Source organism: Sciurus carolinensis, chromosome 2, assembly GCF_902686445.1.
Source record: "Sciurus carolinensis chromosome 2, mSciCar1.2, whole genome shotgun sequence".
Taxonomy (NCBI): domain Eukaryota; kingdom Metazoa; phylum Chordata; class Mammalia; order Rodentia; family Sciuridae; genus Sciurus; species Sciurus carolinensis.
This window is the reverse complement of record NC_062214.1, coordinates 77667571-77739659: the sequence shown is the minus strand read 5'-3', so window position 1 is coordinate 77739659 and position 72089 is coordinate 77667571. Positions and strand designations below refer to the sequence as shown.

Here is a 72089-nt window from a genome sequence, read left to right as displayed (position 1 = left end):
TACTGATCGCTCTTTGATTTTCATGAGATTCCTGCCACACCCCCTTTTTCCTCTCTGGCTTCCCCATATGAGAGAAAATATATGACTCTTGACCTTCTGTGTTTGACTTATTTGGCTTAACATATATTTTTTAAATGACTTAATTTCATTTTTCTTTATGACTGAGTAAAACTCCATTGTGTATATACACCATGTTTTCTTTATTCATTCATCTGCTGATGGACACCTCAGCTGGTTCCATAGTTTAGCTATTGTAAATTGTGCTGCTATAACCATGGGTATGCATGTATCATTACAATATGCTAACTTTGATTCTTCAGGATAAATACTGAGGAGTGATAGAGCTGGATGATATGGTGGTTCCATGCCTAGATTTTTGAGGAACTTCCATACTGATTTCCATGGTATTTGTACCAATTTACAGTCAGCTGGTGGTTTTCTTAAGGGCTGGCATCATTGCAAAGACTCAGCCTGCTGGTAACAGGACAGTTATTCAGTTGCCACAATGGTTAGATTGTGTGGTGAGAGGGAACCCATGCGTGGGGCTCATTTGTAGCATCCATCCCTCCTTCTGCAACTTCTCCATTCATAGGTTGCTGCCCTGAGTACTGGAATGGCTAAAGAGAAAAGATAAAATATGTGAGTTGAATGCCTCCTCAGCAGTGTGTACTCTCCAGTGGGTATTAATGTGAAGCACAAAGTTCTGCCCACTTTAGGGTTTGGATTTAGCATTGAGACTACCTCTGAATTTGCTTAGACTCAATTCTAAATATTCTATTTCCAATATAATTTAGTGAATCTAAAACATGCCAACTTATGACACTCAACTCCAATCTCAGTCACTTGCAATCCCTTGGTTAGGAACTCAGGCATGCCCAGACGCTTGCCAGAAGATGCTTTTCATATGGGATGTGGTTCCCTGCCTTCAGTGGTATAGACTTGATCCAGAACTCCAGAGGTCTGAGTTTCAGGGCTTGCCAGAAAATCCACAAAGCATCCTTTTTATTCCCCACAGATTCTTCTAGCCCTCTCAAATCTTTAAGTCACATAGCCTGAGTCGTTAGGATCTTGGTGTAAAAATGTTCAGACCTGCTAGAGGATCTTCTTTCACTCTTGCCCTGCTCAGAATTGGAAACCTTCCTGCACACCTCAAAATGGGTTAGAATAATATTCCTAAGGACTCACATGTTGCTTTCAAAATCTGAAAAGTCTACCAAACCTCTTTTTCAGTATTAGGAGGTGCAAGGTGCAGATATCTTCGTAAGCCTCAGGTCACTAAATGCCTGGAAACTTTGCCAATGTGGCCAGCCCCTGAATTTTCATGAATTTCAATTCCAATATTCTGGCAGCACGTGTCTGTCTTACTAGGGTGTCTGCAATCTTGCCACTTTCTGCTCAAGAGGTCCAGTTAGCATGATGTTATCCATGTGGTGGACTATCAGGATGCTTTATGACTCCCAAGACAAGAAAGATCCCTGGAGTCTGCTGAAGTAGAGAGCTAGAGAATTCACATAGCCCTAGAGCGAGGCAGTGAGTGTGTATTCCTGTCCTTCCAAGGAAAGGTGAGTTGCTTTTTATACTTCTTACTGATGGGGTTTGAAAAGAACTTATTTGCCAGATCAATAGCCACATTTATAGTGCCTGAGGGCTGTGTTTATTTCTTCCAGTAAAGATACCAAGTTCAGCACAGTAGCTGCAATCGGAGCTACTGTTCAGTTTAGTTTGTAGTGCTCCCTATCACCTACAACATCTGTCTAGCTTTTGCAGAAGTCACATGGATGAACTGAACAAGATGTCATGAAGATCACCACCTCTGCATTTTTTTTTTTTTTTTTTTTGTACTGGGGATTGAACCCAGGGGCGCTGAACCACTGAGCCACACCTCCAACCTTTTTTATATTTTATTTAGAGACAGGGTCTCCCTGAGTTGTTAAGTGCCTTGCTAATGTGCTAAGGCTGGCTTTGAACTCTCAATCCTTCTGCCTCAGTCTTCTGAGTTGCTGGAATTATAGGTGCCTGCCACCATTCCTGGCCACTCCTGCATTCTTTAAACCTTTGAGGACAGCACTGTTTGCCATTCCAGCCAGGAGTTGGTATGTACTTGATTTGCTATCTTGGTTGGTACAACAGTTCTTCCTCAACAAATCAGGGAATGAATGAGAGGTTCTGCCAACTGCTGAGAATAATCATATACTTGACAATCAGGAAAATAACTAGAAGGTAGGTTCGTGGGCACATTGGGCCCATGTGAGAGACTTGGGCCAGGGTTCCAACTGATCTTCTGTGTCCTCACTGTAATTGAGAAGGTGGGAACCTTGATGGCGTGTTGGGGTTTCTTAGCATCAGTGTTATTCTGGAAAATAGCTACAGATCCCTTTGGGGAAGGACTGGAAAAATACTGATTCTTTATGAGAAAGCAACAAGTTCTGGGTCTATGAAATGACTTTACTGAGGAAATTGGAGGAGGAACAGTAATTTTGTGTTGCAACAGGTGACATTAGCTATGCTCATCAAATCTCCATTTTTGTGGTTTGGAATTTAGTTAGCCATTCATCTCACCTCTTAGGAACACTGTATAGTCTAATGACCATCTCCACCAATCTCTAAAGCTACACTCATTGCCATGCTAGTTGCTGCCCAGTATGTTAACTGGACAGTCTTGCCTCTGACTGTGTGATCCTTGCTGTGTGAGAATCCTGTAACCACTATCAACTGCACTGCCTGGTTCTGTGGTGACTTTTCCTAGTGGGGTTCTAGACCAACAGAAGTCAGGAAGGACTGAGTGTCTCAGGGCTGATGCCTCAGTGGATTTCTATTAGTGTAGTCAAGGAGCACCTTCCATGCCTTTTCAGGGATGTTGTCACATGGTGAGCTCTCTGTTCTTATGCAATTAGTTCTTCCATCTCCCTTAACTGTTTCTCTATATGCAGCCAAAGCAGATCCAGTGTATCAGCTTCATTTATTGCAGGCTATTATTGGGTCAGAGCTTTGAGGAGCCATCTGATTTTAGCAAGATAGTAAATCCTGAGTCACAGGAGAGTGTCTGTCAGTAAGCCCCTGCCCCAATAAGGCCTTTCTTTCTCCTCATCACTTTTCCCTGCCTAAGACCCCAAACCCTCAAGATACTGAGTCAATTTCCCCCAGTTCCTATTAGCATATATTACCCAGTTCTTAAAATTATTTGAGTATGTGGATTGTTTCAGTGTAGAGATCCTACATCTCTGCTCTGACCAGGCTTTAGCCTGGTCCTGGTTATTGGTCTGAAGGCAATAAGGAAAGGTGGGACTGATCCTGGGGAGGACAAGAATCACCTTGCAAAGTTTTGTGCTGGTAGTTGACAAACAATAGTCCACGGGCCAAATTTGGCTCATTGGGTTTTGTAAATAAAGTTTTACTGGAACACATTTTTGTAAATAAAGTTTTATTGGAACATATCTGTGTCCATTTGGTTACGTATTGCCTACAGCTATTTTGACACTAAGTAAAACAGAATTGAGCAGTTGTGATACAGACTATATGGTCTACAAAGCCTAAAATATTTGTTACTGACTCTTAATAAAAAGTTGACTGGTCCCTGATTTGTACTGGAACTAAGGGGTAGTTCATGAAGGATTTATACTATCTAACAAAATTTAACAAAGAAGAAGTATTTAATTGACCAAGGAAGTGGGACATGTTCTGGGAGAGAGTTGAACTTGTTTTGTCCATACGTCTGGCACTGCCATTTACTAGCTAGAAGATCCTGAGCAAGTCACCCAGAGTACTAGTTTCTACCCTTCTGACTTTACAAAGTTTTCATAAAGATCAAGTAAAACAATGGATGTAAACTCACCTGGCAAATAACAAAGGACTATAAAAATGGAAGCTAGCATTATTTGTCTCTCAGTAGCATGTCCTTCCAACCCACAGTAGAATGTAAGAATGTTTATAGGGGAAGTCTCTTTTTGCCCACATCACCGTACAGAGACCTTCTTCCTGCAGGTTGCTCTTTAAGTCCCACTCAGAGGGTTGGACCCTCTGGTCTTCTGCTTCTGTTGGCCCCAGCTCCTCCCATTAGGAGCACGAGTCACTCAGGTGCTTTGTAAAGACCCACAGGATATCTGACCCAGAGGTGGAGGGGCAATTTTGAGCTTAAGGTACTGACTCCCAATGTGGTGGGAGGTGTGAGGCAGCTGCAAAGAGGGACTTGTATTGTAAATTGTAAGAGGGACTTGATGACATCATTTAAAGGACTGAACCAGGGAGCTGGAGATGGGTGGGAGAAGAGGTGGCAGAATCCTGGGTCTATTTCTGGGCCTGTTCATCTTTGCTACAGGCTTGGCATAAATCACTTGACCTCTCTTCACTTTGATTTTTTCTCACCTTAAAATTGAATTGGTGAAAATTCTGGTCTCTCAGCTTTGTTGGGAGGGAAAGGGTATAGGGAAGTCCCATAGAGGGGCATAGCCCCTTTCCTGGCAGAGAAAGAGGCTGCACAGCTTCTCTTTTTACATTTTCATCTTGCTGGTGATCTCCCTTTTGGTCTCTGTAATTACATTGTCCTAATACAATGTAAATTAGAAAGATAAGAAAAAAATTTGACTCAAAATAGATTTCCTTGTTAATTCAAGTGCATAGCTTCTCTCAAAAGCTTGAATCAGTGATTGTTTTTTTCTAAAGCTTATAACTTGCATAACCAAGAAGGCAGTAAGAAGCCCTAATGCCTAGCAACCCATTTCTAGCAGGCTGGGTCCTGTAAAAAGGACAGGGCAAAGGGTTACAGTTTGCAGGTGCAGAGGAAGTCCTTTCAGAGAAGCAAAGGCTCATTTGTTCCTGATCAGGAGGCACCATTTGGGAACATCCCTTCCTAGGTCAAGGTTTTCAGATATTCAATGCCAAGTCTTCCAGCCAAGGATGTCCTCACAAGTTGCTATAGATAAAACCATTATAGGAAATCGATGTGCTCCTGCATTTTCCATTATAACTCAGTCATAGTGCCCCAGATACAGCCAGGGGAACCATGAGCTAATGATTAGGGCTGGAGTGAGAAGAATCTAGACTGTGCTTTCAAAGTCAAAAACCTGCTCAGAGTTCATGCAAATGGGTCCACTTAACATTAATTTCCCAATCTAAATCTCAGTTTCTTCAAGTATAAACTGAGGTTGTTGGGGTAGGTTCTGAGATACCTCTTTGAAAGTTCATATTTTGTGCTCTTTGAGCATTCGGTCAAATAAAAGCACTTTGACTATTTCCTCAGTCTTTTGTTTTTATTTGAATGTTTTGGTTTGCGTTGTAAGAAAAGAATGTCTTTAGTTTGAGGGGATCTGCTCACAGTTACGTACCACGAGTGCAAACGTATTCTAGTGAAGAGGTCAAGGTTCTAGTTTGGCTATAACCAAGCTCCAGGTTCTAATCAGGGGGAAACAACTATGGATGAATGATTTTGCTGTTCTGAGTCCAACTTTCCTTGACTGTACAATAAACCACAACAGATATAAGAAATTGATGAACTTAGTTACCCCTAGAGAGGTAAATTAATTGCCTGGGACCATTTTTAGGCTATTTTGTGATGAATCTGGGTAAAAGCTATATTTAATTAGATTGGTACTTTCCCCATACCTTTTGTAGCTTTATACCCAGTAAATTTTTTACCAGACATATATACCACCTATTCATTAAGCAAATAAATGTTTAAAATAAAATAAGTCTATAGACCTGGAGAGGTTTATATATTTCCTCCCAGAAACAAAACATACTATTGTATTCTTAGTCCACAATTCTATATACTTGGAATGGTTTATGATCTTCCCTTCATTTATCACCCTCCCGGTTTAAGAAATTAGACTTTAAATAGTACATCTCCTCAACAAGTTTAAATAAATGACAAACAAAGCATTCCACTCTAATTCAGGTCATTTATAAGTGTGAGAAGACTCAATCCTGTCCATCAGAATGAATTGTCCATCACTATTGCTGACTGTGACCGGGGAGGTGGTGAAACTGTCATCTAAGTGCATCTTTTTAATTGGTAAGAGCACTTGTAGGGGCAACTGAGATGTGACCAGTCAAGGAGCGCCTTTGGAGCCAGGAAAACAGACAGGATTTTTATTGCAATCAAATGGAAACTGGTTTAGTTAATATAATAAATTACATCACTAACTTAATTTAACAGGAAATGCCTGTTACGTGGGTCCTATGAAATGTTGCTTGAAGGTTCCCACATGTTTAAATTTTGGATTGTGGAGGAAATATAAGATATATACATATCCATATATTATATACAGCTCACATGTCCTCAAAAATGTGTATATATGAACTACTGTATCCAGTAATACAGAAGAAATGAAATTATGAAAGTTGGCAGCAACGTCTCTGAAGCAATCATTTGCAAGAGATTCAATCTAAATTATAATTTCCCAAGTCTATCACAATAAATTTCCAGAAACATGTCTTGCTTTTTAAATGAGAACATATTGACAGCAACATCACACTTATACGACAGTGTTTTATGTGCCCTTTGACTCCTTACCTCAAAGTATCCTCTTTGTGCTTATCTCTTGGATTTGAAACCTGAGGACAAGAGTCATCTGAGATACTCACAATTAGCAATGGCTAAAGGATTTGCAGAATTACAGGACTAAAAACTTGGTTTAGTCATATAAAACATATGGAAAAGAAAACAGTCACAGAGAAGGTGGGTAACACACTCAGGGTCGCACAGTCAACTAGGAACAAAGCATAGAGTCTGTTCAGTACACTTTCTGGTTCCCAAGAGCTTCCCACTTACAGCAGGTGAATGACTAACCTTTCTGGCTAGGGGAGAATTCTTTAAGCAACCATTAAAGTAAATTCTTCCCCAAAGAGGCTGTGTGGCCAGTAGAAATAAAGTATGCAAATGGAAAGCTTTATCCTAGGCAGTTTGTGGTTCTAAATTTCTTCATTTAAATCCTTTTATCCCTTGGAACAATTATGAGATTCACAGGAGGGCTATAGCTGTGGACCCATGCTCCCCCCAAAGCACTTGGCAAGTCAGTCATTTTGCAACATTGGCAGCTGTCCTTGGAGCTCTGTGATTGACCCACTTGTTGACTCATCAAGGAGCGTAACATGTGCCAGATGCTCTGCAGAACCCAGCGGAGGGGTTGCTTTTCCATGGACACAATCAAGGAGCTTTGATCAAAAGTCTGTGTTGATTCTTTCAATGAACATCTTGATTGGAGTAATCACATTCTCAAAATAGAGAATGATCTGAAGAGGGGGAGTTGCCATAAGATAAGGAACCCCTACTTGGTTCCAATTCAGTTGTGCCAGTGTGTTCATGGACCATAGATTATGTGGTAGATACTAGGAGGATGTGGGAATGGACATGGTAACGGATTTCATGCAGCTCCTGTTCTAGCAGGAACTCTACAATGTGGGTGGAATAAAGAGATTTTTGTGAGTCTTGGTTGGTCTTAGTCAAACTATCCCAACATGATCCAGAGTAAGAAAGCCCTAAAATCAACTTGGTCATGACTTTAATAAGGGGCAGGCCCAATTCAATTACAGAACTGAACTCATTGGGCTGTTTTATCTCTGTGTTATTAATCTTTTGAGCCTATCATCGTGATAGACATTAATCATTGATAGCTATTCAGGCCCTATTCCACCTTATATTAAAAATAGCAGCCAGCATTTACCTCTGTTTCATTGGTATTGTCTGGGGGAATTATTTAAGTAGACCTTTCCCTACCCTAGTTGAAAGCACCCACAAAACCATTTGTACACTCTTTCCTGAATTGGAATTATCAGCAAAAGGACTGGAAAAATTGGGGTCCCTGCATCTGCTATTGCTATACATCTGTATGCTCCATGCTGGATTTACCTGCCTTCATTTCTCTCCTATAAGCACCCTCACAGTCATCCAATAAATTCTTCTTTCATTAAAGCTAGCCAGATCCAGATTCTGAGTCTACATACTATATATATATATATATATCCCTTTGAACCAAATCCATGCCTACCAAGCATCCGTCTACTTAAGTGCATGTCTTTGATTTTCTATTCTCATCAATTGGGCATATAATAAATGTTCAGCAATTTTTGAGAAACAAATGAGTAAACAGTACGGAAAAGTGATGTGTGCCAAGATATGTGATGTACTGAGGGTTAAAAGTATGAGAGTGGGGGAAGAGGACAGAAGAGTGTAGGTAAGAGGCAAACAGGAGATGCTAAAGAGAAGTGTAGTTTGAGCAGAGTTTTGGTGAATAGGTATATATGGTTCAGAGTAGGTTGGACAGTGAGGTTAGGATGTGAGAATCAGAATGCAGGTGGCACAACTGTAGAGGAGATCCTAGAATGGTTGGAGGTATAGTGTGGCCTCTCTGGACTGGTCATCTCAATTTCATAAATATTGGTTGAGGACCTCTTATGTGCTTGTGTGTGCCTATGGAGGCACTGTGAGTTCAGAAGTGCATAAGACACAGTAAAATTGGAATGGGATGAAGGAATTATCAAATGGTTGAATGCAGATCACTCTAAGTGCTCTGAGATGGGTATCAGTCAGTACACAGGGGTCCCACAGGGATTTGGAGTTCCAATACATCTAAGCATGATAAAATGTAGAGCTTTCCAGCAAGGTTACAAAAAAACAAGCCACAAGTTTCATCAACAGTCTTTGTTCAGAGAACATAGGCTGAATGTTAGAGGTTGCCTGTGTCAGGATGGGGAAACAACAGAGGTGCCATGTGGAATCCTCACATAGCATTGAGAAAGTTCATGAACTGTCAGAATGGGCTTCACAGTGGGGAAAACACAACAGGCCTCCAGTGGAAGGGACCATGATGGGGAAGAGCTAGGAAGGCTCAGGAGGCATGTGAAGGGCCAAGAGTTGTCTGGGATACAGACAAGCACACACAGAGGACATCAGGCACCTACTGGGAAAGTCATGACTTCAGGACTGAGGATCCTGCATTAACAAGGTAGGACGTGGGGAGCTGCAGGTCCGTGGTTTAGTCAGACTATATCACATTTTTAATAAAACAACAAATATAACTTCTTAATATTCTCTAAAGCTTGAAGGAGCCTGCAGATGGCCCAACTTAGATCTTTTTATTTAGTTATTAGCAATTTCCTGCTCACATTTGTTATTCTGATTTCAGGATGGATTTAATTACTTATTATCTTTTTACCAAGGGAGGTTGAATTCTTTTGAAGTGGTACAATCTTTACAGAGTGGACCTAGTTTTAGGAAATTGTAGAATGCATTTGGACAAGGGCTCCACTTGATTGGCACGTGATCAGAGGTAGCTCAATGCAGGTGCACTCAGACCAGATTCCATGGGGGCAGGCTGGATCTTTCCCTCTGCATTGTTTTGGGGGGCTTCTGTCTGAGTATGCCAAAGCTATAATAAAATCAGCACTCCAGAAAAGGCCAAGAAACATGACATACACATTTTAATTATAGACCTGTTTGCTGAGAACATAGCTGGAGACCTGGAGATAGCTCAGGGGACTTAACAAAGGGTGTGGCAGGAAAACAAATTCTCCTTCTCCTTCCCCTCTTTTTTTCTTCTTCTTCTTCCTTCTTTCCTCTCCTTCCTCTTCTTCTTCCTTGCCACCACCACCACCATATTCCTCCTCCTCCCCTCCTCCTCCTCCTTCTTTTTTTTTTCTTGTGACAAGGTAATAATTTTTTAAAAAAAAACTCATAGGAAAATCTAGCAATTATTATTTTCCCTTCTGCTCCAATTCTTGTCTGTATACATAAATATTTCTTTGTTGTATATACTTTCTTTTGTAAATTTTTTGTTTCTCTTTCAGATATAAATTTTCTTTTAGTAGCTGAAGAACACACCATCTGAGTAAATGTTCTCTGCTCTCAAAAATCCCTCCCCTAGCACTAGGAGCTTTTTTCTGTCAGCTGAAACTGCTCTACACATCATTGTGGACAGCTTTTGGGAAAATGCCTCTCTTGGCTTCCCCCTCTAACTTTTTATAAATCAGTCCTGAAATTCTCAGTTCACCCCAGAACTGGCAGCTGGTATTGAAATTTCAAGCACCTGGCAAGTTTCTTGTTTGAAACATCTGGAAAGGAGGGGCTGACTTGTGATGGAACAGATATCTTGGCCAAAAATGTAGACTGGCCAGGATCAGCTGCTTAATATGAGAACTTCCCAGTTCGCCAGCTTTATGATCTCTTTCCAGGGGTCATAAATCTCATCACACCAGGAGAGAATCACTTCATTAATGATGGCGATGGACTCTGACGGGACAAGTTCCTTCTTCTTCATGTTACCATAGAGATCTCCAAACATCTTGTGGAGTTTGGTCTTCAAGTCAAATACAGTTGTGAGGGGAAAACCCACTATGGAAATAACTTGAGAGGCTGAAAGAAGTTATAACAGAAATTGAGGAAAGTGAGAATAAATTTAATGATATACCCCCGACTACCACAAATTCACAACCGTCAGTGGAACAGGCTGGGAACATGGCAGCAGGCTGAGACCTTGAGGTTCTACCTTCTTAGCTCACAAGGATGCCTGGTCTCTAAGAACACCTACCCCAATCTTCAGTAAGAGGGGCCATTAATGGTCCAGTGTGACCCACTCTTCTCAGCATCCTCTTGGCCCATCTGGACACAGGAGTAAATTGTGACACCAATTGACAATGAGCCCCTCCCCCAGGGAATTTGGAAAACAGCCACCTCCCCGGGGAATTGTAAAGTTTTCCTTTAGGCAAACAGCTGCCAGGCATTATGTCTGCGGCACAGGTAGCTTTGAGTGAGCCAGCTGGGCCTGTCCACTGCAGAGCAAGCTGACACACTCCAAGGTGGCAGGCAGTCCCTCTGTCCAAGTTCACTTCTTGGTAGGGGTCTGCTCTTATCTTTCCCGCCCCCTCCAGAAACAAGGATCTGAGTTGCAAACATGGCTTAGTTCACATGGTTCAGGATGTCTCCTTAACAGTGTAGAGCACACAGTTTAGGAAACTGTTACCGTGAGCACCTATCTATTAAAATGCAGAGAGTTCCAGGCGTCACTGCAGGAGGAGTCTTATTAACCACAGTTAATAATCTTTCTAATCAGCACAATATTTCTCCACTAGGGGTGGGCTTAGAAATCATCTGTGGTACTTGTAAAATACATAAATCCTGAAGACAGGCTTCTCCTCCAAAGCTGCAAGGCTTCCTGCTGAAACGGCTTGTTAGTGTCTGGTTGGGATGGTAAATGCCACCTGGAAGGGCTTCTCCTTCATTAATTAGAGATTCCTCCTTGGCCGGTTTCCTGTGTCTTCCATCAGCTTCCTGTGTCTTTTCCATTAGGCTGCGGCACTTGTGGTCAGAGCATTCTATTTGCTGCTGCGGGACGGAAATTCCGTTTTACTGTTTCATTCCCCCTGCATTGTGGGTTCTTCACTCTTTTATATGGCACTGATTCTTTTTTTTCCTATCTCTGGAAGTGTGGAACAAGCTCGCAGCAGGGCCATAGGGCGAGAAGCCAGGCTAGCAGCAGACCAGAGTCCTGCCCATCAAGCTATTTGGTTTGATACTCTGGGTTAAAAGCTGGTCCCTGGTAGATACAAAGGCAGATGCTGAAAATGTTTGCAGAGGCTTGAAAAATAGCTGTTTCTGAAGGAGTCAGAACACTGGCTTGCCCATGCTGTCAACACAGTTTAACTGCACTTCCCATGAAGTCACGTTGTACTGAACAGAGATAAACTTTGGTCCAGTCACAGAATTGTCATACATTCTAAATGAATGTCATCCAAGTTAATGGGGTTTTACTGTAATGCCAAGTGCAAATGCAGGGACTGGGAAGGGGTAGAGTTAATCACATGATTCTCCATGGAGATAAGGGATGGAAAGGCTCAGAGATGTTTATGGGAATACAGGAATCAGAAACCTCAGTGTGTTGGTCACACACAGCTGCATTTAAAGGAGAAATGTAGCATTTCAGAGCAGATGAATCTTTTAATGATCATCTTATCCAGATCCTTTGTTTTGCAGGTGAAAACGCAGAATCGAAGAGGTGAGATGGTTGTCTAAAGTCACACAGCAGAGCCCAAGAAAGATGTTATTTAAATAAGATATTTAGTTTTAAACTGGTGTTAAAAACCCTGCCGGGGAGATTGTTTTAGTCGTTAACATGGCGCTGATGTTCCCTGTCTCCACCCTGCCCATTGACAAATTCCATAGAAACGATAGAAAATATTTGTTTTAAAAGTAAATTGTAAATCTCAGTGGGTACTTTCAATCTAGAATCTGTGAAGGGTCCCTGAAAGATGGCAGCAGTAGGGAGCTCCTGAGGAAAGCCTACAATAGCAGAGAGAGGGGACAGCTTGGGACATCATGGGTAAACGCTGGCACAGAGAGGTGGAGGCAGCACTGAAGTTACTCTTTGCTCTGAGATGGCAAAAGCTGGGGACAGGAGAGACCCTGAAGGTGACTGATAACCTGACTGGCCAGGTTACTACCGGCAGAGCAGCCAGGTAGGGTGACCCCATATAAACATTCTCTCTGCTCCCAGTTAGCAGGAATTGTAATTTTCTTCTCGTGGGAAAAATGAATGTAGGTGCTCAGACTGGAAAGGGCAGGGAGAGCCCCAGAGTGGCTGGCAGCCCCGCTTGGAGGACAGGGAACAGACGCTTCTGGAAGAATAGGTACAGGATCCACTCGAGCAGAAGGAAAGAAAATAATTCTAAGAAAAAAGAATTAAGCACAAACAGAGAATATATTGGTGCACTAGTTGTGCCAATAGAAATGATTTTTAAAAGTCATTATTAGGAGAGTTTTTATTAAACTAGAAATATCAAAAGGAAACAACCACAAATACAAGAGGAAACAACCACAAATTTGATGCTATTTTAAAGTCTAGACAACATACCTACCCCCTATAGTCATGCTGGAACATTTTTGAATACAAATTTGAAGCTGTCAGTTCACCATGAACTCATGCAAATAATGTTACAAGTAAATGGTTGAGTAAGTGGACAACTTAGGAGAATAGACAAATTACTTAAATACCATTTGGAAGAATCCAAAACAATTTATGTGGAACTTCCCCAACAAGGAGGAGGAACTTCCCTCTTCATCCTTTGGCATGATCTACAGACAGTGACTTCTTCCCAAAGAATACAGTGTAGGAAGTGGGAGGAAATGGAGAAACCTGACAAATGCTACCTCAGCCAGGTGACCAAGGTCAACATCCACAGTGATACCTCTGATCTGATGTGTTGAGAATGGCACTTTACTTCTGTGTCCTTCCTCCCCCCAACCTTCAACCCCAGTTGAATCATAAGGAAAACACCAGGTAAATCCCAACAGAAGGGAACTCTGTGAAACACCTGACCAGAGCTCAAAACCATCAAGGTCATCACAAAGAAGAAGTGTTGGAGAAACTGTCATAGCCAAGAGGAACCTAATATAATGATTAAATGTAACATGTTGTCATTATGCCATTATGGGATCCTAGAACAAATGAAGGACATCAAGTAAAAACTAAGGAAATCAGTGTATGAACTACTTTCCCTAATACTGGTGTATCAATATTAGTTCATTGCTCATAGCACATGGATCATATTGAAGTAAGATGCTAGTAATAGGGGAAATTGGGTGTGAGGTATATGTATGGGAACTCTATACTAAATTTTTCAGTGAATCTAAAATTATTCTTAAAATTTTGTGTAAAAATACAGAGCTCAAAGTTTGTTTTATTTGGGCATTTCATGAATCTTTATTTGTGCAGATAACAAAAACATAAGTGAACAAATGAATGAATAAATAAATAAATAAATATAAAAGAAAAAGACAAAAAGTCAGGCTTGAAGCTTCCTGTGGCAACTTCCTCTACTAACTTCATGAGTTTTTGGAGCCTGGGCTGGTAGAGAATACAAGGTTACAATTAACATTCTGTGGAACAGCTGCAGTACAGAGCCAGGAGGGAACCCTTTAGACATGGGCATTTGCTAAAGAGGGCCTGCGAATCCTATAACTGAAGCACTGAAGCACCTGAATATTTGGCAGAATCATTCACCACGCCTAATGAAATAGTGATGATGAGAGTCAGACTGAAATAATGCCCTACCTTTCTATTGTGCTATATGGTTTCCATGCTTAATTTCTTTCCCCTGATGCTCATAATGGCCCTCTGACACAGGTAGAGATTGGCTACTTCTGTATGAACCCCTTAATCCACCTCTTTAACCAACTATGGTTGCTACCCACAGACAGTCAAACAGGCAAAAGCCACCCTTGGACAATGTTGCTTATTCTAACTGACCCTGACCAGTTAACTGGCTGCTCTGGTCTCCCAGTTCCAAACCCTGACTTTAGGATCTGCTTTAGATCCCCTCAACTTGACAGACTAACTTCTCTCTTTGCCATATGGAACCAGTTTTACACTTGGCTCTGAGCTTTATTCACTTCCCAAATGTTAGAGGATCCCATTTCTTCCTCTGCTGGTACCACAGAACACCCCATAGCATGAATACCTACACCCTCAGTTAGTGTTGGGTATTTTATCCAGCAGTGGTTCTCAAACTGGTATGAAAGACTATTACGTTTTTTCAAATTTCAATTTTGTTCAAGTCAATACTTTTATATAGTAAAATAAAAATAGATACTAGAAAAGTAATTACAGTAATTATAAATTACTGTAAAAGTCATACAGTGAAGGGGGTAGTACTGAGAATCAAAATGGAGAAAACTGTTATATGCATTCATGAAAGTCAAAATGAACCCCATTATCAAGGATAACTATAATGCACTCAAAAATAAAAAAGTAATATAGTAAATATTACAGTAAAATTAAGGGATAGGAAAATATAAGCAAGAATTGTTTATTATTAAATCCAACAGACATGAAGTTACTCTGTCAAGGTGCTACAAAAGTTTCCAAATGCTAACTCCAATTCTTGACTTTCTCCTCTTGTAGGCAGGTGACAGTCTGAGGGGTCACAAGACCCCAAGGATCATATTTTGAGGGACAGTGTTACAGAGAATGCAGCCACAATCTCTAGCCACACAGGAAAGTGAGAAGCAAAGGAAGACCCAGAATGCCTGTCTCCCACATCCAGGTGGAGAAAAAATTTGCTCCCATTGTGAGTTAACCACTGTGTTGGCCTGAAACCTCTCTGTCCCTATTAGCCACAGCAGGAGGAAGTCCCTGAGGTGGGTGATGTCCTCTCCCCATAAAGCAGTCATGCTGCTGTGGAGCAGCACTTGGACAGGAAGTTCTAGGGTAGACTGAGGCACTCATGACCCCCTGATACTCTTATGGAAGCATTCCAAATGGACAAAAGTAATACAAATTCCATCTTTGATGAAACAAGGAGAAAGAGAAGGAGTGAGGGCTTCCAAATGTGGTGACAGACGTAGGAGGTATGTGAATCATCATATGTCCAAAATAATCTTTAAGAATCAGGCAGCCTACAAATACTGATAGAATGGCATTCAAAATATTTTGTTGACGGTTAAAAAAAATCAATGTGTAAGAAAATGTGTATAGGATATTACTGTTACATAAAAAAATAACAGTTTTGATCTTTTTTTTAATTCTCAGAATCTACTCTGAAGGGGAATATAAAATAATTGGCAAAGCAGTTGTCTCTGGACAGGTTGACTAGTTGGTATCTATTGAAAGTTGTATGATTTTATACCATTGTATGTATTATATTTTCAAAACAATAGACTATTATTTAACAATAAATAAAGTAAGGTGCCTATATGTCCCTGTGTGGTCCTCTCTCCTCAGTCCCCACACTATTCTGCACCCACTGATCACTCTGAGTTATTAAAAGGGAATTTCTTGGCTTCTGTCTTTGCCAGTGAAAAATGACAGCACCTGTCTTACAGAGATTTTATTTTATTATTTACTTCTTTTTTTTTTTTTTTTTTGTGGTACTGGTTGTTGAATCCAGGGGCACTCTACCACTGAGCATTTTTAAAAATTTTTGAAATAGGATCTTATTAAGTTGCCAGGCTGACCTCCACGTTACAGTCCTCCTGCCTCAGCATCCCAAGTTGTTGGGATTACAGGTGTTTGTCACTGTGCCCAGCCTTACAGGGTTTTTGTAAGGTTTAAATAAGTCTCAAGAGAGAGAGATGCCAGGCATGTAATATGTTCTAAATCGTTGTTAGCTTTTAGTGACATTTCTGCATCTAAGTGCAGCCAAGGGCCTAGTGCCTCATAGTGCTCAGGATGCTCATAAGTAGATGCCATCCCATGATCTAGTGCTAAGTCTTTCTTCTGCTTAGCTGGGAGATAGTTCTGGATGCTTCAGATTGTCCAGCAGCTGGACATCCCTAATATGATAAAGGAGATGGCTATTTTAGTAGAAACCTGGAGGCATGCCCATTTGTGCCAGCCCTAAAAATATTTTTGTTTATCTCAGGGATCCAGAGAACTCGGGGGAAATAATGGGAATCTCCAAATGAGGCTTAGTATCCAGCCTCTCTGACAGAGAGGCCAGGCTTTATCTGATCACAAAACAGCACCCGGCGCACCAGCAATCTGAGCACAGCATAAATGGATTTTTCTTAAGTACTCTTGAGTTTCCCTTCATTGAGCTTTCCTTTTCAGGCAATATTATTTTGGTATACTGAATTGAGATCCAATTTCCTTCTGAAGTTTAGTCTAGTGGAGAAAATGTCACATCAGCATTCGAGAATCCCCTCTCTCCAAACGACCTTGGTGAAGTCATTTCATTCACGGTGTGTGGCTTTGTTCTCCCATCTGTCAAGTCATGATAAGAAAACAAACAAATGAACCAACTCCCAATTCCATCGTGAGGATATCGTGAGGTGAATGTCAAACTTGGACTGGGAACTACCCAGATAAAATGCCATGGGAAAATGGATGAGTCTACGAACATGCTGAGCTCCCCTTATGTGTTGGGCCCTGTGCTTAGCTCTGGGAACCTCTGGTTGAGGTTCAAGTTAGGTCACTTTTACAAAGATATCTAAGTCATTTGGAAAATATTTACTGAGATCCTAGTATGTTTCAGGTAATGTTTTTCCACCTTGGGTGATATCAGTGATTAAAATTCATCAAAATTCATCATTTTGCTTTCCAAGTCATTTGGATATTCTCGGATGTTTGGATGCTATTGATAATAAATAGAAAGAAGGTCTAGATGCTCTCAGGAACTCAAGTTCCAACTTTCATCTTTCAACAAAGGCAATGGTGTCTATGATATAAGTATTATTACATAATTATAATCTCCAAAAGGATGAGCCATGGTTTTCCCTCAACAAAGTGTATGACTATTATCCCATTTGGACACTGCAAATAAAGTAATGAGAATGAACTGTGTCCCCCAAACCACAATGCCTGAAATTTACTGACTTCCCCACTCACCCTTGTATCAAGACAGCAAATCTCACTTCTCCCCCATTCCACATGATGAAATTACATAACTCAAGTCATGGACAAAACCCCTTTCCCTTCCCATTGTCTCTCTTCCTTATCTCTCCATTATGGCAGTTCATCCAAGAAGGCTCCTCATTTGGAGATAAAAACTGGTAGCCAGAATGTTTGGAGACTCTCTTCCATACATCCCAGAATTTTTGAACATCAGAGCCACAGACATCTCCAGGGAATATCTGGTGTAACCTTCTTGTGCAACAGGTGAGAAAATGATCCTAAAGAGTGTGACACCTTCCCAAGATGACAGAGCCAATGATGAAGGAGCTGGACTGGAAACCAAGCTTCCTGCCTCCTTCCTCTGCACCACACTGTGTTGTTCAACACAGCCCTCTTAACTACAGAGGAGAAGAAAGCAGCAGGAAGTCTTTGCAGCCCCAACATGGCTAGCAACTCTGGGCTCAATGTCAACTCAGTTTCCCTGTCTGGGATTTCCAGGGCATGATAATTTCCAAGAGTGGAAAGACAACCTCTCATGAACCAGTCAGGACTCTGGGTTGCCAACATCAGACACTGACTCTGGTCTGTTTGCCAGGAAAGGAATTTATTGGAAGAATATCAGGTGCTGACTGGATCAGTGGTAAGACTAAAGAATGAGGATTGGAAAATGCACAGGAAATTATTTGATGGAGAACACAGCTGGAATCACAGCCAAGGTCATACCACAGGAAGGGCCTATTTAAGCTCTGTTGCTCCCAATGCTGAACCAGAGCACCTTCGATGTCACTACCACTTGGAGTGGAACAATTTCTAAACTATCACTGGATTCACTTACATCATGACTGGCTTAGATTCATAGCCGCAGGCAAGAGACATTGGGCCACCTGCCCGTGCCTGTGCTGCCAAGGTTCAGAAGAGGAGACATCAAAATTTCAGAATGGCTGCTTCCTGCACAATAGGAAGAGAATTTGGAAACTGGGCAGCCCAAAATAATATTAGCAGTAGTAATAACTACAATGATGGTAATGATAACAACAAATATCTCTTGCATCTTCCAAACATACCACCACAGCAGCCTCTGCTTGGAAAAGTCATTTGCAAAGAAGAGTGGGACCCAGGGTACATAGATCAAGTTAGAGAATGTCCAGCATGGCTCCCTGGACTCAGTCTTGCAGAGGTGACCATGGGCACTGCTATAGTCTCCTTGGTTTGAAAAAGCCTCTAGTCCCTAGATGGATTTGATGCAGCTCCTGGACAGGATGAAAGTGCTCTGAGTTCCCACCCTGGCAGCATTCAGAAAAGGTGGGAAGAAGTCCATGGTGAGCACTGGTCTGGAATCAGAAGAAAGTTCTAGTCTCTGAGCATGGCTCAGAAGTTCACAGCTCCTTCTGAATCTCACTTTCATGTTTGACAATTTGCTAATACTTGTTCCTACCCACTTAACTTACAGCCAACGAGTTAGGATTGGGGAGCGCTCTGTTCTCTACCTCACCCCAAATTTATGTCTCATAAGCCTATTGCTGTACCAAAATTCCTGCCAGTGATGAAGGTATTATATCAAAAGTCTTTCCTTGGGAGGTAAAGGGTAGAAGCTACTCTTCTCTTACTGTTTGAAACCAATTTCTTAATCCCTGAGATTTATTTCTGCTTGATATATATCCTTTTAAGTCCTTAGATATGATACAGGACAAGTGAGGTTTAGCAGAAGGGGATCTAGAAAGCCCTGGGTTCAGGGTGAGGCTTAGTCAGTGCTGTACTAGTGAGTGACAACCCCAGAGTACATGGAGCAATGAGGATGGAAGATTCTTGGGCTGCTCAGAGAGAATCAGACTGAGCTGCTAAGTACTAACGATGCCAATGCCATGATTTTTTTCTTTTGAGTGTGCTACTTGACATTTTGTCAGCCAGCAAAGCAACATCTCTCAGGATTCAAAAGATTATTGTTCACCTTTCAGCCCAGAGGAGCAAACAATTTTCTTGTGCCTAATCCCTTGCTCACTGCTACGGTCAAGCTTAGATGCCCAAGACATAAGTACTTGCTTCCCCTTCCCTCCCTCTCTCCTTCCCACTTCCCTTTCCTTCCCTTTCTTCCTCCCTCCAACTCTTCCTTTCCTTTTTCTTTCCTCCCCTCCTTCTGCCAACTTAAGAACCATAAATATTTGGTGAGGGTCTATTATGAGGCTCATTCTTACATTTACTCAATCTTCCCAATAAAAGTATGAATACTCTTATTCTACTGCTACAGATGATGAAACTGAAGCCCAGGGAAGTTGAGGAAAGGCCTCAAGTCTGCCTCAATAGTCATCAGGTGAATAGAGGTAGCATCTTTGTCTAATGAGACAATATTCACTGTCCTTTTCTAATACTTCAATACACCTAAAATGTACCCAAAGAAGATCTAATTATGGCAGATCGGAAAGTATTAATGTATGAATGGTCACAACCTTCTCCTTATCCTCATCACTGAAGAGAATTCTGATTTTTTTTCAGGTTCTCTGTGGGTTCCCTCCCTTTCCATCCTCTAAAGAGAAAAAGAGGGGATGCATAGATCTACATAAAAAAGAAAAGTAGAGAGTGGCAGGAAATACCCAGAAAGATGTCCTTTTGTATTAAGAGAGAATTTGGAGGATATCAGTGAGAAAGAGGCTTTGAGAGAGCTGAGGTAGGATAGAACCAGAAAGAGAGGAGGATGTTAGTCTCAGAAAAATTCAAATTAGGAACTTGATTAATGATACGTGTCTTTTGGCTACTGATCTGTAGTTCATTGAATAGAACTAGAGCACATGGGCTCCAAGATTTATTAGGATTTCATACTCAACCTCAGATTCCATATGGTGGAAACCATCCATGTTTCTTAGTTCATGTGCTAAATTTAAGTACATTTCAAGTACTGGAAGACCCAAAACAGGTAGGTGAAGTCATATGTCCAAAATCACATAGATTATTTTTTCTTTTTTTTTCACAGCAGGAACTCGTTTATTGAGGAAATCACACAGCTTTTATGTAGGGTGGGGGCTAGGTGGGAACCAATCAGCTTAAAGGTCAGCAAGGCAGGGGGTTCACGCAGGCAAGAGTCCCATTGGACTATATGGCAAGCACGAGCTGATCATGTTCGCAGAACTGTTGTTAACCAATCCCTGATGGTGGTCCGATTCAACATCACCAACCCTTGAAATCACCTTTGAGGCCTTGATCTTGCTCACTCACCAGGGAGTAAGGAGTCAGCTTGAGTTAGTTAATGTGTCATTAGTCCCAACACATCCCCCTTTTGTGTTTTATATTAAGGGTGTGTCTGTCTTAGGTTGCCCCTGGAAGGGTCTTACCCATCATGGAACATCACCCTAGCAGTTTGGGGGTCCGCCTTACTCGAAAGTGTGCCTGTCTTAGGTTGTCCTCCTCTGAAGATCTTACTCGTCATTGACTACCATCTTAGCACTTCAGGTGGGCCCCTCAGGAGGAGCAGGCTTAAGGGAGAGACACTTAGACCCCAGTGTCTTGATACGAGTGATCCATGATCCTATAGGGCTCCCAATCATCATCATGAAGGGTGGTATAGTGCTGTCGGACCACCATGAGCTGCACAGACTTAGCCTGGCTTTTCAGTAAATGGATAAGCTTATTGATTATGCAAGACCCAAAGATGAACACAAGGATAATGGTGATTAGCAGTCCCCTAAGTGGATTATTTTTTATCATTAAATACACATCTAATGTTATTTCTTGGATGCCATGATGGGTTTTTGCACCTTCATTAATGATGTTATGGAGGGAAATGTAGGGGTTTGGGTGGGACACCACTAGAAATAGAGGGGAAAGCAGGGGCTAGATGGTTTCTGGATGCTGATTTCGTTTTTCATGGTCTAGTGCCCATCTCCCACCCCATTCTGTCTCCTTTTGTTCCTCAGACAAAAAAAAAAAAATCTTTAAAAAATCTTTACTCATCATGGGGTATAGTACCATGAATTTCCACTCCCCACCAAAGTTAATGTCCACAGAAAAATAGTTATGATTCTGGGGTAGTGAGTGGCACAGAGAAATGATTTTCACTCCTTTTCAGGTGGGTAAGATGGGGTGTGTATAACGATGTATGGGGAATCAAAATTCTAGCCTCTTCCCAAAGAGAGACACACAGGGGAGAACACCAGGCTGAAGTGTCACCATACCTGTATGTGTGAGTCAGCTTTCCATTGCTCTAAAGAATGCCTGAGGTAATGAATTTATAAGAGGAAAGATTATTTTGGTTCAGTTTTGTATGTTTCAGTCCAAGATTAGACAGACACATTGTTTTGGGCCTCTGGATGGCAATGGTGGGTTTGTGCATGGCAGAGCAAACTGCTTACCCCAAGGCCAGGAAGCAAAAACAGGAAAGGAGGGTTGGGGCTCAGTGGTAGAGCACTTGCCTAGCAAGTGTGAGGCACTGGGTTTGATTCTCAGCACTGCATATAAATAAATGAATAAAATAAAGGTCCATCAATATATATATATATATATATATATATATATATATATATATATATATTTGAATAATTTTTTAAAAATGGGAAAGGAGACAAGGGTTCCACAATCCCCTTGGAGGGTACCCCCAATCACCTAAGGACTTCTCACTAGGCCCCACCTCCTAAATGTTCCAATACTGCCTGATAACACCTACCTTGGGACCAAGACCTTGACACATGGACATATCAGGGACACTTATCCAAACTAAAGCTCTGTGTGTCTCTTGGGGAGGGGTGAGTTGCCAAACAGAAAGTGAGAGGGGTACTTCCCACAAGTCTTAAAAGGGAACTCTGGGGCAAATTAGGGAAATCAGTAGCCCGGAGGGAAAAGGGACAACCAGTTGAATCCTTTGTATATGTAAGCACCACCCAGCCAAATTCTGGCTGGAACTGAGTCATCCTAGCATCAGAAGGCTATACTCTGCATCTCCTTTTAGGCTATTTTAAATTTTAAAAGTTGTTTTCTAAAAGGGATTTTTTTTTCAGGGTTGGGGGGAAACCCTAGCAATATCAGTTGAACTTAGGGTGAAAAAGCAGATTTTTAACCCATTCCAGCTTTAGGAAACTGGCTTTTCCTTCTAAAACTTGGTTTCTTTCATGAAGAAATGGGAGAAAGGACAAAAAGGAATAAAACTCAAAGCAAGGGGAAAAGCAGGGGCTGCATAGTTTCCTGTCCTAATTGCTCTATGTGGATTCAACTAATCTCTTTTGGGGGGGTGGGTACCTATTTGCTTAGGTCTTAAAAAACTTGCCCTTCAAACTCCAAAGGTAATAAGGACCCTGCAGAATCTAAGATTGTTTAATTGCCACCGAACAGGCTTCTTACTCTGGGCATACTTTACTCCTTGAACTTACCCCTTCCTTTGTCAGAAACAACACTGGGACTAAAACACAGTATATTTACAAATTTAGAATATCTGGGCAAGGTACAGTGGATCAAACATACTTCACTTCTATTTTACCCTTTTAAATCCCTTGTGTCTAGCAAGGGCTTGAACTTCTCACAACAAGAAAATAAAGGCAAATAGATTTTAAAACTTAGAGAAGCTCTGGGAAAATCTGTTGTCAACACTTATCACTCAGATGAGGCATTATTTAAAGTGCCCATGTATTAGCCGGTTTAATTTCAGAGTGTGGTATCCACACATCCTGCGCACGCAGGGAGACTCAAATGGAAATCTGTCTTCCTCCCCCAGGTAGGCGCTCAGACCACAGGTAGCAAAAGCGGGGGACTGGCATTTTGGCTCAGTTCCTGGAAAAGCCACCTACCGCGGCCCAGTGAAAGGGCTCCTTTCCTGCGGAGGTATGGTTTTCCCGATCCTCAGCTATTCTGATCCGTGGCTCAGTAGGGTCTTTGCTTTCCTTTTGAAATGAGATTCCATGGGTCTGAAACTATGACTCCGGTTTTTGTGCTGTTCTTGTTATGGGACCCAAAGTGCTGTTAGGATGATCTTCCCCAACCGCAGGGACAGGATCTGTATAGATGGTGGCACAGGCAGCGGCTGCTTCTCAGTTCCACTGCAGCATACAGGGTGACTTGCGGAAGGCCTCTAGCTCTGATTGATGTATCCAATTGGACTTTTGGAAATCTATCCTAGTTTTGTTGGGTTCTGTGTGTGTGTGAGAGTGTGTGTGTGTGTGTGTGTGTGTGTGTGTGTGTGTGTTTGGGGAAGGTGTATCACGTGACCACCAGTCTCTCCAATCTGGGTACCAATTAAGCCGACACCGACCAAGAGGGAAAATCAATGAGCGAAGTGACCACTTTGCCCTGGCCTTCCAAAGCACTGCAGAGTCCGAGGCCCCGGAAGGGCGAAGCCGAGTGCACCCAGAGAAGAGGAGAGCCAGGACACCGTTTGCCCCTGCTCCGCCACTGGGGGCCGCAGTCACCTTCAGAGTAGGGAAGTGGGGAGAAAAGAACCCCGCGGGTGGCTCCGGGTTCCCTCCAGCGCACAGTCTCCGCTCGCTCTCATTCCCACCCCAAGCGCTGCAGCCTCTACCGGGGACTGAACGGACGCCGCCTTCCCGGGGCTCTGGCGACGTTCCTACCCCTTTCTCCTGGTGGTAGCCTCTGGCAGCGCACCCCTTGGCGCGTTCGCCGCGCCCCTTCCCGGGCCCGCCCACTTCGTTCCCCGGGGAGCGCGCAGTCGCTGCCGGGGCGCCCTGCCAGCCTGCGCGCCCCGGGCGGGCGGAGATGGAGAAGCCCAGCCCGGTTCTCCACTGCTGGGTTCCCGGCCCGAACCGCTCACAGCTTCCAAGCCCGTGACGTGGCGGCGCTGATCGAGACACAAAGGCCGAGTCCCGGGGCCGCTGTGAGCCCAATCGCCATGCGAGCCGGTGCTGGCTGCCCGCTGCCCCAGAGGAGCCGGAGCGCCCACTTCAGTCGCGGTGCGCCGGTCCTAGCCCAGACTGCAGGCTGGTGGGCGCCGCGCAGGTGAAGGCAGACCCCGGCTCGGGGCTGCAGAGACTAAAGCCACCCTAGCTCCGGTGTTGCCGCCCCAGGTGCGAAGCCGGGGGTGCCCAGGGGACCGGGACTGGTTGGCTCGGGAGCCTTCCGGAGGCGCGGCGTTGGAGGCCGTGCGGACCATCGCCGGAGAGCAGCGCGAGACCCGCGGGGCAGAGTGGGCCCGGCGCCGGGACCGCCTCGGAGGTAACTTCGGAAAGCCCGGGAATGGCGGGGCATGGGAGCGCACGTGTGCGTGTGTATGCGTGTGAGAGGTGTGTTCCCGGTGTGCCCACTGCTCCGTACTCATGCGCGCGCGATGTGAAGTCCAGAGCTACGGGCTCGCCTCCCTGACTCCGTTCGGCCGGCGGGGAAGCATTGCGGGCCGCGGGGGCGCGGGGACCCTTTCCTCTGCGCTCCGGGCTTCGGTGAAAAAGGTGTGTGTGGGGTGCTGGGCTTGATCATACCTGGTGGAGAGATGAGGGATTCGGGAAGAGAAACTACGACAAAAGACCATGCAGTTTGGGGCAAGTTTTCCTGCTCGAGAATTCGCCTCAGGAAACGGCCTTTTGAGGGTTAAACAGTCGAGCTGTCTGGGCAAAAAGCCTGACACACCAGAGGCGCGAAGTCAGATGGAAAGCTGGACAAGCCCCAGAAGGACCAACCGGTACCTCCGATTCTTAAATTAAGATTTCTAGTCACGTTGACGTGGAATGGAAAGCGCCGTTTTCCCGAGGAGATAAGGATATTCAACTTCACCTGCCAGAAAGCACGGAAGCCAGGCCTGGCCGGTGGGGCGTGTGCATTCATTCACATACTAACTCATGCCACTGCAGCCTTGCCTTCCCTCCCTGCTTTGCCGCCTTCCCTGCTAAAGCGAGTACTCCTCCGGGCTACTAAACCACCAAAGTAATAATTTGTCCCCTCTGCAGGGGGTGCAGGGAGCTTCCGGAGGCATTCGAGTAGCGCAGCTCTAATAGCACTTAATCTAGCGTTGTTTGGCTGGGAGATGGTGGTTGTACGCTGTGGGGAAGGAGGTTACATTCAGGTACTCTTTTCAATGGGAATTAAGGAATATTGGCAAAGACCTTACAGAAGGGGGAAATCCATGGTTTCTGCTATAAACAATATAGATTTAATCTTACAAACTTTACACCAATTTCTCTTGTGGATAGGACAATTATAATTGGAAAGTGCAAGTTGTCCTTGTGGCTGTGATTGGGGGCTTCATTGCTGCACTCTGCTGTGATGTTATGCATGACATGAAGAGTTTCCAGGAGGAGTTTGGTGGTAACAAAGGTGATCAGTTAAGCAACTCCCCCAATTCCAGCAAGTGAACTCCCACTACTACCTCTCGCTGATAAGCAGGGTTGGTTAATGGCCCATCCTTCGCATTTCTGTGACCACCAGCATCATTGGAGGTTTCCCTGCAGAGAGAAGCCAAACTCCTGCTGTGGCCACAAAATGCCTTTTGGAATGAGCTCTTGGTCAGGGGCTCATTGAGAGTCTGGAAGCAATATTTCAGCAATTCTTGGAACAAGAGGAATGGGTTAGAGAGAGTAGGGTACCTGGAGTTCTAACATCTCCTTTAGTATACTTTCTTATGTATTAGAGGAGGAGGGTAGAGCAGGAGAGAGTGGTGAATCTGTAGACAGCAAATTTAGATTTTAAGTTACTGGAGCCTAGAGGGAAAGCCTTACATGTCTGGTAAATAAAGTCTGATTTTTATTGCGTGCATCTGAGACATCTGTATAGGTCTGGGACTGTGTGAAAATAAATGTCAGTTGCCAGGGAAAAAATAGATCAAACAGTTTATTTGCATTTCTGATGAATTTAATGAGGAAGTGTTGTATAGCACTTAATACTTGGAAGAGAGACAAAGGTTTCTGTGTTGGTGTTATGTTCCTTGTGAATTTTAGCTCTAGAATGTCTTTTTTCCTGGCCAATCTTAGAGGCGAAATTGATGTGCCTTTCCAGCTTCTAAAAGCCTTTGTATTTACTAACTCTGATATTCCCTCTGAAGCATCCACACCCCTGAGAGGTTGTTTCTCCTGTCTTGTCCATAGCACACAGAATTGGGCTGGTTTTTTTTTTTTTTTTTTTTTTTTTTTTTCCTCACTCAGGATTCCCCAAATGAGCCCTTTCTCAAATCTTGACGAATGTGGAGCAGAAAGCAGCGTTGCAGCTATGGCTCTGTGCCTGCTGGGCAGGGATCTGGTGTCCAGGAGGAGGAAGGGGAAGGCCCTGCTTGCTGCTTTAGCCAAGTGGTAATGTATATTCTTAAACTGGCTGGGAAAAGGTTCCAGATTCCTCTGTGAATATGTTGCTAATGCCCACTGATTAGCTTTTCCCACTGACATTCAAATGTTTGTTTTAGGAGCTTACCCTGCAGACTCAGTGTAAATTAGAAAGAAAAGAGTGCCACTGAGTTGAAGGTAGGCAGAGGCAGCGGCTTCTAACTCACCACCTTGGTAAGCTACTTAACTTTTGTGCATGTTTATTTTCATATCAATGTAGTGAGAGAGCATCAGGCTAGATTATTGAATTCTCCCTTTCCCCTTCTCATTCTTTTAGGAAAGCAAAATCCTGTACCTTAAATCCTATTTAAAAGTTAAGCATATGAAGCCAATTAAAGAGCAAGGGAAGGACATAGCATTCTGTGTGCTCCCAGTGTGGTGGCTGAAGCATCCCATGGACCCCCTAAAGGGCTCCTCAGAAGAAAGTTTGAGAACCACTGGAAGGCACACTCTCCCTTTGAGTGTTTCAAATGAAATGTCATGGTCACCTGGTTCTATGTTATCCATGTGTAATGTGCCTCTCACCTGCATCAGGTCCTCCTTGATGGCTACCTGAACTACTAGGACTTGAACTCCAGGAGGATCATAGCTTTTTCAGCCCTGGATTCACTGGCACAGGCAGATTTGGGGCCATTATAAGAAAATCTTTAAAACAGTTAAAATTAATTCTGAGAATGGATGGCTCCAAGAGGGAGCAAGCAACATGCATGTGCTGGTTATTAGTTCTGCATAAAGATTTTGGCTGTCTCCCTTTTGGGCACATAGTGGGATTGCGTTTCCTGGCTCATTTGCCACTGGAATAGCATGGGGATTGTTTGTTGTTGTAGCATAACTTATCCTATCGTGACTGATGTAATATGTATATAATTTAGGCTAATGCTGGCTTTTGATCAGAACATACCAGGATAGCAGTGTTTCCTCAGGAAGGCCAGTGGTTGCTGAGACAGGACTTCATGGGAATCAGGACCAGGGTGTGAACACTACATTAAGACATATGCTTGTCATTTTGGCTGATTGGAGAGGTTAGCCTTTTAGAGGGGGGCACATGATAATCAAAAGACTGATGTATATGCTATGAAATGCTAGTTTAACAGTTGGTGGGAAGATGTGAATCTGATAAATGTGAAATATCCACTAAAAGCTAAATAAAAACAGAAACTCCTTTGTGAATTAAAACTAGGGGAGTTTATGGAGCTAGTTGAATAGACACTGTCATAAAGTCATGACTTGATGAAATCTATTTTATTCAAGTTAGAAAACTACCTTCTGAATGGACTGCATACATACCAGTCTCTTAATACCATCCTTTGAGCTTGATTTATTCAACCTGACTACAGTATGATTTTTCTAGTGCTCTGATCATTTTTCTATGCCCTCAGCCAATGAGAACTTCCATGACAGATTTTCCTACTAGCCTGGCCTACAAGGACACCATATTGCAAAGACTGTCAATAAATGAGCCCTCCACCACCCTCTGACTTCAGAGTCTTCCTCAATGTGTATTTCATCTGCTGTGCCCTTTCTTCCTGCCATTTACTTTGTGTTTGGGTGAGCAATTTTGACCTCCTGTGCTGATGTGGTCGGATGAACACATTGCAATCTCTGGGATAACACTGGGATTGTGAGAAAGAGAAGTTCTACGCAGGATGCTAAAATTTCAAGTTTTATGCTTATTTGAGGAGGTTTCAATTAAGTAGCTGAGAACACAAATAAATATAAAAGACCAACAGGCCAATAGGGATTGAAGGGCTTTAGCACACCATGCAACTTAAATGATAGACAAACCATGGTGAGAAGTCAACCTTGAGAAAGAAGGAACAAGGCCTGTCTGAGGATCTGCAGTTGAAGAAAATGGAGTATCTTTCTTCATTGTGGGTGTGGGATGTGGGTAGGTAGTGGGTGTGGTGTGAGTAGGTAGTAAGTAGGTATGTGGTGTGCACAGATGGCCATGGGCTCTTGTCTTGTCCCCATTAAGCTCAGAGCATTTCCTGCACTGGGTTATAACAGACTGTATGCTGGGCTGTCTCCCCCATTCAACTGTGAGCCCTTGGAGGAATGGGATGATGTCTCTTTGTTGTTTTGTCCTAGTGATGAGCAGCCTATCTGGCACAGGTTGGGCAGGGCTATGGTTTCACTTGGGTAGCCAAGTGAAATAGGAAATGAGCAATACATTAGCTGATTCAGAGGACTTTCTGCAGGAATGGGGGAGGCCTGTCCATGTAGCTGCTGCGTGAAGGAAAAATGTTAACCTCAGCTGAGTTAACAGTATGGTGTGGCCACCAAAAAAGATTCTTGGCTGAAAGATGATGTCAAGGCTGGGGAAGGGGACTCCTGTTCCTTTTGCACTTCAGTGCAAGGAGGTACACCCTGAGAAACTCTTGAGCAAATTGGAAATTATTTAAAGAAGCACTACAGCCCATCAGCTCTGAGGTGATGTAGTCCAGATTTCCCAAGAACTGTGGATGCATTGACCACACCGGAAATTCTGAGGATCTTTACAGATTTCATGGCCTTGCCTCAGATCAGCCAAGTCAAAAACTCTGGGGAAAAGGCCTGAGACCTGGTATATTCTCCACACTTTATAAGTACCCAAGAAAGGGAAAGATCTGGGTTGACCAGTGTTCTGAGACAAAGGCCACACCTCACGGACTCCTCTTCAGGCTGAAAGGGTGCAGGAGCTGCAGCCCTGTCCTGATAGGAGTGAGCAGAGGATCCAGAATGTAAGAGTCACCCTCCAATTTTGACTAACTGCCCTTTAAACAGGGGTGGACTTCTGCATGTCCCCAGTGGGGAGGAGTAGGATCAGTGTAGAGAGCAACTTCTAGGAGATGTGAACAGACCAGGTTGGGAAATTACAACTCTTCTTTGTCTGCCATTAAGCCCAGGCAGGCACAGGTCAAGCTGTCTGTGAGCCCCAGGAATGAAGAGAGAAGGACATGATAATGTGGCCTTCCATGTCATTCTCCTTCAAGGCACCAGGCCTGTAGGGATTATTTCAGGATCATAGTACATGAGCATCCTTACTAACATCACCAGCTGTCCTTATCCTCTGCTTCCGGGAATAGAGGGTTATGACTGATGAGGCTGGGTAAACCTGATTTGATATCTTCAATGAGGGCAAAGCATTTAGCCTTGAGGACTGCTGCCTTCCAGCTGTGTCCATCTCAAATATGAGGCAGTGGAGAGAATAAGCCTTCTTTCCTTTCCTGTAGCACAGTTGCCAGTGACCCAGGTCTCTGCTCATGGTCCCTCCACTAGGCAGAACAACTCCCCACAGAAGCCCACATCCTAATTCCCAGAACCTGTGACTATGTTACCTTACATAGGAAGTGAGATTTTGAAGATGTGATTTAGTTAGCATCTTGGAGATGGGAAGATGATGCTGGATTATCTGATTGGGCCCAATGTAATTGCAAGGGTTTATTCATGGGAGAGAGGAGAAAGAGAGTTAGAGAAAGATATGTGACCATCAGAGCAGAGGCCAGGATGGTGTATTATAGCTTTGAAGATGGAGGAAGGGGTCACAAGCCAAGGAATGCGGGGAAACCTCTGTGGGCTGGAAAGTGCAAAGAGAGATTCTCTCCTAGAAGCTCTGGGCAGGTCAAAGCCCTCTGCCACCTTGATTTTTGAAACTCATTTTGGATTTCTAACCTCTAGAACTATAAGATGGTACCTATCTTTTGTATGACATTCATGGTATTTTGTTACAGCAGCCATAGGAAACTAATACAGTGCAACCTCTGAGATGATTAGTCTTAACCCCTTAAGTTTGGGAAAGCAACAGAATTCTGCAGTCCCAGAGGCATAATTTTGTCTTCCTCTAGGGGCAGTGGATGTCTGGAGAATCTAGTGGAATCTTTGCTTTAGTCAGTGTTTTCTTGTGTCCTGAACTCGATTCTCTTCAAAATGAACTTTTGGAGCCTAAAGTTTCCATGGATCCATTTAGAAAATATCAATAAAAGTTCAACACCTTTCCCCAAAGCATATAGGCACTGAAACTACATAGCCATGACCATTGCTAAGGTAGGTATTTACAAGATCTGGAATATGCATTTAGATCCATCACATAAATAAAAACAAATGGCTAAAACATAAAAATGGCATATCACAAGATTATATATAAGGAAGAGTCAGGAAAACTTTGCAAAGTGAAAATGAACCAAGGGATTCTTTTGCTGTTAGGCAGCATTTTGACTTATCTGGACCAAGAATGTACTACTTTCTCTCTTTCTCCATTTCAAATTCCATCATCTGGTCCAAGGCCTCCCTTCTTTCTGGGAAGTCAGAGGTAGGAAGAAGTCTGACCTAAGAATGGTTTAGGTAAAAAGAGGGGAAGTTGAGGGAGCTCATAGCTCTCTTATCATTATCTCACTCCAAAATGGAAAATGAGCAGTGGCTGAACATTAAGAAGCTATTTTAGAGACATTTTGAGAAAGAAAATAATCATTTGAATCTATAATGTCATAATAATATACTGATAAATACTATTTCTTTTGCCCATCAGCTCTTAAAAAGTACTATAATGGTGTACTGGCCATGCCAGTGGTGCCTCTACCTCAGGGCTTTTGCCCTTGCTGTTGCCATTGCTGAAATGTTTGCCTTTCTTCGTACCACTCAGGTGGGCACATCAATCCTTTAATACGTTACTTCGTTGGAAACTTCACTCAAATGTGATCTTTCCCCTAAATCCTTCTTCAACCCTCCAATTTAGAATTGTAACTCCCTCCCCCTGTGATTTCTAACCTTTTCCTTTTTTTTTCCTATAGTACTTTCAGCCATTTAATAACCTATAATTGGATGTTTTAGTTTTGCTTACTACCTGTCTTCTCCACTAGAATATAAGCTTGTGAGAGTAAGGTTTTGCTTTATTGTTTGTATGACTTATATGCTGCTGCTGTATTTCCTCTAGCCCAAACAGTGTCTGACATGTTCCAGTTACAAAATAGATATTTTTTGAATGAATACACAGATGTCTTGCTTGACCTTGTTAGTAATCCCTGGAGGAGGAATTGAAATCTTCCTTCCATAGATAAGAAAACTAAATTTCAGAGATGATAATTGACTCCCCCAAGTTCCCAATGCCAGTATTTTCTGAAAATCTTTTGCTCTTCATTTTTTATCAGAAAATCACATATTTAGACCATTCAATTAATGCAGATCTGAAACAAAAGGAAGAAAAAAGTACCCAGAGACAATTATTATTAACATTTTACTTTATAGAGGATATAGATATGTGAAATTTTATACCATCTTACTTTATAACATTTAGTAGTGTATTTTCTCATTTAAGAATACAGCATTAAAATACTGGGGAATAATATTGGCCAAATTATATTGTTATTCTGTGTGCATAAATGAACATGTAACAATGAATCTCACCATTATGTGTAATTATAATGCACCAATAAAAACATTGGGAAAATATAAAAGGATAACAAAAAAAAAACTAAAAAAATGTGTCATTAAAAAGTAAACATGCCAATAAATATATTTTTGCAAAACAATTTGTTCATGACTGCATGGTATTCCACCATAGCAATGTAGTATAGTTTTATGTAGTCAATTGTTGCATAGAAAGGTTATGCTGATTTTTTTTCTTATATTAAGCAACAATGAAGAGAATGTATTTGTAGCATTTTTTGCACTTAGTTGATTATTTCCTTTAGGTAAATCCCTAGAAGTGTGATTTTTCCTTCATTTAAAGAATGTGCATATTTTCAAGTTTTATGGTTGATTATTTCCTGTAAAAGTTAAACACGTCTCCTTTTTCAATAATACATGGGAATGCCTACTTTCCCCATTTTCCCCAACAGTGGTATGAGCTTGTTTTTTATCTAATATCAACAGTGTTGGTTATAAATGCCATAATCAACATACTGTACATGAATTATAAATAATAGTTGGTGTATTAACTTTACACTACTGTATCAAAATACCTGATATATTCAGATTAATAAGAAGAAAGGTTTGTTTTGCTTATGGTTTCAGAGGAATCCGTCTGTAGTTGCTTGGCCCTGTGGTGGCACAGTAAGTCATGGCAGGAGTGCTTAGCCAGAGAGGCCTATTCACTTTACAGTGGTCTAGAAGCAAAAAGATGGAGGAAGGAGGATCCTGAGTCCCAATATCCCTGTCAGTGACATGTCCCAGTGATCTAACTTTCTCCCACTAGGCCCTGCTTCCTGAGGGTTCTACTACTCCTAAGAACATCACAGACTGGCCATCAATCCTTTAGTACATGGATCTTTGGGGGCACTTATCCAAACTAAGCATGAGGTGCGAACCTCACAGTGTTAGTGCTTTTCTACTTCAGGAAGAAAGTAATTTTGTTTTCTTTAGATTTACAAATAATAAAGTAATGAAACAAATTGCTGTTTTATTTTGCTTTCTTTATTATGATGCCGTACTTTGCTTTTCTTTGCATATTGGCCATTTTTCTTTTTAGTTGCTCCTTCTTTTTTATTCATTTTTAAGAGCTTTCAATTAGATGCAAGAAGTTTCTACTTTCTATCTTTTCCAAACTTTATGATGTTTATTGACCTGGTGAGTCATTTTCATTGATCCAAATGGATCAATCTTTTTCTTAACGATTTCAACTTTTGAGATCGTGTGGGAAAAACCTTTCAGAGCCTCAGATAATCTAAATCTCGACTCCAATCTTCTTTTGATTTCAGCTTTTGTATGTGGAAAGGAGTGAGGGCCAACTTGATTTTTTCTAACCAATTGATCAACTGATGATTCCATTAATATTCAACCAATAAATCAATCAAAACACATTTATGTTTATTGAAAAACAACATTATTCTTTCATTAACTTGCAGTTCTACCTTCCTTGTGTATTGAACCCTGATCCACATCTGCATCTGCTTCTTGTCCTTCAATCCCACTGATTTACTTGTCAAATTCTGATTATAGGAGCTTTGTAGTAAGTTTTAATTTTTGGTAGTTCATAAACATTGCTGTTTTGACCAGAGTTGTTAACTAATTAACTTAAACAATTGCTTAGCGTTTCCTCTAACATGCAGGGTCTCTCCCCATAGAAAGGCAGAAAAGAAAAAAACAGCAAAACATAAATGATAGCAAAGCACGGCATGGTCAATTTTCTTAGTGGTTACTGTCCTGTTAGAGCTCATTGATGAAAATTTTCTGATTCCACTTTTGACAGGACTCAGTGAAAGCAAATAAGTGGGAATTTGTTTTTCTAGTTTTTAAAATCCACTCTTTTTGATTAGTACATATTTCTAAAAATTCAGACAAGTACCAAAAAAAGAAAAAACAAAACAAAACAAAAACTAACAGACGTCCATGTAGGGCTGAGAATAAATAGGTGCAAACGTTTTGTCACTTTTGCTTCAGTGCTTGGTTTTGTTTCTTAGAGAAACACCATGTTTTAGTTTGCCTGCCACCTGGCACTTAGGGTTCACCACCTTGGTAAGGGAGGATTCCCTCCCTCTGGCTGCAGGGTTCCACCAGACGTCAAGGCGGCACATAACTGGGGGCCTTAATTTCAGGCCTTATACACATTTTCCTCCCCCTCCAGGAAACTGCTGTCTCAAAGCTGCTGCATTGCATCTCCATATGGTTTTTGATGTTTCATTTTATTTAATTAATTTAAAAAATTTGTTCTAATTAGTTGTACATGACAGTAGAATGCATTTATACATTTTGGTAGGTCATATATAAATGGAGCGTAATCTCATTTTCTGATCATACATATTGCAGGATCACATCGGTCATGCAGTCATACATGTATATGAGGTAATGATGTCTGTTTCACTCTACTATCATTCCTATCCCCCTCCCCCTTCCTTCCTCCTCCCCCTCCCTTCTCTCCCCTCTTTCTAATATAAAGTAACTCTGTTCTTCCCTATCCCCTCCCCCTTATTGTGAATTAGCTTCCACATATCAGAGAAAACATTTGGCCTTTGGTGTTTTGGGTTTGGCTTATTTCGCTTAGCATGACATTCTCTAGTTCCATCCACTTACCTGCAAATGCCATAATTTCATTCTTTAAGGCTGAGTAATATTCCATTGTGTGTATGTACCATATTTTCTTTATTCATTCATCTGTTGAAGGCCATCTAGGTTGGTTCAATATTTTAGCTATGGTGAATTGAACTGCTATAAACATTGATGTGGCTGCATCATTGTAGTATGTTGATTTTAAGTCCTTTGCGTATAACCCAAGGAGTGGGATAGCTGGGTCAAATGGTGGTTCCATTCCAAGTTTTCTGAGGAATCTCCATACTGCTTTCCATAATAGTTGCACCATTTTGCATTCTCACTAGCAATGTATGAGTGTACCTTTTCTCCCACATCCTTGCCAACATTTATTGTTGTTTGTATTTTTTAACTTTATTTTTTATTCATTTATTTATTTTTTATAGGGTGCTGAGGATCAAAATCAGTGTCTCATATATGCTAGGCAAGCACTCTACCACTGAGCCACAACCCCAGTCCCTGTTGTTTGTATTCTTCATAATTGCTATTCTGATTGGAGTGAAATGAAATCTTAAAATGTAGTTTTGATTTGCATTTCTCTCATTTCTAGAGAGGTTGAACATTATTTCTTATATTTGTTGATTAATTGTAAATCTTCTTCTGTGAAGTGTCTTTTCAGTTCCTTAACCCATTTATTGATTGGATTATTTGGTTTTTTTGGTGTGTGTGTGTGTGTGTGTGTGTGTGTGTGTGTTAAGTTTTTGAGTTCTTCATATAGCCTTGAGATTAATGCTTTATCTGAGGTGCATGTGGTATAGATTTTCTCCCAATCCGGAGGCTCACTCTTTACATTTTTTTTTCTTTTGCTGAAAAGAAGCTTTTTAGTTTGGAGCCATTCCATTTATTGATTCTTGATTTAACTTCTTGCACTTTAGGGTTCTTGCTAAGGAAGTCAGATCCTAGGCCAACATGGTGAAGATCTGGGCCAACATTTTCTTCTAGTAGTTGCAGGGTCTCTGTGCAAGTGCCTAAGTCTTTGATCCACTATGAGTTGAGTTGTGTGCAGGGTGAGAGATAAAGATTTCACTTCATTTTGTCACATTTGGTTTTCCATTTTTCCCAGCACTATTTGTTGAGAAAAGAGGATATCTTTTCTCCAGTAAACATTTTTGGCATTTTTGTCTAGTATGAGATACCTGTATTTATGTGGGTTTGTCTCTTTGTCTTCTATTCTGTACCATTGGTCTACGTGTCTGTTTTGGTGCCAATACCATGCTGTTTTTATTGCTATAGCTCTATAGTATAGTTTGAGATCTGGTATTGTGATGCCTCCTGCTTCACTTTTCTTGCTAAAAGGACTGCTTTGGCTATTCTGGGTCTCTTACTTTGCCAAATGAATTTCATGATTGCTTTTTCCATATGCTTTTAATATGCCTTTTTTGACATTTATACCCCTAAACAATCTATTTTTTTCAAATTATATAAATGATGTGGTAGATTCATTTGCAACTTTTCTTTTTCCATGCATTTTTATATTTGGGGATTTATCCTCAAATTTATTATACATAAATTCATTCAGATTAGTTGTTGTAAAATATTAATTGTATGAGTAAGCCCAAGTTTATCTATTCCTTCACTAGTTTATCTATTCCTCTACGGTACTCTTTTCCTATTAAAAAGAATTTAGTAACAGTTTTACCTCCTCATGAACCCATGTGAGTGTTTACTTGGGGAAAATACCTAGAAGTGGATTTGAGGGACAGTACAATTGGATTCACTTGAACTATTCATATTGCTGATTTGCTCTCTGAAGCGGTTCTTCCAAAGTCCTCTCCTGCCAGAAGCATATGAAAGAATTTGCTTGTAATACTCGGTGCCATCAAACTTTCAAAAATCTAGGTTTTGAATTTGTGGCTCCATCCCATTTCTCATTCTCAATTTTGCAAAGCACTGTGGACTCTGGACTTAGGCTGTGTAGTTTGGATCTAGTTTACCCATGTACTAGCCCTGTGACTCACCTGCTGAGTGAACCCAACCATAAATTAGGATCATATCAGTTCCTATTTTATAAGGATTAAATAAATTAATAAAGTACTTGGGACATAGTAAGCTATCCTTAAACGTTACCTGTTTCAATGTTGTTACTGTTTATTCCTCTGTCTGTTCTTTTTTTTCCCATCATTCTTTCCAGAGATTTTCTAATTTCCTTTGTCATTCCAAAGAAACTAGTTGTTTTTTTTTTTTTAAGGTTTAATGTTTCTTTGTTTCCTACTTCACTATTTTTTGTTATTATTTGTATCTTCTACTTCCCTTCATATTTACTATGCTGATTTTTTCCCCTTAATTCTAGCATGGCATGCTTGGCTCATTAATTTTCAAATTTTATTCTAGTATTTGTATTTATCACTATAAATCTTCCACTAAGGAGAGCTTTAACTATGCCTCACAAGTTTTGATACATAGTATCTTCATTGCATTTCATTATAATTTTATTCTAATTTCTACCTTGGTTTCTCTTTTGACCTATCTATATCATTTAGACCTATGTGCTTAGGAGATATTTTGAGGTATACATTTGTTAATTTCACTGCTTTGTTGTAAAAAATTCTCTACAGGATTTTAATTCATTGGTATCTTTTGAAACATTTTTGTGTCAAAATATGTGGCCGGCTGTTTACTTTAAAAGAAATAACTTTGGTTCTTTAGAACCTTCCTGTACAATAAGGCAATTTACTTTACATTTTTAGGAGTTTTCCATTTGAATTTTAATGAACTTCAGTTTTAAAAAGGGAAATTACTCAGGAAATTATTCCAGGAATGTATAAGTAGGAAATTGTAAATTCAGTAACTTGTTTGTATTTAATTTTTATCGGTGCATTGTAATTATACATAATAGTGGGATTCATTATGCTATATCTATACATGCACATACGTAATGTGATCCCTCTCTTTCTCTCAGGACCTTCCCTCTGCCCTCCACCACTCTGCTTCCTCCACTCTACCTGTGATCATTTAAAAGAAGAACTTTATTTTGGGGAGGGGATTCCGGAGTTCTCTATGTGCGATCATCAAATTCACATGTGGTGTTCTAATATTTTACCACAAGCCATATTTTCTCTTTGCTTGATCCTTCATTTTTTTTGAGAGAGATATGTTAAAATCTCTAAATATGATTACAAATTTGATATGTTTCCTATACATTTTGTCATTTTTTTGCTTCACATAGTTTAAGGCTATCTCATTGCTTGCCTGCAGGTACAGGATTGTATTATTTTCCTGATGAATTGTTCCTTTTATCATTTTTGTAATGATTCTTTGTATCCCTAATACTTTTTAACCTTTATCTTTAAAAATTTATGTTAATGTACAATAACTATATCTCACACTTAGTACTTACTATATACGAGGCACTGCACTGTTACATAAAATAAATAATTGAAATAGATACTGTTATCACCCCATTTTGAAGATAAGGAAACTGAAGTTCAGAGTGACTGATACCTTGCTTTAGTCATGTAGCTTAAGAATGGGAGAACTTGAATCCAAACTTGGGCATTTGACTTCAGAGTCTGTGATTTTTAACTGCTATGCCAATATACTAACTATATTCTTATTTATTTATTTACTTTCATACCAGGGATTGAACCCAGGGGTGCTTAATCACTGAGCCATTGCTGAGGCTGGCTTTGAACTCTCCATCCTCCTGCCTCAGCCTCCCAAGCTGCTGGGATTACAGGCAACGCCACTGTACCCGGCTACATCCCCAGCTCTTTAAAAAAATTTTTTTTGTTTAATTTTGAGACAGGGTCTCTCTAAGTTGTTTAGAGCCTCCCTAAGTTACTGAGGCTGGCTTTGAACTGGCAATCCTCCTGCCTCAGCCTCTTGAGTGGTCAGGATTACAGGTGTGTGCCACTCTGCCTGGCTCTTACTTGGTTTTGACTGATATATCTCATTTCATCTTTTTACTTTCACTGTTTATGTGATAGTGTTTTTAGGTACACCTCTTATAGGAGTATTTGGCTGTATTTGTTTTAATTTTTAAAATTCCAGTTTGGAAGTCATCGTTTTTAGCTGATGTTTATACAGTTTTCATCTATTATCATAAAATGTACTTGGAAACACTTGTGTCATCTTATTGATTTTTAGTAGTCCTACTTTGTCTTTGCTTTTATTTCTCTTCTTTCCTACTTTATTCTAGATGACTGAATTTTATTCATTCCCTTGTTTTATTTATGCTGGTTTAAAAGTCCATTATTGTTACAGTTTCTTCCTGTTCTTGAGGTTGCCCATATTTGTTTCCAACATACATTTTAATTGATGTATCAGCTTAATTTATTTAACATCTCTTTCCTTCTCCAGATAATACAGGCATTTCATAAAAACATTTAACTCTTATCACTACTCTCCCATTTTACCTACAAAATTAGTCATCAGTAGTTTTATACAGTTGATACATAGGAATTAACTATGTGCTTATCAGTTTCTTTTCTCTGGATTGACTTACCTTCTCTTTGAACAGGCCTATTTATAGTTTTTATGGTAAGAAATATGACAAATCACCCCTTTGTCTGAAAAAATTTTAACTTTTATTCTGAGTAATTTTATCTGGTAATAGAATTCTGGATTATCAGTTACTTTTCTTTAGTACTATAAAGATTTTTATCCCTATGTTTATTTTCATTCTTCAAAGAATACCTTTTCCAAATGCAAATTTTTAGGCAAAGTTTTCTTTTGGTTTCTGAATTCTTCAGTTTTAATATGATGTGTTTAGGTATCTAAGGGTGAATTCATTTTTATATGTCTTACTAATATTTATGTTATTCTTTGAAACTGAAGGTTCATTCTGGAACATTCTTAGACATTATCTCTCTCTCTCTCTCTCCCTCTCTCTTTTAGTTGTAGGTGGCTACCTTTGTTTTTGTTTTTTTTTTAATGTGATGCTGATGCTGAGCATCAAGCCCAGTGCCTCACACATGCTAGGCAAGCTCTCTACCATTGAGCCACAACCCCAGCCCTTTAGACATTATCTTTTTGATTATTATTTTTCTGTTATTCTCTTTTATCTTTCCTGGAATTCCTATCAGGCATTTGAGGAACTTCTTCTGTGCTTATGCCTCCTTACTCTGATTTCTTATCTGTTATCTTTGTATCTTTTTGTGCTGGATTCTGCTGAATTCCCTTATATCTATCTCTCAGTTCACTAATTTTCTCTTCACTTAAATCTAATATATTATTGAATCTGTGCATTCTGTTTTTTATTTTTATGATCATTTTATCTACAGGTAGTATTGAGTTCCTTTCCAAATCTATGGGTTTTTTTTTTTTTCAGAGTCTTATTTAGACTTGCTACTTATGTCTTTATTTACTTAAAATATATTCATACCATTTTTAGATTGTAGTTCACTTTTGTGAAAATCTTAAACTTCTATTACTGCTGGTTATTTTGTGTCTGCTGACTCTTACTTATGTGTTATTTCTCGAAAGATAACTCAGTTTTAGTGTGGGGCTTTTATTTTTTCTCTGTGGGGCTTTTGCACATGGATTGCCCAGAGCCCTGTAGCATGTTTGTGCTTGCACCCAGGGATATTATTAGCATGGAACCAGTTTTTATATTAATTTCTTGGCTCAAGGATTCTCTTACCCTGTGATCATGAAACTGTGAGCCCTGACATATTTAAGACATGGCCCTTGCTTTATATTTCTAAGGAGTAACTTTCTACTTTTCTGACTTTAGAACCCAGGCAGAGGTGTCTTTGTTTCTGGTGCTGATAAGCAGATTTTCTTCTATTTCATTCTTTCAATTAGAATTAGAGTAGTCCTTCAAGGGTCCCAACTTTATGCAGGATCTGTGTTTCCACCCTCCTTCTCATAGAGGGGGAACGCTCAACTTCTCCTTAGTAAGACCCTTCTTCTCCCTCCAAGGCAGCTCAATACCAGTTCTCCTGCCTATTTCTGTGATTTCCTGTCCCTTCTCTGTTTTTGACAACTGTACCTTTATTTTGCCCTCTTGCAAGCTTAGCTGTGCTCATTAAGGAAAAAAAAAAAAAAGGCACTTTATCCAGCGATTCTAGGTGTTTGTAATGGGAGGGGTCCCCCCCACACACATATTTTTTAAGCATACCTCCTTGTCAGATCTGGAAATTGCCTTGTAATTTCTTCATTTCTTAATAAAGGGCTTTTCCCTGGGCTTGAGCTCTGCAGGGATACCCTTGGCAAACAGGAAGGTAGCCCCCTCCCCAACTCCTTGATGTCCTCCTTAGTTTTTGTGGAGGAAAAGGCTGCCTCGGGGCAGAAAGAGCTCTCCCTTCAGTATGAGATTTTATTCGCGATGACATAAAGAAGTAGAAATTCTTGATCACAGATTCAGATTCCTAAATTGATATCATCCTTTTACAGTTTCACTGAATCTGTGGTTTCATCAAATCACAGTAACATCCCCCATCCTGGACAAAAAGACCACAAAATTCAGAACAATAAGCAGGTCAGCCACTCCAGGAATTATACAAATGCTACAGATAAATTCTCCCTCACTGTGCTAGCGTGAAGTGAGAACACTGTGGCCACATTACATCTCAGCACTTAATTTTGGTTTTTGAAAGCTCCATGTATCATGGCATATGGACAAGCTTTAATAAGAATACTTCATAACTGAGTTTTGCTAATCCAGTTCGAGGTTTATATCATTCATTCTCATCAGATTTCTGGATTGTTAGTGGCAGAAAGGAAGATTAAACCTTTAAAGGAGTTGGTAGAAATGAAATTCAGGGAGCTTATCTTTTGTCCAAAGATTCAAACAGCAATCCTATGAATTATATCCCTTGATCATCTCTTTCTTTCTTCTTCTCTAACATCAAATGTCAACAGTTTGAGCAGTTAAAAATGCACATGGTGGTGAAAGGGTGTACATTCATTTTAGCCTTGTAGACTGGACAGCTATACCATTTATCTTGGCGTGACTGTGGCATGAGAAATGAGCAAGGTGCCACAGGGTAATGGGCAAACATTCAACTCCCACCCTACCCAAAGCTATAACTGTTTGTTGGAAATATCCATGGCTCAGGAGTTAGAACAGTCTGGATTTCTCACCTTGGCTGTGCACGAGCAGAGCCTTTGAAAAGGGTAAGAGAATGTGGATCCCAGTCAGTTTGTCCTGTAGGCTGGGTTACTCGACTTCACTCCAAGCCTCTGCCCTGACTTTAGTTGCCTATAGAATTGAGTCCAAACTCTCACCCAGAATTCATTACTTTGTGCTGCTATAACAGAATACCTGAGACTGGATCATTTATAAAGAACAAAAGTTTATTTCTCACAGTTCTGGAAGTTAGAAGCCTACCATCAGCCCTGATCATAAAGATTGCTTTCATCTCTGAGATTGTGAGCTCCACGAAGGCAGCTCCCTTACCTTTTTTCAGCTGTGCCTACCACAGTGCCATACCCATACTGGGTGGGTGTGCAGAAAAGATTTTGTAGGGCTGAATGCCTGCCTAACCTTCAAGGAGACCTGAGGCAGGTGCACAGGGTGGGTGCCAAAAATTATGGGGGAGGCCAGGCTGGGTTTGGATCATGTGTAAAGTGGGTAATTTCAACCTCTGGCCATCTTCAGAACTTCCCCATGGAATTCATTCATGAATTTTCTACTTATTTAATAAAAAACTGGATAATGAGTCCCACAGCTAACTTGTTATTTTCCCTCTGAGGTGGTGAATAATCCAGACACAGGCAGTAACTCATGGGTCTAAGGATGGTCCCTGGAAGCATGTGATTAAAGACATTGAAAATGTAAAAGTGGAGAGGCCAAAACTGTGTTTTAGGCAAGTGTGTCTTGCTCTCTCTATAGATGGATTCATTTTCCAAAGCTGGTCTCACATAGTAGGTCAGTCCACAGGGACCTCCCCCATTTACTTCTGTCCCTTTGTGGTGGACACTTTTCCTCCTCCTGACATAAGGTTGAGCCTGGTACTCTTTTGAATAGTACCAGAAGGCCTCAGGTCTCTGATTCATTGTTGGGCCCTGGATCATCCAGTTCCTCAGTTTCCTCATCTGTAAACAGGGTGCTCTTCCTGCTTGCAGAGAGGTGTTTGTGTGATCAAAGGAGGTAGCTGCCCATGGCTGCATGCTGCAGGCTGGATCCATGACTCTGCTAGAAAGCCTGGAAGCTTATTTTTCAATGCATTCTTTCTTAGCTTCTATTCCTCCCTGTAGCACACCTGTGGGAGTTTCTCTAACGGCAGATCCATCATGTGCACCTGTACAGTACCTGTGTCCATGCACCTGTTTTCATCCCTCAATCCCTACCTTCACTTTTGACAAAAGTGACTTAGGCCTCACACAGTGTATTTCCATTATTCACTTTAGGAGACTCTGGGCGTTGGTTTTCCAAATAGTTTTTTTGATCTGGGATCAGTAATTCATTATAGACATGCAAAGCAGGAATGAAATTTGAGATGGCTCCCAAGGAAAGCAAAGTCATGAGCTTTCCTTGGAGGCGCACGGTGGGGCAGGGCATGGGGTTAGCTGGCAGACCTGGCTTTAGCTCTTGTTGCTTCCAGATGCTGCCAGACTCTTAAGTTCCCCAAGCCTGTCTCCTCATCTATCAAAGAGTAATAGCAAAAACAAAGAGGTCTCTGAAGGTGGTTACAGGGATTAAAGAAGAGGGTAGCTAGGAAAATGCTTTGGGTGACCAAAACCATAAAATATGATATGCATGTGTTGCCGTTGCTGTTCCCTAAATTGCAGTCATTTGTCCTGTGCTCTGATATCTAAATCTATTTATTTACTTAAAGCTCAAGCATGACAGGTTGTCCCCACCTTTAGCAAGCCAGAACAGCCTGACACAAAATGCTTTAATAAGATGCACTTGAAGGACCAGAGCAGGGGCACTGAGTGGGAGAAGTGGGTTTCCCAGGGACTTATTCTGGGCAGGAACAGAACTTGTCAGGTTTCATTTCCTTTTCTATACTGGAAAAGGAAAGCCACAGGTCTATGCATATCCTTCAACATTCGTGAGTGAGACCAAGTTATTGTTTATACAAGCCTGTTGAGAGGAACTGCCTTTGAGATGGAGAGAGAATTCTCAAGCTGCTAAAATTTAATCTAAAGAAAATGCACCGTTCCCCTAGAAAATAGACTGGACCCCACAGACTGAATCAGCTTTAAAATCAATAAGTCAATTATCAAAATACCTTTTCTAAGTAGCATGTGATCAGGGAAGTAAATGCATTATGTTTGTTGTGTCCTCAGGAATCTCAGAAACTGTGTCCATGTTTATGAATGAAGAGTTTCACCTTCTATGAAATTTTGTTAAGCATTTGTTTTGATGTTTTTAAATTTCTCATTCCACATCAGTTAGTGTGGCTTTTCCACTCCATGTCAAAGTAAGATTCATGATTGTTTGGTGATTGCTAAATAACATGTGTTTATTGTAAGAATTTTAGAAAAGATGGGAAATTATAAGGAGAAAATAGAATATCACCTATAAATAATGAAGAGTGACTGAACAGGAAAGGGCATGAGGGAACTTTTTTAGGGCAATAAGATCATTCTACATATTCTTTCTGGGGGTGTTGGTTAGTACACAGGCATATATATCTGTCAAAATTTCAACTGATGCACTTTTGATATTTGTGCTCTTCACTGTATGTAAATTTTATGTGCAAAGGAAAACTAAACGATTATTGAACTTGAGTTGATGTACATGACAAAGTATTTAGGGGGAAGTGTACAGATGTCTGCAATTTGCTTTGAAGTGCATCAAAAAAATAAGGTGGCTGGATGATGGATAGATGGGTAGATATGTGATCAAGAAAATATATTAAAATGTTAATGGTAGAATCCAGATGGTGGTTATATGATTGTTCACTCTAAAACTCTTTCAACTTTGCTGTATGTTTGAAAATTTGCATAATAAAATATTGGAGAATAGATATTACTAATTTTAGAAAAAAGTCCATATTTAAAATTCAAACAATGACTATTAACATTTAAATGCACTTTCATTGTCATTTTTAAGAACATATAACTTTATAGCATTAAGATCTTTCAACGTACATATTTATTTCTGCATTTTTTACTCAATATATACCTCAGTTTTCTTTTGTCACTATAAATTTTGTCATTTTTAAAATATGGTATCATTTGCATATAATAAGATGCACACTTTTCAGTGTATAGTTCCATGAGTTTTGACAAATGTGTACAGCCACATACCCACCACCACCAGCAAGATGTAGAACAGGCCCATCATTCTGGAAAACTTTTCCATGCATCTTCAAGGTCGACCCCTCCCCTCACATCCAGCCCCTGGCAACCACTGATCTATTTTCCAGAGTGTCATTAAAATGAAACCATATGGTATAATATAGTTTGTGGCCTTTTGACCCTGGCTTCTTTCACTCCATGAATCATCTGTGTCGTTGTGTGTACTAGTAGTGTGTTCTTTTCCTACTAATGAGTACTGTTCCATTGTAAGGGCATACAATGCTGTAATTTTAGTGTTAGTAAAATTTCATTGTGTATCATAACCTGTTGTGTTCATGTATTTCTATTATTTGCATATTAAGGATATTTTATTTTTTCACCATGTAAATACCATGGTAGTGAACATCTTTGTGCATACTTGCTGTCATGGATCCTTTCTTTAAGGTAGATTCCTGGGAAGGGAATTACTATGAATAATTTTAAAGCCCTTGATACATTGTTTAGTCATTAAAATGTTTTCCCTTGTATTTCTTTAAGTGGTTCATAACAAGCTGGACTTACAGCTCCACTGGTGGTTTTAACCCTCTTTCCCTCCCTCTCTTTTTCAATATTGTCCCTGTAGAACTGATCTGAAGCTTCCCTATCACCAGTGAGGTCTCAAAATTCTAAGTCATGGAGGCCAATCAGGAGACTTCCCTTTTCTTGGTGAAGATCTTAGAGGAACTGGACAGCAAGCAAAACACCGTTTCGTATCAGGATCTGTGCAAATCACTGTGTGCTCGGTTTGATCTGTCACAACTTGCCAAACTGAGAAGCGTCCTCTTCTACACTGCTTGCCTCGATCCCAATTTTCCAGCTACATTATTCAAAGATAAGATGAAATGCACTGTGAATAACCAGCAATCGAAGAAAATCATGGTGGCCGCAGACATTGTGACCATATTCAACCTGATCCAAATGAACGGAGGGGCTGCCAAGGAGAAGCTACCTACCGGCCGCCAGAAGGGGCGCAAGAAGGAGGCATCCTTTGATTCCTGCAGGTCGGACACAGAGATTTGCAATGCTGCCGAGTGTGAGCCCCTGAACTGTGAGCTGAGCGAGAGACCCTTCAGCCGGGGCTACCCCACCAGGCAGTCATCCAAGTGCCGGAAGATGGATTGCAAGGACTGCCCGCAGTTTGTCCCTGCCTCAGAGCCTAACTTCTTGTTGGGTGTCAGCAAAGAGGTGAAAAACCGGGCTGCTTCCCTGGACAGGCTGCAGGCTCTGGCCCCGTACTCTGTGGCCAGCCCTCAGCCCTGTGAGATGCAAAGGACCTACTTCCCCATGAACATCGAGAACGAGTCCATTTCAGACCAGGACTCCCTGCCCATCAGTCAGAGTATCAAGGAGACCTTCATCTCCAATGAGGAGCCTTTCGTGGTTCAGTCCTGTGTCCAGAAAAGAAACATCTTCAAAGAGGATTTTCACAATCTCATGACTGTGTCCCCCAGTTTGGTTGATCCTACCAACAAAGCAGAGGGTGAGCACGGGGAACCCCAGAGTCGAAAGGAGTCCCACAAGCCACCCTTCTTTAATCACAGCTTTGAGATGCCCTACCACAGCCAGTACCTGAATCCGGTGTATTCCCCCGTTCCTGACAAAAGGCGGGTAAAGCATGAAAGCCTAGATGACCTTCAAGCATCTACGTATTTTGGACCCACTCCTGTGATGGGAACCCAGGACACCAGGCGCTGTCCAGGGAGGCCCAGTAAGCAGACCCCATGGCCAGCCAAGAGCTGGAGCTTAAACACGGAGGAAGTCCCCGACTTTGAACGATCCTTTTTCAATAGAAATCCGTCTGAAGAGAAGCTACGATACCCAAATCCCGGCAGCCAGACCCCCAACTTTTCAGCCCCAGACAGGCGCCCCACTTACTTGGTACCGAAGGATCAACAGCCAATTCTCCCCATTGGCTATGCGGTGAAACAAAATGGGCTCAAATCTAAAGAGATCTCATCCCCTGTTGACCTGGAGAAGCACGAAGCCATCAAGAAGTTTAAAGACAAGAGTATTAGCTGCACCAGCGGACAGCTCAGCTCAGACACCAGTAGCGTGGGCACCCAGACCGAGCAGCACGTCCTAGAATCCAAGAAATGCAAAGACTTGTGTGCCTCCGGTCAGGGCAAGTACAGCGACAGGCACCTGAAGCACTCCGACGACGACTCTGAAATCGTCAGTGACGACATCAGCGACATTTTCCGGTTTCTTGACGACATGAGCATCAGTGGCTCCACAGGGGTGATACAGTCATCCTGCTACAACAGCACCGGGTCCTTGTCTCAGCTTCATAAGTCCGACTGTGACAGTTCCCCAGAGCACAACCTCACCAAAATTCCCAATGGGGTCCCCAACAGCAAGGGAGACAAGGGCAACCGGCCTGAAAACATCCACCACTCAGAAGAAGAGTTGAAGACCAGTGTGTGCAAACTGGTGCTCAGGATTGGTGAGATTGAACGGAAACTTGAATCGCTGTCAGGTGTCCGCGAGGAAATCTCCCAGGTCCTGGGCAAACTGAATAAACTGGATCAGAAAATGCAGCAGCCAGAGAAGGTGAATGTGCAGATCGATCTGAACTCCTTGACCAGCGAGGCTCCCTCGGATGACAGTGCCTCTCCCCGGGTGTTCCGCGCACACAATGGCTCCCATGGACCCAAGCTGGAGAGCAACCCGGACTGGTGCTGCTCTGACGCCAGCGGAAGCAACAGCGAAAGCCTGCGCATCAAGGCCTTAAAAAAAAGCCTCTTCACCAGGCCATCCTCCAGGTCCCTGACCGAGGAGAACAGTGCCACCGAGTCCAAAATAGCCAGCATCTCCAACTCGCCTAGAGACTGGCGTACCATCACCTACACTAACCGCATGGGCCTCAATGAGGAGGAGATTAAAGATGCAGGCCCGGGAGATAACAAGGAGTGGCATCGAAAATCTAAAGAGGTAACTGAAATCTAAGTTCCCATAACTGGCACCAGTTTTATCATAGCCCTGGTTGTATCTCAGAGCTTTGAGCACCCCATTAAGCAAGAAAAAGGCCTCACCTCTGTGCCCTAGTTACCCTTCCAGGTTTGGCAGGCTTTGCCCATTAGAACAGAGAGAACAAGTAGGCAGGCTGTTTGTTCTGCCCATTGTCAACCAGCGAAGTGGAGCTCACGCTGGGATGCTGCCTACAGCAGACAGAGTGGCTGGGATATTGGACAGGTGGTGTGAGAACAGATTTCACCGAACCTGGGTGTGTCAGGGCAGACAGGCATCACCCAGGATGTCTTTCTGTCCTTTCCGAAGCAGTAGGACCCATGCCAGGCAAGCTGGGGACTTGCAAGTTTGCTTGCCGATAGGTCCTTTTCATGGACTCTGTTGCATGTGTGAAGTTCCTTTTTGAAAGCATGAGTTCTTTCATTGTAAGATAGGTATTTTGTAAGAAGGTAAATAAGAAAATGACTCATTGTTCCCCACGCAAAAATAGCAACTCTTAATATGGTGTCTCCCTTTCCTTTTCAGTGTGTTTTTCCTGTGTGGTTGTGTGTTCTGTGCTTTCAATGTGAGCTTGAGTATTTTTGCACCCTTATCTGTCTTTACCCCATCGGCTCTGGAATCTGCACATGCATATACTCCAATGTTTTCTTTTTCCCATTCCCTGTGGTAAGGAGGATTTGTTTCAGTGGGACCTGTGGCTGCTCCTCTTCATTCTGAGTGGGTTCCAGAGAACCCTTTCTAGCCAAAATGATAGAGTTCCAGTTTGTTCTTGTCTCCATTCCCTTCCCTGCTTCTAAAGGTCAGCAGACAGACTCCAGAGACTGCTGAGGACCCTGAGGATTGGATTGACAGGGGCAGGAAGTGAGGATGGTGTGGACTGCAGGTATGCTAAGCCAGAGGCAGAGCCTGAGTCCCTCACACAGCACAAAGAAGGAGAAGCTTGGAAAACTGGGTCCTAAGCAGGTTCTCAGGGTCCAAAGTGGGGAGGGGAGAAAAAATTTAAGTAGCTATTTTTTCTGACACCACAGAAGCCTTGGGTATCAGTACTGGTCACCACTCTGATCTTCTGCATCTGTTTACCATGAATGGTGTTGGAGAAGGGCCAGAGGTTGATCCATGATGCTACTTAGACGAGATGCCCAGACATGTCCTTGTCCTCTGCTTCCAATGCCCTTGTCTCTTAGCTAAGCCAGGTTTATGGAACCCTGGGTCTTGGATAGCATTGAAAAGTGGCCATTTAGAGGACTCAAGTGGTGAGGCACTTCTGTAGGAATGCTCATCCAAACTGAACTAGCCATGCCTGCAACCCATTAAATGACAAGGCTTTACCAGATCAACAGGTACAGCCACAAGCTCAAGGAAGAACCCTGTGAAATGTACCTCCCACAAAAGCCCTCTTCATTTTGTTGCTTCTGTGACCCTACTTTTTCCTGCTGACTCTCACCATCCAGCTGAGGTGGATGCTGGGCTGAGGGTGGTGCTGAGTGGCTGGGTTCACCTTCTGAGCTTTGGTCCCATGTCTCAAATTGCTGCAGGCTAGTTCCCCATGTGTCTTGTCCACATGTCAAAACCTACAGGTCTCAAATCAGACTTTGACACTCCTTCAAAGCCAGTGTTCCTTCTTGCTGCTTCCCCCTGGGGGCAGTGGGCCACCATTCCCGCATCCTCTAAGCTGGAAAGGTCCTGCTCCCTTGGACTTCCCCCTTGGCCTCACCCACATCCAGGCTAGCCGCCAGGCCCTGTGGATTGATCTTTTGTGACATCTCCTGCAACTCTTCCTTCCTTTCCATTTAACCCCACATGCAGCCCAGGCTCTTAGTACATCCTACCTGGGGTTTGGGGGTCCACTCCCCACCTTCCATCCCACCTCATGGACCACTGCTGTGTTCACTTTCCAAAACTCTACTCTCTGGTTGCACGGTGCCTCCTATTCCCAACTGCTCTCTGGTCCCCCTTTGCTTCGGCACAAAGTTTCAAACTTCTTAGGTTTTTGAAGCCTGTGTATTCCATGTACCCCTTTCCCCTGACGCACACACCCAGGAAGGCTCTATTACATCCTGTGACCTGTTCTACCTCCATGAGTCTACCTACTTTTCCTCAAAAATGCCATGCCCCCATATCCAGTCACCCATTCAGTAAATACTAATTGAGCATCTATAATGGCCAGGCCTTGTTCTACCATTGAACCTCTCTTCATATGATTCCTCCATCAGAAATGTCTGGGCCCCACCCTGTGCTGATCTAAGTTCTGCACGCCCTTCGTGGCATCTTAATCCATAGGGCTCTAGAAGCTTCCCTAGATTACTGCTGGTCTCTGATCTCTAGCCCTTAGTCTTTGCTCAGACATTTATTAAAACATACATTTTGTGTATACATACGACTGCCAAGATAAAACAAACTCCCCAGTGGTAGGAACAGACATGGCAAGTTAAACATCCTGTCTTAGGAGCGCCAACAGGTACAAATTCTAGTTTGACCACTCACTAGTTGTGCAGCTTTGGGTCAGTCTCTTAACCCCTCTGACTTGAGGTTCCACATCCATAATAGGGATAATTATAGTTACAGCCTCAGAATGTTAATGAGAAGATGGAATGAGACAATGCACCTTTAGCACTGGGCAGAGTGGTGGACACATTGCCCTTGATTAATCCTAGTTATGATTGCTGGGCTGCTGTTGTAATGATTGCCATTTTCCCCAGTCCTCAGCTTGGTGTGGGCCCTGCATGCAGTAGGAGCTCTCTGAATGTTGAGTAGTGGTAATGAGAAAGATAAATAAACTCTGTGAAGACTCAGAAGTCTTGTCTTTGATGAATTAGAAAACAAGAGGGAACCCTACTTCCTTGTTTGGGTTTAGCAAAGTTTGTCCTGCATTCTTCATGTCTGGGTAACAGCGTGGTGAGTTGCAGTGCTAAGTGCTATGCTGTGTGTGAGCAGGAGCCGATGGGCTGAATTTGCTGATAGGCAGGCAGTCAGTTCCCTTGCATGTGGCGATGCACTCATGTGCGTTTGCTCGTCACATGTCACACGTCACACCTGATGTGTCGCCCTCATGACAACTGAGCTGATTCCCTTTCTCTTACTTCTGTATACCCTTCTCTACTCCAGTCTTTTTTCTTTTTCTCTTTCTATTAATCACATGCACAACAGTGCTCACCCAACTTCATATCATTGGTTTCTCTCCCTTCCACGAATAGTGATGGACTGTCTTCTACTCAGTGTCTGTTTTGCGGGATCCAGGGTTACGAGGTGAACAGAACAATCGGCTGCCTTCAAGGAGCTCACAGTCCAGTGGACACAGATGGACAAACGGGCAGTTACTGTTCACTGTGACAGATGATGACTGAGAGTACTGGGTACTGTCACAGTCTTGGCAGGTCAGGAAGTGCTCTCTTGTGGCTTGGAGGTAGAAATAGGAAGTATCAGAAGTCCTCCATCATAACAGGTTCACTGAGGACATAAATGATGGTGAGATGTGTTAGGCACCTTCCCACCTTCGCCCTGTTGCCCAGACTGTCCTGTTATCGTAAATGCCTGCAGATGCCTCTGAAAGGGACCACCTGCTATCAGGGACAATCACTGGAGAGACACATGCTTTCTTGCCTGGCTTTTCCTTTCCTGAGATGTTGCAGGTTTCAGCAAGGCCCTTGAAGGAAGGACTTATATCTTTTACTCCAGGTATAAAATTGTCAAAGAAAGATGAGGCATTACTATGCAGAGGTCAACAGAGACTCTCTGGAGCCAGGTGATTGGGTGTCAATCCCACGTCTAACCCATACCAGCTCTGTGCCCTGGAGCAGCTGGTTGAGTCTCGGCTCCATTGTCCTATCTGTGCCATGGCAGCTTATTTGGCAGTGATGGTGTAAGGATCAGACTGAAGAACCTGGTTAGCTTGTATTCTCACTATTAGAATCAGAAGGTTTTCCTAGGAAATGTCCCCAGTCTGGGACAGCATACAGGTATGCTTTCTGTTTGTTCCTAAGTAACTACACGTTGCTACCTGAATGTGATATGAGGCTGTACTGTGAGATCTGATGGCACCCGTGCCGCTTTTCTGGAATCCTCTGTGCCCCTCTGCAGGCTGACAGGCAGTACGACATCCCCCCGCAGCACCGACTGCCCAAGCAGCCCAAAGATGGCTTCCTGGTGGAGCAGGTGTTCAGCCCTCACCCCTACCCCACCTCACTCAAGGCCCACATGAAGAGCAACCCCCTGTACACGGACATGCGACTGACGGAGCTGGCTGAGGTGAAGCGGGGCCAGCCCTCTTGGACCATCGAAGAGTATGCGCGGAACACAGGCGACAAGGGCAAGCTGACAGCCCTGGACCTGCAGGTGAGCCTCTCACGTTCCGGGGCGGGGGGAGCCCTGCTGTGCCCAGGCAGATGCAGGAATGGATCACGGAGGGCTTAGACCCGCCCACTCCCTCACCCTTGGACTCCCTGGGTCCCCATCATGAAATTCTGAACTCTAATAAATCAGAGAGCAGAGGATATGCATTTTTTTAAACAAGGGGATTGTTCTTTTGTGTAGTGGTTTTTAAACGTTTAGCAGTGGGGATGCTTGCTTTATTTTCATTTGTTGGCCATCTGATTTGCTAACAATGCATTTAAGACCAAGTGCAGATTCTAATCTTTACTCACAAGACCTGAGCCAAACTGTTTAATGAAATACAAGCTGATTTCTCCTTCCATATGTAGCACGTGGGATAAGCATATTTGTGGGAGCCAAGCTATGGATTATGTTTCCATATGGAGCAGCCCCAGGTAAGAGCCATCCCCAGAAGCTCTGTGAATGCCATTGTGGCTAGAGGGCATGTTTTTTGTTCACCCACAGGCAGGGCTGGGTTTTGGCCACACTTTCATTTTGGGGAGCAGCTCCACCTAATTTCATTCACGCCACATTTATCTGTGTCTCTACATCACCATGAGGCAAAAGAAACACTGTCTCTACCTGTGGGTTTAGCTTTGTGAGCAGCAAAGTAACAGCACCAAGCATGCGTCATATTCAGAATGACCATGCACTTGGAACACAGTTGGGAAAGGCTGCTTGTAGGCTGTCCTGCAGTGGCCTTGCTCTAAATCAAAGAGGGCTGCAGGAGGGGCAGTGTGTCGGACAGAAGACTCGGATTCCAGCAGTACTGGGTTCTAAGCCAGGGCACCTTTCCTGTGCGACCTGGAACTTTCACTTCACCTGCTTCAGCATTGGTCCTTTTATCTATGAAATGGGCATAATAATATCCAACTTACAGTGGCACTGTGAGAACTGAAAATAATATGCTTAAAGTACACAGAATTAAGTAGCACTGGAAAGGAAAGCATTGGGAGCGTCAGCATTGAGGGTGAAGGAGGCTGCAATCCATCAGCTTCGCATGGTGCTCTTCGCAGTGGTCTCTCAGTCCAGGCGCAGTGGCCTGCAAGGCAGGAGTTGGTAAGAGAGTTCCAGTTTACAAATGAGGAAACGGAGGCGCCAGGAAGTGCGGCAACTTTTCCCGGGTCAGATGAGTCTGAATCACACCGAACCATGCAGCAATAAGTCTCACGTTTTCTCTTAACTTTGGCACCATTTCATCTTTCTGTTGATTAGAGTTTAGTGGACCTTCATGTCACAGACACTGATTGCAATGACATTTGTGTATCTGGGTCCCTAAACATCAGTCATTATGGGATGGGGAAGCTCTAGCCAGATCCTGGAAGTGAGGTTAGTGGGCAGAGGAGCATCTCCCAAGTACCTCCTCACCCTTCTTACTTCATGCATGTTGTGATCCCATGTGTACTGCATGTCACCTGTCCTTCTGGCCAGTACCTCTCCTGTCATCTTCCTGCTGACAAGCAGGACAGACAAGGAGTTGATTCTCCTGCAGGTGGGTCCCCGTGCAGCTTTGCCATGGGTGCTACACCTCAGTCTGTGGGTATTAAATAACAATAAATCACCACTCAGAAAGGACCCAGAGGAGTGAATGACTCAACCATCAGAGTAATCCATATTTTACCAATGCCATGGAGTTGATCTTGAAAGAGTCAGATGAATTGAATGAGATTGAGAAACTTCTTTTTTAAGTTTAGGGAGACGGAGTGAGGAGATACACTCCATACAGATACATGCAGTTTTAATGTGCTAATGTTAGTTAACTTATTTATTTTGGGTACTGGGGATTGAACCCAGGGGTGTTTTACCACTGAGTTACATCTCCAGTATTTAAAAAAAAAAACTTTTTTTTTTTTTTTTTTTTAAATTTTGAGACAGGGTCTTGCTAAGTTGCTGGGGTTGACCTTGAACCTGCAATCCTCCTGCCTCAGCCTCCCAAGTTGCTGGACTTACAGGCATGTGCCACCAAGCCCAGACAAAAGTGCCAATGTTTATAAGCATAAAAAATTATAAAAAAAATAATGAAATAGATGTTCAGGTTGCAGTGCTTTAGGTGACACTGTAATGCAAGGATAGAGTATCCAGTCACACAAGTTGAAGAACGAGTTCAGTGCTTTGCAAGGGTGTTTGTAGCCAAGCTGAGCAAGCATCAGGAGCATGGTGGAGGCAAAAGGCATCATCATTGCTTTGCAGAGATGCAGGTACTGTCCTAGGTCAGCTTTAGTATCTGGACAATCTTGGGGTCCCTTGTTGTTCAGCAGTGCCCACTTGCAGATGTAGGCAAAGGCATAATGGACCTGTTTTTATTTCCAGCGTTTGGCAGCCTAATTAACAATTGAGGACGCTCACCTGCGTCCCTGGGAACCTCAGTATTACTTCTCTGCTACTTAGTGCCATTACAGTTTGCAGTTATTGAAAAAACTAATTAAAAATAGTTTATTTCACAGGCAGGCTCCTAGCCCATAATAAAGTGTAGATAGCCATGAAAGGAAGCCAATTTCCTTCTACTGGAGCTGAAGGAACCAAGGCACACAATCTGATGTGTCCTGCACACACTGTTTACCTTCCGGGCCAGCCCTGGGAAGACTGGAAGAAGAGCAGATGGTTTCAACAGTAATGGCCGGAGCCTGTCTTCAAGGTGCCAAGGCAGGGATGGCTGTGGGTCTAGCCCTCCACCTCACCAAGCATTATGGGCACCAGTCTTCCAGCAAAATCAACCCATCTCTTTCTTCTAGAGTTTCTACCCAACAACTGAAGTGCTTTTATACCAAGGAGAACAGACTTGTCCCAAGTGTCTGCAGAGGGCAGATGTGTGAATGTGGAGGGGGTTGACTGAAGCACATGAACATGCATTCTAATGGCCACAGCTGGGTGGCTATTAGAGGCTCCTGGATCCCAGCAAAGGACACTGTTGCATGAGTTTCTTGCAAAGGGTTGGACAGAGGACCTGCACTTGAAGGACTTCCCACATTAAGAATGTTCTGGTTTTCATAATGGGTGCCCTGGGTAGCTAGTACTGTCTTCTACCCTCCGCATAACTGGAAAAATTCAACAGCAGTGTTTGAACATTATGCCTCACTGAGGAGGGAGACTGTTCTCTTTCCGTTGTGTGATGTACAGTGCACGCACTAGAACAGAGACCTGAGAGTAAATACTTAGGGCTTCGTGGGCCCTACTGTTGCCAACACAACTGCTCACTTCTGCCACTGCAGCTCAAAAGCAGCTCCAGACAGTTTGTAAATGCATGGACCTGGCTGTGTGCTGACAAAACTTTATTTTTGCATGTTGAGATATGCATTTCATATAATTTTCACTTATTGTGAAACATTCTTCTGATTTTTGGCAACCACTTCAAGACAGAAAATGCATTCTGAGTTTGAGGGCTGTGTGAAGACAGGTGGTGAGTTGGATCTGGCCCGTAGGCCAGTCTACAGCCTGTGCTAGAAGATGGGTAGCAATGGAGAGTGAGGACCTGAGGAGTGCATGGCAGCCGGCTGCCAGGACCCCAGCAGAGAGCAGATGGCATGCTCCAAGGGGCAAGGGGAGGCTGGTAGGAGAGGACACCACAGTGGTGTGAGCAGGGTTAGGGGCCAAAGACGTCCAGTGAAGCACCTAGGGACCAGCAGCCGGGAGACGCTGTTGCCACTGTTGAGTCTGAAGCCCAAGGGCAGGAAGCTATTTGTGAAATCCACCAAGACTCACAGCTCTGGGAGCTGGAGCTGGTAGGAGCTGAGCTGCTGCCAAACTGCAGTCCAGCAGGGAGGGAGCTAGGGAACAAATGCCTCCATCTCCACCCTTTTCTCCTCCTGTGGCCCCTGACTGAACCCACATGGGAGCCTGAGGTCAAGGGAGCCCCCTTCGTGCATCGCATCGGTATGGGACATTCTCCTGGAGGCACAGATCAAGGAGCCAAAGAGTGAAGAACAGATCAGAAGGGCAGGCAGAAAATTACTGGCACACATTAGAATCATCAATATGCCATCAACAACAACATGGTTCGACTGAGTTTGTGAAAGTGTTGAAAGTTTTGTTTTTCAGTCCACTGTGTGTGTGACTTATAATGCGCCCATTTTATGAACATTAAACAATCCAAGAAAAATCTTTAAAATGGATATTCTGTGTATGTTTTAGAGATTTAGGTGACCTCACTTGGAATTGCAATGTGTTGTTGCTTTTATGTGACACCCACATTATTAAATGCTTGCCATAAAATGAGAACACTGCCTCTCTTCACGGAAATAGATTATAACCATCAACACGGAAGAGGATTCATGGGCAATATAAGTTAAATATGATATTTCTCCTACAGACAGTTCATTAATCTCAGGGAGACTAGGAGACAGATGTCAGTGGGGGATGTCTCTTGGGGAAGCTGCACCAAGTCCAGAATCATCACCAAGACAGGCCTGGGTTGGGGACGGTCTATAGAACTTGACTTTGAGCAGTGGCCTGACCTGCACAGACAAATGTTTGGAACTGAAATGTTTTCTTTGAACTGCTTATCTTGGAGGTGCCTTTGATTTTCAGTAGAAGCTCTTCCAAGAATTAAGAACTGACTTGGAGTAATAGGATGGCCTCGCTTCAGGCAGATCTGTTCCTAGAGCCTGTTGTGACTTTCCTTTTTTCCCTTGCAGTGGGGCCAGCCTGCTCTTGGTTGTATGCCCTTGAAGTTTAGTTTTGTCAGTTCTGACCCTATTTTCCTTGCTTATAGATAGAGGATCCTTGAGCTTCCTGGTGTCAAAGCCACAAGGCATTTTCAGTAAGGCTGGTGCAGTCTGTGGTGTGTGGGATGAGTCCCTGGTGGCAGGCCAGGTCAGGGGAGTAGTGTCCGACAGTCACGGCTAGTTGCCAGCTGCAGAGACATGTTAAGTGCTTCAAGAGTGACAACTATCAGAATGTCTTTGAGCTGGCATCAAGTATTCATCCTATTTCTAACATCTTCTCTTCACTCTTAGACACAAGAATCTTTAAACCCGAACAACTTAGAATATTGGATGGAAGATATTTATACTCCAGGCTACGATTCATTACTAAAACGGAAAGAAGCTGAATTCAGACGCGCCAAGGTCTGCAAGATTGCGGCTCTGATCGCCGCGGCCGCGTGCACAGTCATCCTGGTCATTGTTGTGCCCATCTGTACAATGAAATCCTGAGCCTGTGGACACTGCGTTCACGCAGCTTAGGACTGCTGATGGCTTCCTCTGTGTTTGAAGAGCTTGCAGCAGTGCAGCAACAGTTTGCTGAAACACAGGTGACATCGTGGAGGCTTTTCTGCAAATGCTGGGGGGTCTTCAGAGAGTATATCTTCTAGAGAGAAATCGACCTACCTATTAGCTTTGACTTAATTACACTCTGATGCATTTTTAGAAGTGCAATATCTTTTCCTACCAAAAGAATGTAATGGACTATCAGTGAATACAAATTGAATATTCCAAGCAAAAATTTAAGAAAAGGAAGATTAATTGGATTCATTCCATTTTGATGATGTTTTTTGGCGGGGAATAAGTTATACATGCCTCTTAAGGGGCATCACCCTTACTTAGGTAAGGGTGATGGGAAAGTGAAAAGAAAAAGAGGGGCGGGCTCTATTTTTCCTTAATGCTCTGAGACCATTGCTGGTGAAGTACAGGGTGTGTGCCCACACGGGATCTTACTTCTCTGCTGACTTTTCTCAAGGGCTACTGACTTTGCATTCTTGCCCTTCTACTGTCATCATGACAGAATGTCTGCAGCATTGCAGATCCTCGTGGGAACATTCTAGACCTTCTTCCTTGTGCCCTTGGTAGGAAGGAGCTGCCTGAAGAGCCAGCATGGCACCAAGGTATTCGGGCCAGGAGACCTTCCTGTCCCCAGCCCATGGTGTGGGGAATCTGCTTGCTCACAGTGTAAGATCAGTATTTGAAAATTGTGGCCACCCCAAAGGATGTCCCACGTTTGCTCTGGTGAGTGGTTCCTCTCCTTGACTTTCTCTTCTGGTGATACCAGATACTCTGCTCTGAAGAGTTTGGAACTTGTCTTTGTGCCTTGAAGAGTAGAGACAATGGCAACACTTTAACGTTCTAACTGTACCATGGTTTCCATGCACCACCAATTTCAGCTATTTTCAATGGCTTTAAAAAGATTTTGAAAGCTTGTTCAATACTACGATAAAGGCACTGAGGTCTTCTCAACTACCCCAACACCTACTCCAGAGTTTTGAATACTTGTCAGCAGTGCAAAAAAATTATATCTATATAACCATTTATCTATCTACCTGTCTATCAATATACCTAATTTTCATTTATTGTCTTCTCTGTTAAGTAATTCAAGAGCAAGGTTTTCTCCAGTGTACAGGAGCTGTTGTGAGTTCATTAGAGTTTGAGCTCAAGTTTCCACATGCTGAATGGTGCTTTGCCAATAACTGGACAGAAAGAATCCTTATCCACATCTGCTTCTAATGACTTGTTATGAGTTAAATTTTTTTTTTTTTTTTTTTTTTTTTTGCCAAGCAAGCAACCTTAAATTCTTTTCTTCACAAGGTGGTATATAAATAAATTTTGGTAGTAAGAAAAATCACTCTGGATGGTATGATAAATTCCTGAAAGTAGGGCTTGGGAAGCATCTCAATTTTTAAAGCAATAGAAGTCCAGCATCCATCCGAAACAATTCCAAATAATATTTAGCTTGCTGTGTCTAATTCTACTGTTCACTGTCAAAGGGTAGTCAGTGCATTTTATGATGTTAACAAATGAGGGATGGATGCACTCATCTGTAGTGAACCTTTATTTTTAGAGGTCTTCATGTTATCTATTTCTATTGTCATGTTTATGTATCGGTTTTCAATTAGGTGACTGAAACTTAAGCCTTAGTATGGAGGGTTTATAATTGAAAATGAAAAAGAAAACTATATATATTATTGTCTATTGTCAGAATTTTAGTCTTTTGGTGCTCCATTTTAAATTGGGCACTTTAAATAAGATTATTTCTTTCACCCCAAAGTGGTCATAGATTATACCCTTGGGAGTTGCTGTCCTGCCTTCTCCCCTCCAACCAGTAAGATTCTGTACCACATTCAGATCCCACCATTCTGCCCTCTATCACAGATTAAGCTGCCAGAACATCAGAGATAGTAGCTCCCAACTTCTTTCTCTGTGATTTGCAGAAGAGTGGAGACGTACTCACCCAGGATAAGAAAAATTTTGTTAAATCCCATCCTGACTCCTCCATTATATAGATAGGATCATGGTGGTTGGGCCAGACCACTTTGCCACTGCCATTGGGTGAAACTGTTACAAATGAGCCCTCTCTGGGTCATGTGCCTAGCTCCTGAGGGAGGGCACAAGTGTGCGCCCCACCCCAAGCATGGAAGTGGAAGGACCTATGGAATCTTTTTCTTTTTTTTTTTTTTCTTCATTTCTAGGGAGGAAGGCAGAGAAATTGTCTTGCCTGAAATCCAGTGTAAATTTAAAATTCAACTCAACATTGTTATTATATAATGAAACATCCAGACCTGGTATTAACCCAGGAAATCAGATAATGAAGGTTTCTCAGGGGTGGGGTCATCCTCAGCTTGATGTACCAAGTCTGCTGTTGAAGTGATGGGCCTTTGCCATGTCTTGAAGCTAATCAGTGCTTGGGGTCTTGGGATCCATCGAAGGTGAAGTTCACAGCTGGATCCTTTCTCCATTAGCCCCCAAACTTGTTCCAGCCTTCTTTCCCAGGACCCCAGACTCATACTCCTCCGGTCCCTCAGTATGCAGAGTGGAGCAAGACAGAGTCTGGCTGAGAGGGAAACATCTACCCATCCCTTTAATTTGCGCCCCTCATCTCCTGTCACCTCCCTGCTGGTGACAGGTAGACTGACCTATCTTGTACTGGGTGTCATCTTCTACCACACTCTGGCACTTTTACATAGAGTACAATTTCTTGTATCAGAGTCTAAAATCACTACATGATTAAAATTCACTTCATTTTCTTGTATTTTAAAAAATAAACAATCATGTTATTATTGAAGGGATTATTTTGAAATCAAATTTCCTTAACCAATGATTAAATTCAGAAACAGTTCATCCTTTTTTCTAATCTGAATTTGTTTTGAACATAGCCTTGCAGAAAAGAAAAAAAAAAAAAAAAGAGTACCCAGCTCTCAGATTTCAGATGTTTTATACCAGTAGCCCCTTTGTTAAATGGCAAATACAATACAGCCGATCATTCTTACGTCATCCATTACTAGCCGATCATAAATTGTTAGTATTTTAGGGCATGCAGCTATGTGATTGATATCTGCAAGGCTAATTTAATAGATGTGCTACAAATCACTGTTAGGAATATCTGTGCCATAGTTCTGATACCCTTATTGGAATCAAGGCAGTGTGTTATTTGTTTACAGTGGCACTTCATTTGTTTGTTTTTAAACAAGAAAACCTCTGCCAACAGCAAAAGATTCTGTTAAGCGGTATGAAACTTTGTGAATGTTGAAATTCAACATGCTTCGTATTATAACCAACCTGCAAGAACATTGTGGTCAATTGTGTGAATACCAAATCAATATATACTGTATATTGTATTATGGAAATTTGTATTTAAAGGCAAAGATACGATGGTATACCTGGGGAAAAGGGTATTAGATATTTATTAAGTAACAATGAGAAATGCAACAAACTTCCTTATTTATGCCTTATGAACAAAAGAGTGTGAAATACGAGGTGGAGTTTCTGTGCAAGACCCTACAGGAGTGGGTACCCTTGAAGGCAGGGACTGTGTCTTTTCTATGTTTGTTCTGTACAGCTCTCAGCACACTCTTGGTGCTTGATAAATGTTATATAATACCAATAACTAAGCACATTTTTAGATCTTTTTTCAAATGGCTTGTGTAAAATTTGGTTAATGTACAATGGTTGGTTTGAAGCTATCATGTAAAATCTGCCTCTCCAAATATAATCAAAAATAAACTGAAAAATATAAAATATCTTGCAGTGAGATTTTATTCTATGCATAAATTTAAGTGTTCAGTTTTATGCACACACTCTAAGTGTCCAGCTTGCTGCTGTTTCACAATGTCAGCACTCAGAGCATGCCCCCCTCCAGTTGGAACCCTGCCAAGAAAGAACTTCACCCTGTCTTCCAGAAAGACAGGCTACCTTTGCCTGTTTCTGAGCTGTCTGTAAATTTAATTGTGCAGTGTGGACTCCTTTGTGTCCGTCTTTCATCACCCGCCCTGATGTTCCAGGGGACTTCCATGCTGTTGTGTGGTTGTTCTTTTTTCACCCTCATTTCCCCAACTCATCGTGAATGCAATACGATTTATTTCTTCATTCCACCGTTATTTTTTGGTTTTTTATTTTTATTTTTTGGTAATGGGATTTTTAATGAGTAATTTGATAATATAAAAGCCTAGAAAGTGGGAAAACTGTTAAACTCGTCTATATGCAAAATGTTGTTGTAAATACACATAAGAATACACAGAACCCTCTTTTATTTAGCACAATAAGAGAGTTGGGTGTTTGAACCAATCAAGAATTCCCATCTATAAAGTCTGCCAACTTCTTTTTTTAATTTTTATATTTTAGTTGTAAATGGACACAATGCCTTTATTTTATTTATTTATCTTTATGTGGTGCTGAGGATTGAACCCTAGTTGCCTCACATGTGCTAGGCAAGTGCTCTACCACTGAGCCACAAATCCAGCCCCTAAAGTCTGCCAAATTCTATGCAATCAGAAAATACAACACAGAAAAATAGTTAACCCCCAAACTATGTTGAATACTGTTCTGTTTTGTGAAGCTCCTGAAAGTCAACGCTTTATCATTACTTTATTAAAACCCTTGTTAACATGCAAAGAAACAGAAATTATACCCTGTGAGACACTGTAGTGTGCCAAACACAGAGTCAGAAGAGCCTGATAGTAAACTCAAAGGGAAGAAGTTTCTTAAGAGTCGGAGTTTCAAATACATGTGCTTATAATAGCTTGCATTTCTATTTCCCTTAAGGCAGGGCTAATACTTTAATTTTTTAAGCTTAAAATATTATCCTAAGTTAATTAAACCAGTCCCCAAAACCGAAGGCAGAATGTTCTCTCTGATATGTGGGTACTAACCCACAACAAGGGAGGGGAAGATTAGAAGTTCATTGCACTAGACAAAGGGGAACGAAGACAAGGGAGGGGGAAGGTAATAGGAAAGACAGTAGAATGAATTGGACATATCTTTCCTATCCTCATATTAAATATAGGACCAATGTAACTCCACATCATGTATATTCACAATAATGAGATCCTAACTGGAACAAGTTATACTTATTCTATGTATGTATAGCATTTCAAAATATACTCTACTGTCCATTCTGCCAGTAAATGACATTTGGCTAGCTACCAGTTTGGGACTGTGGGTATTCTTCTATGTGTCTTTTTCATAACACAGGATGGTGGGAGTAAAACCCCTGGGTCATGATAAATGTTTATGTTCTGCATTGGTAGATATTGTGAAGAACTTTTAAAAAATGATTCTACCAATATGCACTCCCATCAGTAGTGTATATGGAGGTTCCATTTGCTCACATCCTACCAACAGTTGGAATTGTCCTTTTCAATTTAGTCATTCTGTTGGGTGTGTAGTGGTATCTCATTGTGTTTTAAATTAACATTTCCCTGATGACTAAATGAATTTGCTCCCTTGTATGTTTATTGATCATTCAGATATCCTATTTTTGTGGAGTGCTTGTTTATATTTTTATCCAGTTTCCTTTAGTGTTTAATACCCAGCTTTCTATTGGATTGTATGTCTTTTTCTTATTGATTGTAGAAATTCTTTATATATTACGGAAATGAATTCTTTGTCAGATATATATTGCAAACATTAGTTTCCATTTTGTGACCTGTAGATTTTACTTCTTCAGGGTACCTTTTTGATGAATGGGAGTTCTTGAATTCAGTATAGAAGTTTATCATTTTTGCCCATGGTAATTGGCAACTTGGTCTTCATTAAGAGATCTTTATATACTCTAAGCTCCTAAAGATGCTCCGTTTTCTTCTAGAAGTTTTATTACTTTATTTTTCATAATTAGAACTGTACTCGTGAGATTGATATTTGTACCTGGTTTGAGGCAGGTTAAGATGTTTTTTCTTCCATTTAGTTGCCCATTGATCATCACCACTTACTAGGAAGATCATCTTTCCCCTTTGATGTAAAGCTGTTGAATGTCTGTATGGTTGAGGGCCTCTTCTCTTACTCCATTGATCTAGTCATCTTTTCCTACATAAGCACAATATCAACATGATCTTTTCATCACAAAGGCTTTAATTCCAGAACTATGAAGCAAATGAATAATAACTGACTTAGGCAGTAGCCTTGGTATGTTTCTCACTTGTGAAATCATATCCTGGAGGATGGTGGAGAGAGAACGTGTCCAGCTCCTTTTATCCCTTTTACCACTCACAAATGTCACTGGCTTCCCTGCTTGAGTCATTAAAGAAAAGTGATTGCTTTAAGCCTGAGTCACAGTACATTGCAAAAAGCAATTAGTATCTTGACATCTAAGCACAAAAAGAAATCCCTGACAAGATCTTGGAGAATGTTAGAATAAGTATACAATGGTGGGTATGAAAATGTTTTTTAGTTTTACAATAAAATATTAATTGGACCCCCTAGTCCAAAGTTTTCATTTAGCTGGACCAAACCAAGATTGAACTTTGCCTGAGTGCTCTGAAAATGTGAATTAAGAAAATAATGTACAAGTTATCTTGTAAGGAAAAAATGTTTATCCTCCTTGAGAGGACAAATCAATATGTAATATGCTATTGTAAGGCATTTTAATCTATCATTAATTTAGCTTCCTCCCCCCCAAGTACTAACAAAAGTCAATACTTGGTTAACTTACTTTACATTATTGAATGTACTTCTTTTTTATAAATGCACACACCATTTCCTAGCGCTGTAGAATTCATGTTTTGCAATAGCTCCCACTGGCTTTCTCCACAGTGAGTCTGAATTATTGAGATGTTGCTGTACCTAGACTTTGTTTATAGCTTCATTAATCCTTTTGATGGAAAGGAAGGGGACAAGGTACACATGACTTCATGCAGAAGAGATATTACACTACGTGAAAAATAAACTAGCCTCAAAAATCAGGAAGATACTATCAGAGTTTCTGGACAGAACCAGATACTGCATTTCCACCCTTGGAACAGTACACCTCGCACACACTGTCTCCTTGCTGCCTTAAAATTGACTTTGGCTCATAACAGTTTATGAAAATTCCTGAAAGATTCATTAAATCCTGCATATAAATTATTGTTAGCGCAAGTGTGGTTAATTGCAACCACAGTTTCCTTTCATTTGTCAGGGAAAGCACTTAATAAATTAAGCCTAATAAGTCACTGAGTAGTTGCCCTGCTAATAGAAGAAATGTACATGGTATTTTCATGCTGGTTACTCACAGTCACATTCTACATTTTAATGATTCTTGCATAATTTCAGAAGTCCCAGTGAGGGAGCATTTCCCAGCACATTTTCTCTGGGTCAGTCCTGTTTGATCTAGATGTCTTAGCCAGTCTACATTAGCATTTTGTTGCTTTCTTATTAAAGTTCAATTTTACCATTAGCAATGTACATGTGACCTATATATTTCTTTCTGATTCAACCTTTCCCCTACTCTTTGGTTTATTAATTTATTTATTTCATCAACTGATATTTATTAAGCAACCCAAATATTCAAGGCAATGGTTCAATACTGAAATATTGTTGACTGCTGTGTCCCCAGAAGCAGCAATGTCTCATACATACTAGATGAGTATATGTTCAGTGAATGAGTCGACATATGAGTGAATAAAAGTCTTAAACCACTGTCTTGGAACTTGCACTCTAATGGATGTGCAAGCTAACTAGCTTACTTACTTAATCAAGTAAGTGAAATCAATCAGCAATGGATGCAATGAAAAGAAGGTAGAGATCAACTTGGAGAGCAGCAGAAGCACTGTTTGAATTGGAGTAGCCCTGGAAGACTTCCTGGGAGAGGTGACATGTGGACACCTGAGGAGGAGCATTTCTGGCAGAGAACTTGTAGTCCTGAGATGAGAATGAAAACCAGGGAGAATTCCAGTGTGGCTTGAACTCAGTGAACTGGACTAGGAAATGCGATGTGAGGAGAGACCACAGAAGCAGGGAGAGACCAGATCACGTAGGGCCTTGCAGACCACAGTAAAGAAGTAAGATCTTATTTTAAATCTAATTGGAAGCCTTGGGAAGGTTGTAAGCAAGAACGTGATGTAATCCATAATCTGGTTTTTATTTTTAGCAGACCACTCTGTCTGCAATGTGGAGGATGGAGTGAAAGGAAGTCAGGCTGGAAACAAGGAGACCGTCAGGAGGTGGTTGTGACAATTCAGGACCAGGGTGAGGCAGTGGAGCTGGACTGGTGCTGGCAGGTGCAGCCCGCTGGACCTGCACCTGAGGGCAGTGAGGGAACTGGACAAATTAATTAAGGATGCTTTCCTGATTTTTGGTTTGAGGAACAAGGTAAGTGACAATATTTCATTCTCTGGAGAAGAATTTGAAAGGAAGGGTTTGGGGTATGGGGAACAGTACCTAAGACTTTGCTTGAGACATGTCACATTTGAGTTTTCCCTCATCTGGCCCCTACAGGATGAAGTGGACTTTCTTGTCTTTATTATTATTCTTTGATTGATACATGATAATCATATATGTTAATGGGGTGCAATGTGATGTTTTGATTCATGTACACATTGTGTTACAGAGTAATTATCGGAGTAATTATCATACCCATCACCTTAAAAACTTTTCATTTCTTTATGGTGAGCACATTCAAAATCCTCTTCTAGCTATTTTGAGATACAGGATGCATTGTTTACCATATTCACCCTACTGTGTAAGACTCAACGTTTGGCTCCTCTTCACCTCTCTTACCACTCCCTGCACTGAAGAATATAGCACACTGTCTGTGCCTAGCTAATTCACCTTCAGAATTCCCCTCCGTATCATTTTCCCTAGGAAGCCTTCTGTATCAGTCAGTTTAAGCCATGGTATGGTGCCCTAACAAGAAATCCCAACAATCTTAGTTGCTTTTAATAACAAAAGTTTATTTATTTATTTATTTATTTTTGAGGCATTTTCATCATGGTCAGATGCAACTCAATTTCATTTCTTCTTCATTATAGAAGCCAACCCAAATGGGAATCCCATGCCTGAAACATGCTGGTCTCCTGTCAGAGGGTAAAAGAGAGATGCAGAAGTACACATTGGCTCTTGGCACACAATCCTTGCATTTATATTTCATTTGCAAGGTGGTCAAACCTGATGTCTCCCGGGTGTAAAAATGGATTCCTTCCTTAGGGAGATCTTAGGAGGGGAAATCCTGGTAGGGAAGGCCAACGGTTACTTTTTAATGATTGTAACCAAGGCCAGAGTGCCCATTTGCAAAAGAGCATGTGAGATATACATATTTTCAGGTCTCACCCTAGACCAAATGCATCCTGAGGTCTCTGTGGGTGGGGCTGGAGACCCAGTAATCTGATTCACCCAATCCACCAGGTGATTGTAATGTTTGCTCTAGTTTGAGAACCACTGACCTTTTGTGCCTTTTTAACCCTTTTCTTCTACCAACTAGGTCAAGGGTGTTTCCTCATTGCAGCCACATTCCATCACTGTTGGGACCACATTGTATTGGAAGATGACGACTTTTCAACACCAAGCACATAGTAGACACACAATAAATATAGGTGAAACTACAAAACTGAACTATCATTTGACTCAGGAACAAGGTGGAAGATGTAGTGAAAGGAAGCCAGGCTGGAAACAGGACTACCCTGGCTCTGGAGGTGCAGTCTGTAATACTCTTGGGACCTCTGTTTTGGAAAGCACCAAGGGGTATCTGAATTCCTAGAAGTCTCTGTCCTCTGTCTATACACTCCTACCCCAGCATTGCTCCATCTGACAGTCTGAGTCCAGTTCCTGCAACACACTCAGGTTGAGAAAGAATGGTCTTAGTAAAATGGTCTCTGCACAGTGTATGCTCTTATAATTTAGGTTTGACCAACTACCCTCTTCTGACTCTGGCCATTGAGTTTTTGCCTTTGATTAAAGTCATTCCTTTGGCAACTCTGGATTACTGCTGTGTCCTTGCTTGGCTTCTACTTTGACACCAAGTTAGCAGTGCTCTCCAGTCTTTAGGCTGGTCAAGTTCCACTTCTGATCGCTCCCAAATACATCCATTCATAACCCTTCAGAGTTCTAGGGGCCCTAATCTGTGTTTGAATGACTGGAAAATATATGAAGGGGGTCTAAACTGCTTGTCTTTGTCCAAATCAAGGTTGTTCCCTGTCTGTCCCTGGCTTTCACATTGTACCTTAGTGGGTGCTTAGTGAGTACAGAGTGCACAGCAGTGAGGATCACACTAATAACAGTTAACCCTTGATTAGCACTCAGTATGTGTCAGGAAATCTATTTCTTAATCCTTTCAACCTCCTTAAGTAGAAAAAACTGCTGTCCCCATTTTGCGGTTGAGAAAGTAGAGACTCAAAGAAATGTGTCTGAGATTATACAACTGGTATCTCAAATCTTAGATTCAAAGCCTATTTTAAAAGAGAGTGCACTGATAGAAAATTGGAGATATAATAAGACCAACAGATCAGGAGGTGATTGCCACTGAAAAGAGAGTTCCCAAGAGAAGGGGGCAAGCTCTGTCATAGGGGAGAGGAGGTCACATGCAGAAGCACTGGGGTTGGCCAGGAGGCAGAGGGAGACAGAGGGAACCTCAGGGAGGAGATTTTACTGCGGTTACCAGGGGAAGGAATGGGCAAGGCAGGGTAAGCTAGCTTAGGATTGATTAGTTCAAATAATTTCAGAAGGGCTGTCCCTAGTTATAGCTAAGGGCATAGTGGCCCAGAGTGTGAGAGCCTGATAAAGGGGAAGGTTGACTGGCATGTGGGCTCTGGATTGGTTGGTTTGCATTTTTTAAAAAAGGCCATTGTTTACTATCTCTAGGAACTTACTGATTCTGGAGAGGTTAGCAAGGCCATAAATGTCAAAGTATCAGAAGGCAGAAAATAAAAGACATAGAAAATACAAAACCAGGCAATCTGCCCTTTGCAACTCAAAATGTTGTCTGGGGCATGCTTACCAAGAGCAGGATTGGATGGCTAATTTACTGAACCATGCACTAGCCCTGCATCTATATGCCAATCCTCCACCTGTTCATTCAACCAACGTCTGCCAAGCACCTGCTAAGTGTTAATTATTGTGATCTGGGAGTAAAAAAAAAAAGCAGTTTTTATCCCCAGGGAGCTTAAAATTCACCTGCAGGAGATGGATGCCTAAATAAATAATTATAGCAAAATGAGATGTGGACTCAGGCTGTTGGGAGGGTCACATAACACTGGGGAATCCAGAAAAGCATCCAAGAAGAGATGACATTGATATCTATTCCTTGCATGATATGCAAGAGTTCACCATGAGAAGATGAGAAATCTATTCCCAGCAGAGTGCTGTGGTTTTAATAAGAGTCCCCCAAAGTACCACATGTTAAATGCAGCTTGTGGCACCACTGGGAGATGGTAGAACCTTTAAGAGGTGGGGCCTGTGGGAGGAAGTTAGATCACTGGAGATTGGACCTTGGAGGGGATGTCGGGACCCCAGCCCCTTCATCTCCCTCACCGCAGGCCCAAAAGGACAGGGCCAATCAACCCTCCATCACCTCTGTTCTAGCACACATTTTTCCCATGGAGTTTGCTTTAACCATTAGTATGTAAGTCAGTATTTTGCAACTTGGAGTGATTTTCCTATACTGCTTCAGCAATGGACAATTTATTTGAACAAAATAGAGTCAAGATATAGATGCAATTACATGTAAATTTAAGTATATAAAGGAGGCTTTTTATACCTCTAAGGAAAGGATGGATTATTTAGTAAATTGGGTTAGCACAATTGGCTAACCATTTGTGAAATGCTAGACTAATGCCTTGCATTTTTCACCAAAATAAATCCTATATGGGATAAAGAATTTAATGTTAAAAAATATGAAACCATTAGGGTGCTGGCACAAAATATAAGTAAATATAAAGGCTTTTTCTAAGCATGACACCAAGGAAATTATAAAGAAAGCTTTGATAAATGTGGCTACATAATATAAATTAGTCTACATTGGCTTCTAGCCATGGCAGAGAAACCAGCACCAGACTTGTTCTCTCACAGTACTAGAGTACTTGACAAAATATATGAAGTGATTGTTTGCAGACATTATACAATAGGCAGCACAGGGCTGAAATATCCAAACAGAGCAACAAACAAGATGAGCCCTCTGGTCACTCTAACTTTCTGCCTAGAGGCACATTCAGGACTGGGAGGCAGGAAGGGGGAACTCGGCAGACCACAGTATTCCTGAGTCAAGGAGCCAGAGATCTGAGTTAGTGGAGACTTCGCTCAACATTGGAAGAGTACTGGAAAACAGAGTTATGCAGTCAAAGAAGTGCCGTCAATGTCATACACATCCCCTGGAGTTTTTGGTTGAATACTTTAGCACATGCTTCAGTGATACTTAAGGAGGCTGGAGAAGAAACCACTACCAGTTGACTGTAAACCAAACAAATCTCTGGGCTCCCAGAGACATGGGAGATATTGGAATTCAGACCAATCCTAGTGGGATTATCTCACTCAACTCCCAAGACTTTCAGGAGGGACAACATAAGAGCCAAGCTTTAACAATAGTGCTAAGTCAACCCTAGAGAAAGACCAGCCTAGAATTGTCCTAAAATGTCTTATGAAATGAAAGGACAAAAACCCAAGCTCCTCCACAGCTGCTCAGTTACCCTCTAAAGCAAACTTCAGCACTCTTTAAAAGAGTCTACGTACAATCCAGTCTAGGTACTGAATGATGTAACATTCCTAGTGTCAGATACAAAAGTTAAAATGGCTAGATGTGTGAAGAAGCAGGAGAATTTGAGCAAGAAAGTGTGACCCAGAACAAGAAAAATAATTCCACAGATATGGGCCAGAAATGACTGAGATTATGGAAATAACAAATGCAAATATTTTCAGTATTTAAATATGTTCAAAGATATTAAAGAATAATTTAAAGCTGTTCATAACATTTTCTCTTTATGCTTTTGATAACCATAATCTGTAGTGGTGTTGCCTCTTTCATTGCTAATATTAATACTGTGTTCTTTTTCCTGATTGTTCTGGTACAGAGTTTTCAACTTCTATTTTTATTTTATTTTATTTTATTTTTTTTGGTACTGGAGCTTGAACCCAGGGCACTTTACTGCTGAGCTAAACCCCAGACCTTTTATTTATTTATTTATTTATTTAGTGACAGAGTCTCACTAAATTGGGAGGCTGGCCTCAAACTTGGAATCCTCCTTCCTCAGACTCCCAAGTCACTGGGTTTTAAAGGCACGTGCCATGTGCCAAGCTGAGTTTTTTTTTTTTTTTTTTCAATTTTATCTTCTTCAACAAACAAGATTTGGGTTTTATTGAACATCTCTATTGTTTCTCTGTTTCTTATTTCATTGATTTCCACTCAGATTTTTATCACTTCCTTTTTTATACTTTGAATTATCAATTTACTCTCTTTTTTTCTTGTTTTTGAGGTAGAATCTAAGGTCATTTATTTGGACCTTTCTTATTTCCTAATATACGTAGTTTAGTGCTATAAATTTCTAAGTACTACTTTTGCAGCATCCTACAAAGTTTGATTATGTTGTGTTTTCAGGTTTTTTTTTTTTTCAGTTCAAAATACTACCAACCTTAACTTTTGATTTCTTTTTCCTTCAAGATATTTTAAAGGACATTTTTATTCCCCCAAATAAATTACAGCATTATTTTAGGTAACAGGTGCCATACCTGATTCTGTTGATAGATGAATGCTTTTCTTTCTAATCCTTTTGGATTATTATTTCCCCAGCCTTATTGCTCAAGGGGGACCTACTGCATATCTCTAGTTTATTTCTTTGAGCAACTCTCTTCTCTTCATTACTCCACTCTGAGAATTCTAGATAACTAGGTTCCCTGGGATTCTCAGTTACATCTCTGAGCTTAGAGATTCTTCTGGGTTTGCCAGAGTTCTCCTTGAGAAACTTAAATGTGGTAAGCTGGACTAATATGGACATGAGAACTCACATTTCTCTTCTCTGCACTCTTTCCTTAGTGGGCAAATGGTCTTTAAACTCTGGCACCTGTCAGTCAGTTAAAAGTAACTAGCATGACTAAGCCTTAAGCCTCAGGTGCTGGGCAGGTGGTGCCAATCCCCCTTTGCCTAGGCATTGGGAATGTCAGTTCTTAATTGCTTCAGTTTTCTTTCTGTGGGGGAGACTTTGTGCATGGGATAGAGGAAGGTTTGAGGTATCTTATCCTATGGAGAGTACTAAGGAGGGAGAAAAAGTAGTGGTGATGGTGGAAGTGGATCTGCCCCCTTGGAGGATGAATAGCCACCTGAAACTTTGATTCCAGTGTTGAATTGCATGGGCCTTCCCATGTCTATACAAATGCTATGACAGGCTCCATTTTAGTTTCTAAAGGATTAAATCCAATAGTCCATATAATAAACATTTGTAGCTCTTTTGTCTCCTACCTGTGGGAATCTAATACCTGGTAGAAAGCCATAAAAGCCTTGTTTTCTGTCAGTTTTTATGTATATGTGAGAACACCTGTGTATTCATTGTATTTTGTGTCTACATATGTGCTAGTGTCTATAAATCATACACATGGGGCATTTCAAGATGGCGGACTAGAGGGTGGCTGCATTTCATGTTGCTCCAGGACTCAGGATTCAAAAGAGGAGATAGTGAGAGACTTGGGACCAACTCAAAGCTGCCGGGTGAGTCTCTCCCGTTGGGGAGGCATCCTGGATGGGGCGGCAGTCCTGGAACGCAGGGAACTTTGTGAAGTAGAGTTGCCCAGAGAGACACCCCTCCCCTCGCTTTTCAATAGATGCAGAAAAAGCATTTGATAAAATACAGCACCCCTTCATGCTCAAAACATTAGAAAAAAATAGGGATAGTGGGAACATTCCTTAACATTGTAAAGGCCATCTACGCTAAGCCCAT

At 41.9% G+C, this 72089-nt stretch overlaps 1 protein-coding gene across 1 annotated transcript; it reads left to right on the top strand.

The window, feature by feature from the left end:
* Positions 1-23975: 23975 nt before the first annotated feature.
* Minar1 (membrane integral NOTCH2 associated receptor 1) lies at positions 23976-58484 on the top strand. The gene is made up of 4 exons (XM_047540881.1): positions 23976-24461; positions 45309-47656; positions 51770-52024; positions 57013-58484. Exons 2-4 carry the CDS (start codon positions 45359-45361, stop codon positions 57208-57210), a joined length of 2751 nt encoding a protein of 916 aa, XP_047396837.1. The 5' UTR covers positions 23976-24461; positions 45309-45358; the 3' UTR covers positions 57211-58484.
* Positions 58485-72089: the final 13605 nt, after the last annotated feature.

What these genes read in the sequence shown, in the direction of transcription:
- Minar1 (XM_047540881.1), top strand. Translation starts at nt 45,359, where the DNA reads ATGGAGGCCAATCAGGAGACTTCCCTTTTCTTGGTGAAGATCTTAGAG. An exon ending in GGCATCGAAAATCTAAAGAG is followed by an intron (nt 47,657 to 51,769) that starts GTAACTGAAATC and finishes GCCCCTCTGCAG; the next exon opens with GCTGACAGGCAGTACGACAT. An exon ending in TGACAGCCCTGGACCTGCAG is followed by an intron (nt 52,025 to 57,012) that starts GTGAGCCTCTCA and finishes CTTCACTCTTAG; the next exon opens with ACACAAGAATCTTTAAACCC.